Here is a 72,089-nt window from a genome sequence, read left to right on the forward strand (position 1 = left end):
CCAACTTCATGAGCATCCCTTTTTGTTTGTTCATCTTCAGGGAATGTATAACCTCCTGAGATACCACTATCCCATCCAGGATCTGCTGACCCTCCACAAACCCCGTCTGTTCAGGCGCAATTAAGTTAGGTAAAAGAGGTTTTAGTCTTTTCACTATCAAGGTGGAAATTATCTTATAAATAACGTTACACAGGGCTATGGGTCTAAAACCCTGTGGTTCCTCCGAATTATTACTTTTTGGAATTAAGGTCAGAAAAGTCGAATTTATTCCAGGCCATATTCGCTGTCTCATTCGGGATTCTTCTACAGCCTCTAGTATATCTTTTCCCATAAAATTCCAACTAGCCTGGAAGAATTCCACCGTATACCCGTCGGGACCAGGAGCCTTATTCTTGCTCATACTCATAACAACTTCTCCTAATTCTTCCATTGTCACAGCCCTCATTAATGCCATATTTTGCTCCACAGTTACTAACCTCGGTATCTCTCTGCAAATAGTATTGATAGCTTCTCCTCTATCCCGTTGAGTTTCTGTCAAAATTCCTTTAAAGTAGTCAATTAGAGTTTTTTCGATCTCTTTCTGTTCAATTACTCTGTTTCCTTCAGCATTTTTAATTGAATAGATTCTATTCCTCTGTCTATGTTGAATCATGGCTTGATGAAAAAATTTGGTGTTACTCTCTCCTTCCCTTAGCCATTTGATCCTTGATTTTTGTCGCCACAAGATCTCCTCTTGCTTCCTTCGCTCTTCCAACTGACTTATTATTCTGCCTTCCTCCCTACTTGAGACATCATCCCTTCCTTCCAGAATAATCTTTTGTTGGATATCCTCCATTTCTCTTTCTAACTTCTGCTTTGCTTCGATAATATTCCCAAATTCTTTCCTGTTCCAGTCTTTTATTCGCCTTTTAATTTCTTTTAGTTTCAGTTGTAGAGTATGCATTTTTCCGGTCCCATTAATAGTGCTCTGACTCCACCACTCCTCCACTTTCTTAATGAATTGTGGATCTCTAAGCCAAAACGATTCAAATCGGAAAGGCTTTTTCCCCTTAACCTTCTTGATATCAATATCTAATCGTATGGGCCAATGATCTGAACCCAGACTAGGAAGAATATTCGCTTCAATAAACACATCTCTATTCAAAATTTCCTCAGACAGCAAAAATCTATCCAGTCTAGAAGCGATTTGGTTCTGTCCTCCTCTGCGATTGTTCCAGGTATGAACGCCATTATTTGTAGGAATATCAACTAGCCGCAAGTCCCTAATCATGTCATTGAACGCCTCCATATTCTGGTCCTCTCTCCTTATACCCCCTCTCTTCTCTCGCAGATCTCTAATCATATTGTAGTCCCCTCCTATTATCCATGGGACATTGGGAATTAAGCTTCTCAAATTATAGATATTCTTTAAGAAATCAAGCCTTTCCCTATGATTATGAGGTCCATATACGCCTGTGATAAGCACTCTGTCCCCCATTCCCACTAGTCTAAACAGTCCTGAAAGGATTCTAGGTAAACTATACCAGTGTTCAAAAATTACCTCTTCCGGGTTCCACAAAATAGCCAGGCCTCCTGCTGTTGCAATCGCATCCAAAGCCATAACCTCATATCCAATTTTTAATTGTTGAATAATACCTGCCAACTGTTGGCTTTCCATTTTTGTTTCCTGAATGATCATTATACTTGGTCTATCTTTCTTCACTCTATCTTGCAAATATCTCTGTTTTCCTTTACTATTTAAACCCCTAATGTTCCAACTTGTAATAATCATTAAAACTTTTTAGGAGTTTGTTGAAATACCTCTGATAGAGGTATCACCCTTCCTGAATTTACTAAAGTCTCACCCACTGCTTGGATTGATTCATTTAAAGTCCTTCTCCCTTTTTTCCTCCCTCCTTTTCCTTGACCATCCCCTTCTAAAGATTGGGTCACCTGGTTTCCCACTTGATCACTACTGTTTTCTATCAATGCTTCTTTCTTCTCCTTATATCGTTGAAAGGTTTCTTTATACAATTGTTTCTCTTTCTCCGGGATAAATCTTTCATCTAATTTTTTCCATTCATTAAGTAATTTTTTCATTATCTTTTCTTCATCTGCGCCCACTTCCTTGACATTCTCCGTAATTATCATTGATTGTTCTTCTGTAATCTCCTTTCTCTCACTCATTTCTCCCTCCGTTTCTCTGCTTGGACTCCTGCTTTTCCGTTTTCCATCCTTAATGATTTCCATTGGAGTAATTTCAGTAACCATCTTTTCCTGTTTTTCCCCCTCCAGCTCTTCTCCTGTCTCTTGAAGGGTATTAAACTTATTTCGATTCTCATTTGATGAAGTGGTCGCCTTAAATTGGGGTTTTGAGGTTCCCGGAACTTGCTTCCTTTTCCTCTGTACCTCTGTAAATTCATGTTCCGCACCTTCCACTCCCTCTGCTTGCCTTGTTTCCTCCCTACTGGCCTGCTCTGCCACCACTGATCGATTTTGTGGGCATTCTTTGGCAAGGTGTCCATATACATGACATCTCCTACATCTGAACGGTATATGTTCGTAATCTAGGGGTTGCTGCCACAGTTCATCTTGATATTCTAGCTCGATTGATTCCGGCAAAGGGTCTGCTATATTCATGTACACACAGATTCGAGCATATGAATTATATTTACCTCTTTTCGTCGATTCTGCCACCTTGACAAAAGTACCAATAGAATTTCCTATTCCTTCCAATATTTCAGGATCCCAAAATTCATCCGGCAACCCAAATAATCTAACCCATATCGGTGCTGCCATAATCTTCTCCTCATCCGGGTTGTATCTGTCTTCCCAGTATCTTGTGAATAAACCCGCATTGTTCATGAAGTACGGTCCCTCCTCAAAAACCCTGTCCTTGTCTGCAAGGTTGGCGAAGATGACTGTAAAGAAACCCTTAGCCCCCAATTTGAGGTCTATATGCCCTTTTGGACGCCAACGCTGCTGAATCCATCTCGTAAGGTCTCTTTCAGATGGCCAGTATCCTATAAATTTGCAAATTAAGGCGTGATCTCTCATATAACAACGGTAATTCTCCAATTTGTTATTAGGAATCACATACCTGGGTTTTTTCTGTGCCCTAGGAAGGCATCTGTTAACCATTCTTGCTTGCCATTTACCATTCTTTTATTACTTCAGCTACACTTGAAAAAATATATGACCACTATAGTTGGATAAGTATTTTTACTCTGGGTTGAAGTACGCTATGGAGTATCATTGACTTATATGTTGTAGCTTGTGAATATAGTGGTCCCACAATTTTTTTTGAGGCATAGGGTGAATTGGTAATTGTTAGACTTAATCTAAAGAAGACTCTGATCAATTTTCGTAGTTGTCATTATAACACCAAGAGTACATCCAACAACTTACAAACAAATATATTAATTTTTTATGATTTTGGCAAGAGCACTCACGGATTAAAAGAATCTACTCCTTAAACCTCACACCATCACAGGTTAATATACTCAATATGATTTAACACAACCTTTATCCTTTTTCACGAATGCCGTCCATCAAATGGTAAAAGCCATCCAAAAACCAATAGCGTGGTCCATGACCCGTCCTTTGGGTCGGCAAAAAATCAGTACCATGTCAACACATCTAGTTGTGAGATGCCAGTCACTTGCAGTTCAAAAGACGTCGATTTATGCACATTTTTCGTGACTTATCAATCGATTCTTCGTCCCATCGTTATACCTCAACCATGATTTCGATTTGCCTACGATTGCGATGCTCCTCTTTCGTTGTTGCATGGATTTTTTCTGTCACGTCCGTCTTGATGAAAGTCTGACTGTCACAGCGATGGAAGAGTAAGCGTTTGGTAAATATCAATAATTTTATGGAAAGACAATAAGAAACCTTGTGATAACAAAACATAATTCATGTGGAATTGTTTTGTAGAGGAAGAACAGCTCTGGTGCGAAACCGAAGACGCCACCCATATCTCCTTACGGTGCTTGAAAAATTGCTTGAAGGAAAATTTCAGAAGAATGCGTACGCTCCTCATATTTCCCAGTGGACGATCCCCATAAGTGTCTGTTGAGACCCAGTGTTTTGAAAAGGCCATGTCATCCATTTACTAGGGGTTTCTTTGATTGCGAGAGGTATAACAGCAGTACCAGCAATATTTGAAATTACAGCAGAATGGTTCATTTTCTCAAGTATACCAGCAGCATTAGTAATAGTTGAAGCACAACTTATTGGGGTTAAACATTCATACGGTTTTTCATCAACACACTTATTATTATTAATCTACGCAGAAGTGAGTCAGTTTGGAGATGGGCATTGTCACATTCTATATCAACCACTTAGGCATTACTCCATAACTCCATTGCAAAAATCCGGTTAGAAGCTAAGCTTCATGGATAAATTACGGAGTCTCAGCGACTCCATTTAGAATCCCTGCCCATTTTATTCTGATGCGTTTTTAATTCTGATGCGTTTTGCCGCGCGGAACTTTAAAGAAAAACATGACACAAACCAAATATAAAAGAAAATTTATGGTTTCTTTACAACAACATTAAGTAGAGATTTAAGTGAGTGAGTGCAATTATATAATAAGTTTAATGGATATGAAGAAGGACAGTGTGGCATCACTATTGGTAAATATTTTATAATCATACATTTTTATTCAAATTTTCATTTCATGGTAACAAAACGATATTGAAAAATATCATTTTTTATTATATCTTAAAATACATATACGATTTGTAATAAAATATCTCTAAAATCTAGAATATGCTTTTCAATATATAAACAATTATTTATATAACTATTATGAAGGAGAGAATAAGGGTAGAGGAAATATTGACAATAATAACTTAAATAATTTACATGTTATTTCCACTAGCTCTCACTCAAGTTTCATATAATATTACCAATATTTCACCTTAATCTTAGGTTTGTCGTTATAGTAATAATGATTTACTCTTTCATGGGGATTGTTTTATTTTTATTTATTTAATTATTTTTTATAATTTAGGGACTTTGGTAAATGATTATTACATAGATTCTAATTTTTTTTCTACTGGTCTGTCAAAGAGAAACCACACAAGTAGTATAAATTTAGGGTTTTGATTCTTCTAGGATCCTCATTAGAGTCACTGGGAAGTAGTGAAGATATATTAAGGGGTCTTGATTTTTTTCATTATTGGCTCCCTTGAGCTTGTGGGTTTCACATATTCTGATTGGGATGGATTAGTTGATAATGTAAAGCACATCCCTGGTTTTGTTTTCTATCTTGGTTTTGCTCCTATTGCTTGGCCGTGCAACAAACAGAGTCACTGGGAAGCAGTGGAATCACTAGGAAGTAGTGGAGATAAGCAGTTGAGTCACTAGGAAGTAGTGGAGATAAGCAATGGAGTCACTAGGAAATAGTGGAGATATATTCAGGGGATTTTGATTTTTGGCATTATTGGCTCCCCTGAGCTTGTGGGATTCACATATTCTAACTGAGATGGTTTAGTTGATGATCAAAAGTACACCCCTGGTTTTGTTTTCTATCTTGGTTTTTCTCGTATTGATTGGTCATGCAAGGAAAAGTGAGTGACAACATTATCTATGACAGAATTAGGTATCTAGTTGCAGTTTTTGGTCATCCAAGGAAAAATGAGTGAAAACATTATCTATGGCAGAGTTACCCATCTAGTTGTAGTTTTAGTTAAGAAGTACTTTGGATGTGATAGTTATTGATTGAGGTTGGCATTTAGCAGGATTACCCTACTATTTTATGGTGTGATAATCAAAGTGCAATATGTATCTCTAAAAATCCTATGGAGCATCAAAGGACAAAACATATTGAGATCCATATTCAACATTCACCACTTCTGAAATATGGCATTTTGTATTTAGAAGATGTGCCCACTGAAGATCATTTGATATTTTCACAATATCCTTGGCATCACCAAGGTTTCTTTAGTTACAAATGATGCTTAGTATGAAATTGTCCTTGGGGTCATCTTGAATCCTCCTTCCTTTTTTTTCATGTACTTTCTTCTTGGAGGAAGTGTTTTTTTAGGCTTTTCTAGTTTTCCCTCTTTATGAGAGGTTATACATGGGTACTTCTGGACTCACTCACTCTCTGTTTTCTTTTTATTTCCTACTTAAGTATCACTTATAAGATGTTAGAGTCACAATAAAAAAAAGTTTGGAACAAATAGACTTATGTAACATTTTTATATTATGAATTATAATACTTATTTTCTAATTATCTCAGAGAAATTTCATTATATTTATAAATTAAATTATAAATTAAATTGTTAGAGTAAACCTTACTAAAAAATACAATAACTTCTTCCTATTTTCCAATCCTTCCTTCTTTTAAGAAAAAGTCTTTTAGATTTTTCCACGTTGAAACTTGTAAATTTACAAACTTAACACCTTTTTCTTTTTTCGTTGACCTAAATTGAGCGTACGTCAAACTAACACTTATTTCCAAATAAAAATATTGAAACTTATAAATTTACATAAAACCAACCCTTATTTTTTTAAAAAATGGTTTTTTTTTTTTTTTTAACTTATAAATTTACAATTAAACTTACAATCATAATAGAATATTAAAGAGTGAAAAAAAACGAATCACCATCCAATTTTCACTGGACAGTTGAAAAAGACCAATCAAATTCCAAACGTGATTCAAATGACAGAAAAATATGGCGAATGCTATTTCCAACCCTATAGCATTATAAATGCGGTTGACAAGCGAGGGAAACAGCGCTCGCCCTCTCTCTCCACAGCGTGGAGAGAGAGAGCGAGCACTATTTCCCTCGCTTGTCAACACGCATTTATAATGCTATAGGGTTGAAAATAAGAATCGCCAAAAAATATGGCAACGACCTGTTCGTACGAAACGTCCAAACTTATTTGTCAGTCATAAATGCCCAATTGTTTGGGCTGCCTACTTGGAAGATTCGATCGAAAATCTCTATGTCATAAGTGCCCCAAAATTTAAACGGACAGGTCGGAAAAGTTCCAACGAAAAAATGGCGTGCATACATTTACATTCGGAGGAATTCTTCACTTATAGAAAGGTGAAAACCAAATTAAAAATAAGATTTAAACTTCAAATTGACAAATGGATATCATATTGGTTTTTCCGGCGGGTCATATTTCGGTTGATTACCAGGGGTAGTCTGAAAATTGGTCAAATTTCCCGTAATTTATAGAAACTAAGTTACAAGATGATTCAACCGGATTTAAAACAAAAATTAACCTTTGAATGACATATTCCACGCTTTCCAACACGGACTCCACTGTTACATTGTAACACCCCAAAAATTGCATTTAAAATAGTGAGAACTAAAGTAAATTTTTACTGGATGTTTAAATTAAGTTTTAATTCATTATGGTGTTTAACATTAAATGATTGGGGCTAGAAAACCAATAAACATTTATTATGGTTATTTAGTGATTATCTAAATTATAAAAAAAAAAAAAAACTGTTTTGATTTAGTTAAAAGAAATGGTTACCAAGAAACAAGGAACCCTCCATTTAAAAAGGGAAATATAGAGAGGGGAAAGGAAAAGAAAAGAAAATCTCTCCTAGAACTGGGTGAAACAAATCAATGGGAAGATTTTCCAATGCAGCGAATAGAGAGTATTGAGATGGAGGCTGGACAATAGTTCCCAGTGCCATGGAGACAACGATGGAGGCTGGACAATAGTTCTGAATGCCATGGATAGTTGTCCCCAGGCCCATGGCACTAACTATAATTGGATATAATCTAGCGTGAAAGGTAGAAAGTGCTCGGGCGGAGTCTGGACATGATTGCAAGAGTCGAGGAGAGACTTTTTGAAAAGTATTATTTTTGTTATTATTGTTGCTGGATAACAGGTAAGTAATATAAAGAACCTCCAAGATTTAGTACTGGTCCGTATATTTTGCTCTAGACATACAAGATCATAAATGTGTAGTATGGAATGTTGTTAAGAATTGTACTTACTATAATTGGATATAATCCACCGTGAAAGGTAGAAAGTGCTCATGGAGAGTCTGGACGTGATTGCGAGACTCTGGCTCGGAGAAGAAACTTTCTTGAAAAGTATTATTTTTGTCATTATTGTTGCAGGATAACAGGTAAGTAATATAAAGAACCTCCAAGATTTAGTATTGGTCTGTATATTTTTCTCTAGATGTACAAGATCATAAATGTGTAGTATGGAATGTTGTTAAGAATGATAGATTTCAAACATTATAACCAACTCACAGGTTAGATAAATGAATAAAAAAATGGAATGTTATTAAAGATGATAGATTACAGATTTTATAACTAACTTGCAGGGTAGGCAATTAAAGGATTCATCCATCTCTGTGTAAAAATCCTAAATTATATGATGAACATAGTGGAATGAATTGTTTTACGAGTCTAAAATAAGAGATAAGTTCTGGATAGCATTACTAAATATAACCTAAAAAGTAAACAAGAGAAATCCAAATATCTTTCTTACATACTTCGGAACAAGTACATATATTATTGAAACAATAGTTTGAAAGGTTGAATACATGTTAAAGATTTCTCCTACGCTGAGTTAAATAAGAACAAATCAATATACATCATGACTGTAAAAACCCTTGGGATAATCTTTCCCCATAAAACTCTATATAATGGATGAAATGCATGCATACATAGTAAACCTCCAATTAACTTAGTCAGAACCTAGCATCCGAATGAATATAACTAAATACTGTGCATACATGAATAAGGTCGCAGACCTGGAATTCCGTAGTAATAAAACAAAATGCATTTATCACATTAACCATTGCATATAATAGCATTCCGCATAAATTATCAATTCAGAGTAACTTAACAGAGTATTAAAGGCTACCCGAGAGGCACTGTTTACCCTTGTGTGCCATTAAGAAGAAACTCGTCGAGACTTTCCATAGAAAGATGAATTCAAACCTCAGAACCAGGTATAACCTTGATACATTTAAAATTTATAATCAAAATAAGAGTATTTTACAACCGAGCTTGTCAAGGGATTAAATTTAACATCAACATCAACAATTTGGGTGTGCATGACATAACCTAAACCCTCAGAAGAAAACCCTCCATGAAACTCTGCGAAGACAGGTTGAAATAGTCTATCAAGGTCGTGGCACCAACCTGTTAAATGACTAGAAGATTGTAAGCCCTTACGAACTCAAAGGTCGCAGACCCAGCCTTTAGATTTCCCATAAGACAGCTTACCTGCAATAGAAGGCCATGAATTAGTAATGATCAATTCAGATGAAAACCCTTCTAGTATAACAATAAGTAAACCACTAATGCAATAAGGTTTCTTACCTGGTATAGTGGCATCCTCATACTAAAGTTAAAACCTGCAAGAAAGAAGAAGGGTTTAACGACAATCCACAAGCCGAGGTGATAATTTATAACCAACAGTAAGATTACAATAAACAAGAATTGCAACAGGCAATATGGCCATGGCGAACAATCTACCTTTATCCAGTATGTTAGAGAGTTGGTTGCCTTCTGCTATCTCTGCCTCCTCCGAATTCATACCTGTGAGACAGTGTCGAACTTCAGGACAGGTTTATAGTTGAAAACCCCGCAGTAATGTTAAAACCATCAAGGTCGAGCCATTAAATACTCAGAACTTAAGATTACTATCATACATGTTTGGGGAGGCAACACTTTCAACGCCTTTTCAAGCCAGGGCGCACCTTGCGTCAGAATGAGTATAGAAGAGAACCTTAGTGACAATAGAGTAGTGCAAGAAACCCAAACAACAATGATAATGAGCCACCAGAGGTTCGAAGGCACGAAATTGGTTAGAGGACTAGACTCGAGATTTTTCTCACCATCAAATTGATGGTAGAAGATCGACGGTGCCAGATTAAACAACTTGGTGGGATATGACACTGGTACCATGCCTTGGTCATGATGTTCGCTGCGTGTTACCACATGCGATAGCCAACCAAGCGAGCCGGGACATGAATAGATATATGCATTAATGTCAAAGTATCCCCATTCTGATTCATCCACCTAAATATTAAAGACTGAATTGTAGTTATATTACCTTCACAATTGTCACTAAATATATTTTGTATGTGTGCTCAAGGTCTATGGACTGATAGTTATAGTCTTTAGGTTTGTAGGAGTAGTATATTAATTATTTTTTTCCGTATCTATTATTTTAAGTTTATGTGAAATTGTTGTTAGTTGTTACAAATGGTATCAGAGCTCAAGTTCGGACACTGAGACTCTTTGGGGAATAGTCATGTACATGAATAAAAATTTCTTCAGTTTTTTTTTATATAAATAAATAAATTTATGTGTATAACAGTTAATGACTAAAGAATCACACCAACAAAAGAGGTAGGGAAAAATGCAAGGGAGCCCTCGACCAACCGATTCACCTTGTACTACATATGTAAATGCTAATCCTGATATATGGATACAACTGGGTGAAGAATCATGACATGATATTGCAACATTATTAGAAACTATTCAACAGTTGCGTGCTAAAATGATGAATTTAAGATTAAATAATAAAAGACTTTGCAAAGAACAAAAAACGATATTACGAAGTCTGTCCAATAGACAGAATCAATGGCATCTAGATCCCAGTGTTGAGGACCGGGAGAAGACACCAACAGTGCAACATGGAGAGGAAAATACTGAATCTGCTGAGAAACATAGGGAAGATGAGGAAGGGCACTCAAATAATGTATCCGACCAGCGAAGAACCAAAAGACAGAAAACTGAATTGCAAGGTGAATTAAAAAAGATTAAGCCATCACTTTTTGAAGGGGAATCAGAAGAGGCAGCAGAAGCTTGGCTCATTGACATGGGAAAATATTTCCATATTTATGAGTACACAGATAAACTGAAAGCAAGATTAGCAGTTTATCAGTTAAGAGGAAAGGCCACCTTGTGGTGGGAAGAAATCAAAACAGTAAGGAAAATCAATGAAGAGGAAGTTACTTGGCAAGAATTCCAAAATCATTTCAAAGATAAGTATTTAACGGAGCGTTATTACGATGAGAAAGCAAAGGAATTCCATGAGTTAAGGTTGGGAACCTTAACCATGGATGAGTACGTAACACACTTTACCTCTCTATTACATTATGTGCCTTACATGCAAGAAGAGAAGGCCAAAATTCAGTGCTTTATTAGCAGTTTGCCCAATTTTATGAAAGAGAAATTAGAGTTTGATTACCCCAAGACAATGGATGACGTTGTGCAGAAATCCCACATCTGTTATCAACAAATGAAACAAAAGAATGAAGGATCCAAGGGGAATTTAAACGACAAAGGAAAAAGTCTACCTCCAAGTAAGCATTCAATATTTGTAGGTAGCAGAAACGTACAACAAAAACCCCTCAGTAGATTTCCAACTAGGAATTAGCCCAAGATGGCTTATCCAAAAAATAGACATTTAGAAGGAGCTACTAAATTTGTAAATGACCCACAAACCAAACCACCACTACAATGTTGGGGATGCGGAGAAGAACACTGTTACAAAAAATGTCCACATAAAGCAAGAATAGAATAGTTATCAAACCTGAAAGAAGCATCCACAGTGGGAGACATGGCGAGAAGCATGCCAAGAATTAATACTTCCTTGGACGATCATTAGGTAGAATTTCAGCCCACCATGATCGAATGTGAAGGTATGATTGCTAAGCAACCTATCTCTGTTTTATTTGACCCAGGTGCTAGCTTAAGCTACATTAGTCCTAAGGTGGTAGATAAATTTCATTTTCCAAACAGTAAATTTTCAAAACCATGGTCAGTTCAACTAGTCACGGGAACAAAAAGAAGGGTAACCGCAAGGATAGAATGTTGTCCCATAACGATTTTGGGACAACCTATTTACATAGATCTTAATATATTGCCTTTGGGTTCTTATGACATACTAATCGGGATGGACTAGTTAGAAAAGTGTTGGTCCTTGGTGGACTGCAAAAAGAAAACTATCAGTTTTATTGCTGAATCAGGCAAAAAGGAGGAACTCCAAGGCATTAAAACTAATACCAAGTTATGTCCCATTACAGCTAGTCAGTTAGGAAAATGTATTAGAAAAGGTTGCCAAATATATGTTGTTCAAGTGGGATTCACAAACACTAAAAATAAGATGACCTCTCTGGAAAATATTCCTGTTATTCAGGAATTCATTGATGTGTTTCCGGAATCTATTCTGGGTCTACCACCAAAGCGTGACATTGACTTCACCATTGAATTAATTCTAGGTGCAACCCCTATATCCAGAGCCCCTTATCGCATGAGCATACCTGAATTAACAGAACTCAAAATGTAATTGCAAGAGCTTTTAGATAAAAAGTATATCCGGCCCAGTGTGTCCCCTTAAGGAGCCCCTATTTTATTCGTACGAAAAAAGGATGGGACCCTGAGGTTATGCATCGATTATCGATAATTAAACAAGCTTACCATCAAGAATAAGTATCTGTTACCATGTATTGATGATATTTTTGACCAGATACAGGGAGCTACTGTATTTTCGAAAATTGATTTAATATCTGGCTATCATCAAATAAGGATAAAGGAGGAAGATATTTACAAGACAACATTCCGCACTCGCTATGGTCATTACGAGTTTGTGGTATTGCTGTTTGGCCTTACCAATTCCCTAGCCACATTCATGAGTTTAATGCATGGTATTTTCCAGCCCTACCTTGATAAATTTGCGCTGATTTTCATTAATGATATCTTAATATATTCTAAAAATCAGGAGGAGCATAAAGAACATCTGAAAATAGTATTGCAAACATTAAGGGAAAATTAGTTATACACCAAATTCAGCAAATGTGATTTTTCAAAGAACAAATCCAGCACTTGGGTCACATTATATCAGCAGATGGCATTGCAGTGGATCCAGAAAAGATCAGAACAATGGACAACCCCAAAGAATGTTGCTGATATTCGATCATTCTTGGGATTAACTGGGTATTACCGTAGATTCATTGAGGGATTTTAAAAAAAATTCTTTCCAATGACCTCCTTACAGAAAACGGGGCGCACTTTCCACTGGACAACAGAATGTCAACAGAGTTTTGAAAAACTAAAACATTTGCTCACCACTGCACCAGTGTTAAAAGTGGCTGATCTGGAAAAAGCTTTCATGGTTTGCACAAATGCAAGCAAGGAGGGCATTGGTGAGGTGTTGACACAAGAGGGAAAGGTGATTGCTTATGAATCTCTAAAGTTGAAGGAATACAAACAACGATATTCAGTGTATGATCTTGAGTTGATAGCAGTGGTGCATGCACTTAGAATGTGGTGACATTACCTACTCGGGAAGAAATTCTTGCTGCTAACCGATCATAGCAGCCTTACAAATTTTTTTAACTAGTCTAGCTTGAACGCTCAACAGGTCAGATGGACAACCTTCTTAAGTGAATTCAATTTTGAAATGAAAAATTTAAAAGGGAAGGAAAATCGTGTGGTTGACGCACTAAGCAGGAAGTTACATTGTATCTACGAGGTTCAAATGAGCCAAGTAAGTTCAAATATCCCTGAAATCATTAAATAAGCAACTAATAGGGACCCAAAGTATTCCTTCCTTTGGAAACAAACAAAAGAAGCTTTACTGAAAAATGAAAAATCATAATTTGAAATAAATTCTGATAATCTCCTTACCTTTAAGAAAAGAATTTATGTACCTAACCAAAATTTAGTTAAACTTTTTGTGTTGGATGATTTTCACAGGAAACCTTGTGTTGGCCATCCTGGTTATCAAAAATTGCTTTCAACCATCAAGAAAGGGTACATTTGGCATGGATTGAGGAAGGATATTACAAAATATTTGTCTAAATGTTTGGAGTGTCAGCTGGTAAAGGCAGAGCACCAGCATCCTGCCGGGTTGTTGCAACCATTGCCCATTCTGGAATGGAAATGGGAGACTGTATCCTTAAATTTCATAACCGGCTTACCTCGCACAAGAAAGCAACATGATTTAATTATGGTGGTAGTTCACAAATTGAGTAAAATAGCTCACGTCATACTGGTGAATTCCACATACAAAATCGTAGAAATTGCGGACATATTTATGAAGGAAATTTTTCGCTTACATGGGATACCCAAAGTAGTGATTTCGAATAGGGACGTGAAATTCACTTCCACCTTCTGGAAAACTCTCTTTTCATCTTTAGGTACTCAGGTCCAATTTAGTATCACTTACCATCTCCAAATGGATGGACAGACCGAATGGATAAACTAGGTGTCGGAAGACATGCTATGCATGTTTGTGATGTAACAACCACACAACTAGGAGGATTACCTCCATTTAGTAGAGTTTGCATATAATAATGGACCCCACAAGTCACTAGGCATGAGCCCTTCGAGGTGTTGTATGGAAGAAAGTGCAGAGTGCCCATAGACTGGAATAATCCAGTTAATAAGTTCGCACTAGGTCCTGACATGCTAGCAGAAATGGAGGAGACCATGAGGAAGATTCGACAAAATTTAAGGGAAGCCCAAGATAGGCAGAAAATGTATGCAGACAAAAAGAGGACCTACCGGGAATTTCAATTGGGAGATCACGTTTATTTGAGAGTGAAGCCCTGGAAAAGTTCATTACAATGGTGGGGTTGTGCTAAATTAGCACCCCGATACTGTGGCCCCTTTGAAGTTTTGGAACGAGTTGGACCGGTGTCCTATAAGTTTGCGCTACCAAGCCACATTCAGGTCCACAATGTATTTCACGTATCATTACTAAAAAAGTATGTGTATAACCCTCAACACATTATTGTTTGGGAAAACATTCAGGTAAATAGTTAAGTAGATAATACCAGATGTATCGTTTGTTTCGTTTTAGAAAACGAAATATAACTGTTTATTCTGTGGTGTAGGTCGAACCGGAAGGCGAGTTCCTGGTAGAACCTCTCGGTATTCTCGATTAGAGAGAAAATAACTTGCATAAGCGAGCCATTACCTAGGTTAAAGTGCAATGGAAGCACTTTGGCCCAGAAGAGGCCACCTTGGAAGAGGAGGAATTTATGCAAAAAACTTATCTAGCATTGTTTTCTAAAGGAAGAGAGAACACCAGGGAGGGTGTTCCTCATATGGGGGGGGGGGGGGGGGATGTAACTTGCATTTAAAATTATTGAGAACTATTAATTAAATCTTTACTGGATGTTTAAATTAAGTTTTAATTCATTCTGATGTTTAACATTATATGATTGAGGCTGGAAAACTAAGAAACATTTATTATGGTTATCTTGTGATTACCTAAATTATTGGTGACATTACTTTAACAGAATAAAATTGTTTTTATTTAGTTAAAAGAAATGGTTACCAAGAAACAGTTAACCCTCTACCTAAAAAGGGAAATATAGAGAGGGGAAAGGAAAAGAAAAAAATCTCTCCTAGAGCTGGGTGAAACAAACCAGTGGGAAGGTTTCCCAATACAGTCAACAGAGAGTATTGAGATGGAGGTTGGACAATAGTCCTGAGGCCCATGGTATTGACTGTAACTGCATATAATCTAGCGTGAAAGGTAGAAAGTGCTCGGGGGGAGTCTGGACGTGATTGCCAGACTCGTGGATGGGAGGAGAGACTTTCTGAAAAGTATTATTTTTGTCATTATTGTTGCAAGATAACAGGTAAGTAATATAAAGAATCTCCAAGATTTAGTATTGGTTTGTATATTTTTCTCTAGACATACAGGATCATAAATGTGTAGTATGGAATGTTGTTAAGAATGATAGATTGCAGACGTTATAACTAACTTACAGGTTAGACAAATGAATCAAAACAATGGAATGTTATTAAAGATGATAGATTACATATTTTATAACTAACTTGCAGGTTAGGCAATTAAATCAGAAACAAAGGATTCACCTCTGTGTAAAAATCCTGAATTATATGATGAACATAGTGGAATTAATTGTTTTACGAGTCTGAAATAGGAGATACGTTCTGGATATCATTACTAAATATAACCTAAAAAGTAAACACGAGAAATGCAAATATCTTTCTTACAGACTCCAGAACAAGTACAGATGTTATTGAAATAGCAGTTTGAAAGGTTGAATACATGTTAAATATTTCTCATACACTGAATTAAATAAGAACAAATCAATATACGTCATGACTGTAAAAACCCTCGGGATAATCTTTCCCCATAAAACTCTATCTAATGGATGAAATGCATGCATACGCAATAAACCTTCAATTAACTTAGTCGGAACCTAGCATCCGAATGAGTATAACTAAATACTATGCATACATGAATAAGGTCGCAAGACCTGGAATTCCATAGTAATAAAACAAAATGCATTTATCACATTAACCATTGCATATAACAGCATTCCACATAAATTATCAGTTCAGAGTAACTTAACAGAGTATTAAAGGCTACCCGAGAGGCACTGTTTACTCTTGTGTGCCATTAAGAAGAAACTCGTCGGGACTTTCCATAGAAAGACGAATTCAAACCTCAGAACCAGTCATAACCTTGATACATTTAAAATTTATAATCAAAATAAGAGTATTCGACAACCGAGCTTGTCAAGGGATTAAATTTAACATCAACATCAACAATTTAGGCGTGCATGACTTAACCTAAAACCCTAAGAAGAAAACCCTCCATGAAACTCTGCAAAGACAGGTCGAAATAGTCTATCAAGGTCGTGGCGCCAACCTGTGAAATGACCAGAAGATTGTAAGCCCTTATGAACTCAAAGGCCGCAGACCCAAACTTTAGATTTCCCATAAGATGGCTTACCTGCAATAAAAGGCCATGAATTAGTAATGATCAATTCAGGCGAAAACCCTTCTGGTATAACAATAAGTAAACTACTAATGCAATAAGGTTTCTTACCTGGTATAGTGGCTTCCTCTTTCATAGGTAATGGGGGTTTTGGATGGAGATTCCTCCTTTTTGGCAGTAGGAGAATCTTCAATGGTGATAGGCTCTTTTGAGGGTGGCTGTGGCTTCCCTATTTTTATTCTGGTGCTTTTTCGAGCCTTGAAATACATGGATGATTGCCTTTTTCTCTTTTGTTTGGGCTTAACTTGGGTGCTGAGTGCAACAAGAATAGTTGTTGCCTCCCTTTCTAGTGTTTCAGGAGACACTTCTGCCTTATTTACTTCCGTTTCTTTTTATTTTGTCTTTTTTGCCTCTGCTAGTTTTGTTTCTTCTATCCCTGTTTTAATTTCCTTTTCATCTTGTTTAGTTTCTGCCCTCTTTGCTTTGGCCTTGTTCTTCTCAGATTTAGTATTTGTCCTTTTTGTTTTAGTCTTTTTCTCTTTTGTTCTAGGTTCCTTCTTCTTCTCTGCTTTGGTCTCTTCCTCCTCTATTTCATGTTTTTCTTTCTCTATTTGGGTTCCTTCTTTCCTTGTTTTAGGTTCCTCTTTCTCTGTTTGTGTTTTCTCTTCCTCTTTTTTGGTTTCCTCCTCATTTTCCCCTTTTTTTTCTTCTCCCTCACTTTCAGATGGACTGAGGTCATATGCGAGGGCTTTTACATTATCTTCCCTTGTCATATTTCTAAAAATCTCCCAGGCTATGGGTATTGTGAAGGTGTGGAGGACCTCTTCGACCAACAGTTTAATTAGCCCATGGTGAGCCAATTGGTCTAGGCCTCCTGCCTTCAATTTAATGCTGGAACCTATTAGGGGCTGGAGGAGGAAATACGGAATACTGAGTTTTTGGGGTACAGGAAGATCCATGCCATATATTAACTCATGCAAAAGTTTGAAATGGTACCCATAAACTATGTTATACCTTCCTTCACAGGAGATGTATTTGATAATCTGATAATTGACCTCATCCCAAGGGTAAGGTATGCTTGTTCTCCTGATGCCATTTTTGTCCTCTACAAGATTCTCATTTGGCTGGAAGAAGGTTTTCTTGGCAACTTGACCCAGTGGTTTTTCCTCCTTGCTCCAGGGTAGTCCAAGTGGGAAACTGGTAACCCTGCTGATGAACTCTAGGGTTATTTCCATGGCGAGACCCCTGAAACTAATAGTGGCATGGGTTTTTGATTGAGGTATCAAGGATAGGGCAAACTCCTGCGTTACTTCTTCATCATACCCACGAAGTTTTTCAAAGAAGGGAATCCAATTGGATGTGGTAAAAAGGGCTACTACCTCGGGGTGTTCATGTAGCCTAGCTGAGTTTAGAGATTCCTTCTGCATAAATCCCCCTTTCATTATGTTTAGGATCTTTGGAATGACTTAGATGGAGAAGGAGACAACAATTTTCAAAAACCAGGAAACAGAGGAAAAAACTGTGTTTTTCTTTAAGAAACAAGCAGACTTTTTAATGCAATTTCTCTTTCTTTTAGGCTTAATTCTTTTTAAAATTGCATCACTCCTCGTATATGTGAGTACCAGGGTGGAGAAGGAGACAATAATTCCTCTGTTTTTTCTTAAGAAGGAAAAACTTTTGAATGCAATTCCTCTTCCTTTTCAAGCTCAATTCTTTCTTAAAATCACATCACCCCTTGTATATATGAAAATGAAAAGTGGGTTTGCACCGAGCCTACCTCTTCGAGCTTGAATTTGAATGAAGATCCCATTTTTTCTTCTGCAAGACTTCTCACTGGCCCTCCTATAGGACCTGTTACCGCTCCTGTAGATCTCGATAATGTTCCTGTAGAACCCGATAAGCAGAGGAGTTCGGAAAATGACAGAGAGGGATGGTTTCGAGGCTCTATAGGTGGTAGGGAGCTCGCTGCACTCAAGGGCACGACGATAAAAATGGAAACAAAGGTGGTGAATAAGCTCCAGAGAGTGTACTTATGCTTACTAGAGAGGTTTTCGACGACGAGGTGAGGTGGCAGAAAGGGTATGTTACCATTATTCGGACCATTGGTCCCCACTGCAATGTCATCATGAGACTTTATGCTTTCTGCCCGCAATCATTTCCCATCATTTTTTTTGGAGTTAAACACCCGCCACTACCTGTATTTTTGGATTTTACGTGAGTTGACTAGACACACGTGCAATGTGATCTCCAGATGAGCGTGATCGAACTGGCCGAGGGTGGCTTGTTCACTGGCCACCTTTCGGGTTTAATCTTCAACCATTCCATTCGTTTATGCAGTTTCAAATTATACAGATGCAATAGGGGAATAGGTTTGGACACTTACCTGCAAGTCGAAATGTTCATGCTATAGTGTTGCTAAGCTTTGTTGCTGCCGCATGCTCAGACTCTAGTGCTGCATACCTGTATTCCTGTTTCCATATGCTTGTGGCTTCTTGATATGTGGCTCAATCGCTTTGTACATGTGTTCTCTAGCTAGACCTTGCTTCGAACATCTTCTGCATACCTGTGGCTGCACCTATTCTGCTGCTGGAGCTTGATTTTTAAGGGGATCAATTGCTACAGGAGTCCTACAGGAGCTCTTGTAGCTACTTGTCCCTCTAAAATTTTTAGCTAAGGCTTATGCAGGGGGCTGTGAGGAGGCTACTTGAAGAATCTGATGGCAATGGCGAAGTATTTGGTAGGCTGTAGGTGAGTTCTAGAGGTGTTGTTTTTTATTTCCTCTATTGTTTGAAAAACATGTTTTTGTGTTTTATTTGTAGGAAGGAAAGAAATAATTGGAAATGAGGTGGTGCAGGTGTGGGATGGAGGGTTAGGATGGTGGATGGTTGTAGTATGGTCTACAGGCTCTCTGTGAAAATTTTCAGCTCTTCAATCATTTTCTTAGCTTCATTTTGAGCTCTCTGTGATTTCTATAGGAGCCTCCTGTAGAACACACAGGGCTTCCTGTAGGATGCACAGTCTTCAGAAAAAACATCGGGAGATGGAAAAAAAGAATCAGAGATGGAGAAGAGTCTAGAGGATATGTAATAGGCTTGGTGGCATGTCCCCTTGCTTCCTGGGGTCCATCTGTGACCTGCAATGCACTCAAAAAGTCAATTTTCTCCTTTTCTATTTTTCTATCTTTCTTTGTTTTTGAAAAGACAACTAGGGCGTCTCGAGGAGGTTTCACCCTACCTGCCTACCCTGGGCGCCTCCAAGGGAGGTTTTCACCTAGGGATCTTTATTCTCTTCATTTTTTTGTTTTTGTCATCACTGGGCCGCCTCAAAAGAGGTTTTCAGCCTAATGATGGGACTCAAGCGCCTCATAGAGGTTTTCACTGGAGTCCTTATTATTTTTTTTTATTGAGTGGGTGGAGTGGAGGCAGAGACTTGCTCCACTACCAACACTGTTTTACTCAGATCTTCAATAAATTCTTGCTTGGAGAGGGGCTTCTTGTATATTTTCAACCTATGCCCATTGACAAGCATGGGGATGGCTTCCTCATCAATGGTCCTGATCAGAACTGAACCATTGTCATTGCACTTTTCTACCGTGTAGGGTCCCAGCCATCTTGTCCTCAGCTTGCCCTTGAAATCTTTATACCTTGAGTCATACAGCAGCACCCAATCTCCTTCTTGGAATTGCTTCTCCTTGATGTTTTTGTCATGCCATATCTTCCTCTGAAGCTGGATTACTTCTGTGTGGAGAAGGGCCTGCAATCTCTGTTCATCCAATCCATTAAGCTGGAGTAGCCTTTCCCTTTATGCATGGCTGAGATCTAGGTCCAACTATGCTGCCATCCTTAGTGTATTGTATTTAAACTCTATTGACAACAAAGCCTTCTTCCCATAGACTAGTTCATAGGGTGTGAATCTAGTGGTGGTCTTCCATGTGGTGTTGTAGGCCCAAGTGGCCTCAATGAATCGATCTACCCAATCTTTCCTGCTGCTGCTCACTACCTTAGTCAAAATTCCCTCTAGAGCTCTATTAGTGACTTCCACCTGTCTATTGGCTTGTGGATGGTAAGGGGTGGAAGTCTTGTGCTTGATTTTATGATGTGTGAGCAAGTCTTCAACCAAATTGAAGGTGAACTAACTGCCTTGATCTATAACCAGTTCTCTTGGATACTCGAACTTATAGAATATGTTATCTCTTAAAAACTCAGCTAATTTTTATTTATTTATTTTGTTGCTGCCTTGATTGCCTTTGTCTCTACCCATTTGTCAGATAATCGATGCACATAATGATGTATTGTTTCTGGGTTGAAGGAGGGTTGATAAGATCCATAAAGTCCATGCCCTGCTTCTCAAATGGCTCAAAAGTCATTTGAGGTTGCAGGGGCATCTCATATTTTGGAGTAGGTTTTCCCATCCTTTGGCACCGATCACAATGGCTGATATATCTCCTCACATCTTAATGAAGAGTGGGCTAATAGTATCCTGCTTGCAGAATTTTGAAGGCAGTCCTCTTTGCTGCAAAATGGCCTCCACAAGGCCCATCATGACAGGTCAGGAGAATGTCAAAAAATTCATCATCCCTGACACATCGTCTCAAAATCTGATCTAGGCCAAGTTTGAAGAGATTGCCCCCAACCTAAGTGAAAGGGGTACTTTTCCTCATGGTCTTGCTCTTCTCTTTTGAGGACAGGTGTGGTGGGATTGTGTTGAAACCAAGTAATTTTCTATATTAGGAAACCATGGAGAGAGTACTGAGATAGCAAATAGGTGTTCATCTGGCATTTGATCATCCACCATTCCTTCCTCACCTGTAGACAGATTTACTCTAGACAAAAAGTCAGCAACAACATTTTCCTTACCAGGCTTATCAACATTGGTTAAATCAAATTGCTGCAATAAAAGCAACCACCTAATGATGCGAACATTTACATCTGGCTTGTTCATTAAATACCTAATTTCAACATGGTCAGTGTGTACAAAGGTCTGATAGCCTGTGATGTAATGTCTGAATTTATTTAAAAAATGGACTACAGCTAGGAGTTCCTTCTCGGTTACCATATAGTTTAACTCTGCCTTTGAGAAATTTTTGATTATAAAGTATATGGCATAAGGTAACATTTCATCAACTTGGCCTAAGGCTGCCCCTATTGCTTTGTTCGAGGTATCTATGTGAATGTGGAACGTTAGGGCCCAGTCTGGACCTCTCAAAATTGGGGCAGTCACAAGTTTACTTTTCAAGGTATCTAGGGCTTCTTGACAGTTGTCAGTCCATATGAACTCGACATCTTTTCCCAAAAGACCAAACAATGGAGATACTAGCTTGATGAAATATTTAATGAATCTTCTGTAATATCCTGCTAAACCTAAGAAGATTTAGACATCTCTCACCTTTTGAGGTAGTGGGACCCTCCGGATGATGGTTATTTTGTTTGGGTCCACCTGCAATCCTTGTTGAGATATTGCATGACCTAGCACGGTCCCTTCAGTCATCAAGAATTCACATTTTTCCGGACTGAGGGATAGGTTAATTTCAATATACTTGTTCAAAACTTTTCCCAAGTTAGATAAAGCTTCCTGAAAGTTAGAACCATAAGGGGTAAAATCATCCATATATATTTCCACGGCACCATGGACGGTCAGTTCAGAAAATATACTCAGTACTGCTCTGTGGAAAGTGGCGAGAGCATTGTGCAAACCAAAAGGAAGGACCCGATATGCAAAGGTACCCCAAATACAAGTGAAAGTGGTCTTATCTTGGTCTTCCGAGCTGATTTGGATCTGATTGTACCTGTTGAACCCATCTAGGAAGGAGAAAAACGTTTTCCCCGCCAGACCATCTAACACTTGATCTATGAAGGGCAAAGGAAAATGGTCCTTTTTGGTGGCCTTGTTCAATTCCCGATAATCAACACAGATTCTCCACTTACCATTTTTCTTTGGCACCAACACCAAAGGAGAGACCCATTCACTATCGGAGATGGGGTAGATGAATCCTGCATCCAGTAACTTTTGCAATTCTTCCTTGAAAATGTCTTTAAGGGCTGGATTCATCCTCCTTTGAGACTACCTGACTAGTTTGCAATCTTCCTTAATGTAAATGTGATGAGTACAAACTGAAGGGTGCACCCCTTAAATCTCCTTATAGCTCCAGGCAAAGGCATCTAAATGTTTTCTCAATAAGCTACACAGTTCCTTCTCCTGGGAGGTGGATAAGGATGAGTTGATTTTCAAGCCTTTTTTAGGGCTAAACTCTATATCCTTTATACGGAGAGAGGTCGGGTCGGCCATACAGAGATCAGCTAAAGGATTGTCTGAGGTTTCTTTCACTAGCTCTTCCAATGGCAAACTACTGGGGGGTGGATTCTGAATTAAGTTTTCAATGATATCATCCTTGGTTTGCGGTCCCCTCATGGCAGTTTCTACTGCACACAGTGGTGTAGAATAGACTTCACCCTCATCTTCCACCTCTAACCAGAGAGGTAGATCATGTTCTAGTAAAGTTTTGGTAGGAGGGTATAGGACTAGCTGCTTGGACATATTCTCGTTCTTGATTGTCATGTTCCCAGCTCGGCAGCTGATGTAGGCATCTGCAGTAGCCAACCAGGGTCTTCCCAGGATGAGAGGATACCCAGTGAGCTTTTACTTCAGCTGGAGAACTAAGAAATCAGTAGGGTACTCCCAAGAATCAATGAAGACCATTACATCTTCCACAATCCCTTCAGGGGTCACAGTGGAGTGGTCTGCTAACTGCAATACTGTTGTGGTCTTTCTCAGGGAGCCCTGGAGGTTGAGCTTAAGCATAGTGTCCTTTGTCATCACATTAATGGCATCCCCTATATCAATCAAGGTATGGGGGATCATGGTGCCATTGATGTGGACATAAACTACTGGGCTTCCAAGGTCTAGATACTTCGGACAAATTACTTGCCCCAACATTAGGTCGGACAGTTGTCCTATGACATTGATGGTTGGGGCATCTCTCTTGCGCTGGCTTGGATGCCTGAAGCACTTCTCTTTGATCATCTTGTTGTATATAGGCACATCCTTTATGGCTTGGAGAAGTGGTATCTTTACACATAATTTTTTCAATTCTCCCAGAAGTTCAGTTTCTTCTGGGGTAGGCTAGGTTGTGCCGGATAATCTCTCAGGAAAGGGTGGAATTGCTTTTAGTTCACTTTCCTCTTTATCTTCCTCATCCTCCTTAGGGGGAGGCTGGCTATCTGGGAGAACCTTCCCAGATCATAGGTTAATCTCCTGAATCTCCACAGCATAGGTTGGGCATGACGGTTCCCTACTATATACTTGCTGAGCCTGTCTGTTATTCAGGTTCGGGTTCGGTTGAGTAGGGATTTGGGGTTGCCTTGGTGGAGCAGGAGGCAATGGTTAAGGTGGATCAGGTGGTGGGGGAAAAAGAGCAAGAGGAGAGTTGTATTAGGGCCTCCACCCCTAATGAGGTGCATTCCACTGAGGCTGTGGCTGAGCATAGGAGTGAAATGAATGAGCAGCTAGTTGAGCATGATATTGAGATGGATATGACCAAGGAGAAGGTGTGGACTAGGAAGGATGAGCAGGGGGCCCCAAGAAGGCATGTAAGTGGCTTGATTGGGGTTTTAGTATGCCTGGGATGTCCCTTTTATTCCCTGCTGGTAAGGTCTAGGTCCATGTGGCCTCCTTTGGTTTATGAAATAGAGTGGTTCAGTGGCTCCTTCGGCCCCTTGTTATACAACTTTAAGTCTTGGTAACGAAGGGCACTTATCTGTAGAATGATCTTCTTCACAGACTGAACAAACCTCTATAGAGTTCAAGGGAAATTCGTTCCTACGGTGCCTTCTAGTGCACCTAGGACAAAAAATGGCCAGTGCCCTCTTTGTCTCCTCCTGTTTCCTTTTGATATGCAAGGTATCCATTTGCATGGCAAGAGCTTGCAGCATCTCACTCTTTAAGTCTTCCAACATGTTTCCAAGTTCATCTTTGAGGGACGAACTAGATGGGGGGGTACTAGCTATGGGTTAAGTCCCCCTACCTCTCTTTTTGGCTGCTTTAGAATGGTTCCTAAACACAGTCTTGATGTCTTCATAAGGTAGTTGGTAGACGTCTCCCCCAGCTAGTAAATGGAGGGTGTGTAGAAGGTCTTCTGGAATTCCTCTGAGCAGGACCAACTTCAGAGATTTGGGGTCAAGTGTGCACCTGACCCTTTTATAACTGAGCTATAATCTTTCTTCATAATCCTCCAAGAATTCATCACTTCCCATGGTCATTCGGAAGATTTCTTCCTTGCTATCTTTTGACCTACAGTAGTCCCGATATTTATTATTGAAGGCTTGTTGCATCTGAGCCAAAGTTCTGATGCTGTTTCCAGGTAACCCCATGAACTAGCACAATGCTGCATCCTTGAGGGTAGAAGGAAACAGTTTCAACTTCTACTCATCTTCTGCATAGTCATAGGTTCGACAGATAACAACAAACTCAAACAGAAAGGTGTCAGGATTTTCCGTAGTCAATCCATGGAAGTGAGGTAGGGCTGAAGGGCTTATGTTCTTCATTTTAGTGTCCCCATTGGTCTCTCGGATGGGAAAGGTAACCTCTACTCTTTCTCCATTCCCCTTAGCATTTCTATTTTCAGCAATTGTCTCAAAAGGGATGGTTTCTTCCTCTTCTACTATAGTTTCTTCAAATATCTAAGGTTGTTCTCCGAAAGGATCTTCTGGATCACTACCACTAAAGAAGAGAGAAGAGTGGCTTTGTGATGTGGTGGGGGTGTTGGGTAGGAATTTCCCTAAATTATCTCTGTTCCTACAAGGCATGAAAGGGAATATCTTTTTTTGGGTGATTTTTGTTTTTCTGCTTGTACCTGCAAAATTGAAATTGATTGAACAAACACATTGCAACTAACTGAAATGACTAATCTACTTTTGTTGAAATGGAAATTGCAGAATTGAAATGAAAGCAAGGAAATGACTAATCTACTTTTGCTGAAATCGAAATTGCAGAATTGAAATGAAAGCAAGGAAATGATTGATCTACTTTTTCTGAAATGGAAATTGTAGAATTGAAATGGATGGAAAAAAACAAATATTTTACTTTTGCTTAAACAAACTACTTAGCAAAATATTGCAGTAGAAAATAGAAGAAAAACAGTAATCACAAAATACTCTGACGCTTCCCCGACAACGGTGCCAAAAAGTGGTGAGCACCAGTATTGCAGCAAGAATGCTGCAACTCCTAGGGCTTTCTACTTTACTTTTATCAACCTGGTAGTTCATATCAAACTTGGAAGCGACAGTGTTGTATGCACAAGTACTAACTCTTACTGCAGGCTGTCACTTGGTCAGCTGGGGCAAGATCACTAGGAACTCAAGCCGCCTTCTTTGAGTTTCCAGAAGAAGCTTTTAACTATGATGAAAGAAAGTTAACTGTACAGAGGTTATCCTACTTGTAGAAAGAGGAATAAGATTGGAGTATAAAGCAAATCCTAACAAACCCTAATTTACCCACTAACCCTACTTTTGCAGAAAGAGGGATAAAAACCTATGGAATGAATGACATTATCTACTGAGGAGGTAAACTACATCTATTTAAGCTATTTCCAGAGAGAAATGAGAGAAAAAAACATCTTTTCGGGTTTTCATGTATTTTCGGTGAAATTGTTATGCTTGTAATTTATCTGTTTGTGGTTGTGGCAGAGATTTGGTGGTGATGGAATGCAACCTTGGGGTTTTCAAAGGTGCAAGAAGGTGTGGAGAGGTCCTAAGAAGCTTCTGGTAACCTTCTGGAGACTTTCTCTATAGTCGGACTTCAAAAGGTCACTTTTAGGAAATTCTACAGGAGGCTGCAAAGGATCTACAGGAGGATGCCGAGAGTTGTTTTTAGAGGTTTGAAAGGTGGAAAAATGATGAGAAAGGGTAGCTGCAGATTAGAGGGAGGTTTCAAGGTGTCGAAAGCTCATTAAGGAGGATTAAGAAAGAAAATGATGGTTGGATTCGTTTAAAGGACGAGAAAAAAGCTTATGAGAGAAACGCAGAAATTAGGGCAGATTCATGAAGGGCTGTGAATTATTGGGTGTGGAGCCTGATTATCTTCTGTATTCAAAGGTTTCAGCCAGATGTATACCCCAGGAAGACTGTACACCCATCCACGCGGGGGGGGTGTGGGGGGGATAATGCCCCCCCGGCTGGGGGGTACGGGGGTTAGCAGTCCCTCAGCGGGGGTTTGGGGGCAACGCCCCCGAAACTAAAAATAGATGTAAAATTGCCTTGTAAAAGTCTAGTAATTTGTAGTCAATCTGGGTTGTTCATTAGGCAGATGATCTAACGGTAGAAGTTATGTTTAATTTAGGGTTTTTTTCCCTAGAATGCAACCCCTCACTATATACGAGGGAATTATATTGTGTATACGTATATATGTATTCTAAGTGACGAAGAGAGAGGAGATTGAGAGCGAAGAGGGTGTTACAGCGGATCTGCTGTAGGTTGTATCTCTTCAGTTTACTGGATAATATAAAAGGAAGGACTGGCTGTTTCTTCGTTGATGTAGCCCAAACTGGGTGAACCACGTATATCTGTGTCTCTCTTGTTTTATGTGTTTTTTGTGTTTATATTTCTGCAATATTTTATGTGTTCCATTGCTCCGTAATATATAATTTTCTAACAACTGGTATTAGAGCCGAAGGTCTATTTGGCTAATAAACTCGCAGGAAATAAGGGTTCCTCATTCGACTGGGAGCAATGGCGGAAGATGGTAAGTTTAGGGTTGAGAAATTTAACAACCAAAACTTCTCGTTGTGGAAGATGCAGATGGAAGATTATCTGTATCAGAAAGATTTGTACCTACCATTGGGCGAAAAAACAAAGATGTCGACGGGTATGACAGAGGAAGAATGGAACCTTCTCGATAGAAAGGCACTCGGAATAGTACGGTTGTGCCTTGCAGCGTTGGTCGCCTTCAACATTTCGAAGGAAACAATGACAAATGGTTTGATAAGGCGTTGGCGAAACTATATGAAAGACCCTCGGCTTCAAACAAGGTATTTCTTATGAAACGGTTATTTAATATGAAGATGTCAGAAGGTGGATCTGTTGCAGACCATTTAAATGATTTTAATACTGTTACAAGTCAGTTAATTTCTGGAGGGGTAAACTTTGATGATGAAGTTAGAGCTCTGTTATTCTTGTGCTCATTGCGAGACAGTTGGAATGGCTTAGTATTGGCCATTAGTAACTCTGTTTCTGTATCTAGTACTTTAAAGTTTGATGATGTTGTCGGTGCTATCCTTAGCAATGAAATGCGACGGAAAAGCTCCGTGAGACATCGGGTAATGCTTTAAGTGCAGAGTCTAGGGGAAGAAAAATAGAAAGAGGAAAGAGCTCGGGATATCGCAGTAAATCAAGCAAAGGTAGATCCAAGTCCAGATCGAGGATAGTGTGCTGGAAATGTGGAAAGAAAGGACACCTAAAGAAAGACAATAGATCTTGAAAGGGAAAAGAAGGAGATGCACAGCGAGAAAACAATCATGAAAAAAATGTGACAGGTGAGGTGTTACAATATGCTTTGATTATTTCATTAGAAAATATTATTGATGCCTGGGTGGTAGATTCAGGGGCCTCATTCCATGCCACACCTGATAGGAAATATTTTCATGATTATGTTCAAGGAGATTTTGGACAGGTTCGATTGGGTGATGATAAACCCTGTAAAATCGTTGGAATGGGTACAATTTTCATAAAAGAACAGAATGGAAATGAACGACTATTGAAGGAGGTAAGGCATGTTCCAGATCTGAAGAAAAATCTGATTTCAACAGTGCAATTGGGAGGTGAAGGTTGCGTAACTACTTTCACAGTTAAAACCTGGAAGGTCACTAAAGGATCCCTGGTAATAGCGAAAGGAGAAAAGGTTGGTACATTGTACTTATGCAATGGTATTTCTAATTTTGTGAATGCTTTAACCTCTACAGGAGAAGATACAGCATTGTGGCATCATAGGCTTGGGAACATGAGTGAGAAGGGGATGCATATTCTTCACTCAAAAAATTTGTTACTTGGTTTGAAGCATGTTGATTTAAAATTCTGTGAGAATTGTGTTTATGGAAAACAGAAGAGAGTCAGATTCCTTAGAGTTGGGAAAGAAAAGAAGAGCGAAAAATTAGAGCTTGTGCATACAGATGTATGGGGACCTGCTCAGGTATCATCTTTTGGTGGCTCTCGTTATTATGTTACTTTTATTGATGATGCAACCAGAAAAACCTAGATTTATTGTATTCGAAATAAATCTGATGTATTTGATACTTACAAGAAATGGAAAGATTTGGTTAAAAATGAGATAGGAAAAAGGTTGAAGCATCTCAGATCAGATAATGGAGGTGAATATTGTAGCAAAGAGTTTTATAGGTACTGCTCAGAGAATGGAATTCACAAAGAGAAGACAGTTTCAGGAACAACACAGGAAAATGGTGTGTCAGAAAGGATGAACAGGACAATCATGGAGTGTGCAAGGTGCATGAGATTGCATGCGGGATTTCCTTTACAATTTTGGGCAGATGCTGTAGATACTGTTGTTTATCTAATAAACAGAGAGCCTTTAAGTTCCTTGGATGGTGGTATTCCAAAGGAGGCATGGACAGGTAAAACGGTAAACTACTCATTTTTAAAGACTTTTGGTTGTGAAGCCTTTGTTTACATTAACAAAGAAAATAAAACAAAGCTTGAGGCAAAATCAAAGAAATGTACCTTTATTGGATATGGTGTTAATGATTTTGGTTATCACTTATATGATTACGAAAATCACAAAATCGTTAGGAGCAGAAATGTATTATTCAACGAAAAGGTCTTGTATAAGAATCAATTGTAGGAAAAGAAACAAGAAAAAGAAAATAGAGAATACATATTGCTTGACGATATCACATGAAAAGTGATGGTTCCTGAAAATCATAATGATCAACATCCAGAACAACAACCACAACAGCAACAAGCACTTTAAACACCTGAAAGGGGTGTTAGAAGATCTACCAAGATAAGTAGACCCCCTGAACGATACTCTCCTTCATTATATTATGTATTGTTGACTGATTATGGTGAACCAAAATGTTATGAAGAAGCAATGGAGGTAGAAACCAGGAAGAAGTGGGAGCAAGCCATGAAAGAATAGATGGACTTCTTAGCACATAACCAGACTTGGGACTTAGTCAGGTTGCTTGCAGGTAAAACAGCATTGCAGAATAAATGGGTTTACAGGCTGAAGGAAAAATATGGAGGAAAACAGAGGTACAAAGCTAGACTTGTGGTGAAGGGATTTGCACAGAAGAAAGGTATTGATTTTGATGAAATATTTTCTCATGTTGTTAAAATGACTTCAACCAGAACTATTTTAAGTCTAGTAGCAGCTGAAGATTTTCATCTTGAGCAATTCGATGTAAAGACAACCTTTCTCCATGGGGATTTGGAGGAAGAGATATATATGCAGCAGCCACAAGGATATGAAGTAAAAGGGAAGGAGAAACTAGTGTGCAGGTTGAAGAAGAGCTTGTATGGCTTAAAATAGGCTCCAAGGCAATGGTATCTAAAATTTGACAGGTTTATGTCTGAACAAGGTTATACTAGGTGTCACTCCGATCATTGTGTTTATTTCAGAAGGCAAAATGATGGCAGCTATATTGTATTGTTATTGTATGTAGATGACATGCTTGTTGCAGGTTCTAACATGCATGAGATAAATGTGCTCAAAAGAAAATTGGCAAACTCATTTGCAATGAAGGATTTTGGTGCTGCAAAACAAATCCTTGGTACGAGAATAACTAGAGACAGGAGGAATCGCAAATTAACATTGTCTCAAAGTGAGTACATAGAAAAGGTGTTGAAAAGGTTTAATATGCAGAATGAAAAACCAGTTGGTATACCTTTGGCTAGCCATTTCAAATTAAGTAAGGAGGCGTGTCCCAAGACTCAGGAAGATATGGCTCATATGTATAAAGTTCCATATGCATCAGCAGTTGGAAGCTTAATGTATGCAATGGTCTGCACAAGGCTTGATATTGCACATGCAGTGGGAGTTGTAAGCAGGTACATGAACAATCTAGGAAAAGAACATTAGATGGCAGTGAAGTGGATTCTCAGGTATTTGAGAGGTACAACAAATCAAGCATTATGCTTTGGTGGTTCAAACATTGCTCTACAGGGATATGTTGATGCAGATATGGTAGGTGACAGAGATAACAGGAGGAGCACTACAGGATATGTGTTTACTGTAGGTGGAACAGCTATCAGTTGGGTTTCAAAAATCCAAAGTGTTGTTGCACTTTCAACAACAGAAGCAGAGTATGTTGCTGCTACAGAGGCTAGTAAAGAAATGATTTGGTTACAAAGGTTTATGGATGAATTGGGCAAGAAGCAGGAGTTGGGCAGGTTATACAGTGACATCTACAGTGCCATACATCTTGCAAAGAACTCTTCATTTCATTCCAAGACTAAACATATACAGCTCAAGTACTATTTCATACGGTCAGCATTGGAAGATGGACAGTTAAAGCTGGAAAAGATACACACTAGCCGGAATCCTGCAGATATGTTAACAAAAGTTGTAACTAGGGAGAAACTAAGAATCTACTCAATTTCAATTAGTCTTCAAGTATGATGAAGAAGATGAGAAATAGCCAGGTCCAAAGTGGAGCTATTATCTAACAAATGAAGCAGTGGTGGAGTTGCTATAATCAGTCTCCAAGTGGGAGATTGTTGGGTGTGGAGCCTGATTATCTTCTGTATTCAAAGGTTTCAACCGGATGTATACCCCAGGAAGACTGTACAACCCTCCACGTGGGGGGTGGGGGGTGCGGGGGGAACTTGTCTCCCCCGTGGGGGTCCAGGGGCCAGCGGTCCCCGGGCGGGGGTTCGGGGGCAGCGCCCTTGAAGCTAAAAATAGATGTAAAATTGCCTTATAAAAGTCTAGTAATTTCTATTCAATCTGGGCCGTTCATTATGTGGATGATCTGATGGTAGAAGTTATGTTTAATTTAGGGTTTTTTTCCCTAGAAGGCAACCCCTCACTATATATGAGGGAATTGTATTGTGTCTATGTATATCTGTATTATGAGTGAGGAAGAGAGAGGAGATTGAGAGCGAAGATGGTGTTACAACGGATCTGTTGTAGGTTGTATCTCTTTAGTTTGCTGGATAATATAACAGGAAGGACTAGTTGTTTCTCTGTGGACGTAGCCCAAACTGGGTGAACCACGTATATCTGTGTCTCTCTTGTTTTATGCATTTTCTGTGTTTATATTTCTGCAATATTTTATGTGTTCCATTGCTCTGTAATATATACTTTTCTAATATGAATGAGTTGTGAAACCTGTGAGAAAAGAGATGATGATGGCTGCTTTATTGATGTATTGTGAGTAGAGGTACGTTGTAAGAGAGTTGCACATCTAAATACTGAAACTGAGCAAGAAAATAACTAGTTGTACCAAAATAATATAACTATATCTATCATGTTAACCTAAATTCTGACGTAGAAAAATAAAATGTTGAACAATGCTATATGAACAAGAAAGCATGGAAAGAGATTTATTGTAGAAACAGAAATGAACATGGCAAGATGGATTTGAAGCAGAGCATTAACTTTTAAATCAAACTACAACACTAGAAATTGCATGGAGGAAGCAAAACTGTGTTTTTAGTGGCAACAAGAGTGCCTTGACCTCAGCTCATGGCCCCAAAGGGAGGAGAGGAGGTCAAGGCTCTGTTGATGGCCTTTTGGATCCTTTCCTATCTCTATTTAACCTAGTTCAACAACTGAAATGGAAAGAACTATGTAAACCAACAAAAGCAACCTATTCTAACCAAGGAAAAGTGAATCTATCTAACAGAAATTAATTCATGAACTGAAGCAAAAACATAGGAGTACAAAGCAAGAGGTGCTGGGCAGCTTGGGTTGGGCCCTAACCTAAGAGCTTTAGTCCTCTGAAAGAAATCAATGCTGGCTCAGAAAATATTTCATCTCCATTATCAAAATAAAAGTCACATTACATAAATTGTTTACAAAAGTAAGCTCGAAAATGAGCTGAGCAAGAGTTGCAACAAAAGTGCAAAAATTTGACTAACAACCAACTAAACTAGTGAGCGCCTAAGTCCTCCTATTTATACAATTGGAGCCTTCAACAGCTCTCCTAAAATCAAGGAGGTTTGGTTCCCAAGACTAGAGATAGACAACAATTCTTCTTCACTTGCTCGGCTACCCCTTTGATGCATTAATGTGGCTGCTTGTGCTCCGAGTTTTCTGAAGGAGGATTTGAGGTAGGGAGTCATAAATGAGGGGGACACCCTCCTACAAATACTCTCCCTTGTTTTCCTCGAATATTGGTTGTCAAATGCTCATTAATCCTTTGACTTTGTCCCAAAATTGAGCAAAAATCTACATAAAGCACACATTAGACTTCATGGCATAATGACTAACCCAATTCACTCTATTAAGAGGAAAAATGAGCCCATATGATTACCCATTTATGGGGCTCATCACTAACCACACCTCACAAGAAACCATATCCATTAGGTTGGTTATGTGATAAAGCAAAGCTACAAGTGACTAGACAATGTAAACTTAAGTTTTCTTTTGGGTCGGCATTTGTAGATGAGGTTGAGTTAGATATAGTTCCTTTGGATATATGTGGAATTGTTTTAGGAAGTCCTTACTTGTATAATAGAAAAGCTATTTTCTATAGAGCTGAGAACAAGTATCTACTTGTTAAACGTGGAATCGAATATATTGTAAGAGCGCATAAGCTCAAGAATAATTATACTCTCGTAGACTCGGGGCAGAAGAAACAAATTGTAAATTCATGCAAACAATTTTTACTGATGGTTGTAAAGGAAAAGAAACCTGATAAAACCAATGTGTTTGAGGGCTGTGATGCTAAACAACAAGCTGATTTAGAAAAAGTTGTTTCAGAATATGATATGTTGTTTCAAGAACCTAAAGGTTTACCACCCAAAAAGGAAATAGTGCATGATATTAATTTGCAGAAAGATGCTCCATAACATCGGAATGTATAGGTTGTCTGCTTTAGAGAATGTAGAAATCAAGAAGTAGGTATAGGAGCTGCTCGAGAAGGGGTCATCAGACCTAGCACATCACCATGTGAGTCTCCAATTGTTTTGGTAAAAAACAAAGATGGCTCATGGAGAATGTGCATTGATTACCGAGCACTGAATAAGATAATGATAAAAAATCGTTATCCCCTTCCTCGCATAGATGATCTATTAGATCAGTTGGAAGAAGCTGTTTATTTTTCCAAGTTAGACTTGCACTGTGGCTATCACCAAGTCAGAGTTGTAGAGCAAGACGCATGGAAGACTGCTTTCAAAACAAAGCACGGATTGTATGAGTGGCTGGTTATGCCTTTCGGCTTAACTAATGCTCCTGCTACTTTCATGAGAGTAATGAATGATGTACTCAGACCTTTTCTTGATTATTTTGTTATTGCATATCTGGATGACATTCTTATATTCAGCAGAACGTGGGAAGAACATTTAAAGCATGTTAAGCAGACTCTAGATGTTTTTAAAAGAGAAAATCTTTATGTTAAACTCTCAAAATGTGAATTTGGCAAAACATCTTTGAACTATTTGGGACATATAGTAGGGGGTGGTGAATTGAAGATAGATCCCTATAAGGTTGTAGTCATTGTAAACTGGCTTAAACCCAAATCTGCTACAGAAGTTGGAAGTTTCTTAGGAGCAGCACAATATTGGAGAAAGTTTATTTCTAACTTTTCCTTAATTGCAGCTCCCTTACATGCTTTAACATGATTGAACAAGGTGTTTCAGTGGGGAGGCAAACAACAAAAAGCCTTTGACACCCTGAAAGAAAATATTAGTACAGCATCAGTACTAGCACTGCCCGATCTTCAAAGACCATTTGAGATTGAAACAGATGCCAGTGACTATGCCATGGGAGCAATGTTGATGCAGCACGGTAAACCCATATGTTATCATTCCGAGACATTTAATTCTGCAGTAGTTAACTATCCCACATATGATAAATAATTGTATGCATTAGTAAAGAGTGTGAAAAAGTGGAAACATTACTTAATGGGCAAAGAGATAGTTATACATACTAATCATCAACCACTTCAATATCTACACTCCCAAACTAAGTTGCAACAATCAAGACACTATAGATGGATGGGTTTTCTACAACAATTTCATTTAGTCATCAGATATAAAAAGAGCATACACAACAAAGTTGCAAATATATTTTCTAGACCAATTATAAATGCATCTACTATACTTAAGCATAATTCAGTATTGCATGAGAGCTACATTGAAAAATATGCTCAAGATATAGATTTTAAAGATGTATATGCAACTTTAAGTCAAGGCAAACGAGTAGAAGAATTGGATTATCATGTTAAGGACCAACTCTTGTATCATTTTGGAAAGCTATGCATTCCACAAACTGAAAGAGTAAAGATAATTTGAGAAGCACACACTTCTCTAATATCAGGTCACTTTGGTGTAAGTAAAACAGTTGCACAGCTACAAAGATTTTTTTATTGGCCAAAAATGAATGAGATGGTTTTTAGATATGTAAGAGGGTGTATCATATGTGCTAAAAGCAAGCCTAGCAATAGAAAACTAGGTTTGTACACTCCACTACCAGTTCATTCTCATCCTTGGGAAAGTGTTTCCATGGAATTTGTTGGAGGACTACCTAAATCTAGGAAAGGTCATGACTATTTATATGTTGTTGTGGATAGGTTCAACAAAATGTGTATTTTAATACCTTGTAACAAACAGATTACAGCTGAACAAACTGCAAAGTTGTTCTTTTAGCATGTATGGGTTCATTTTGGATTACCCACTTCCCTAATATCTGATCGAGATATTCAATTTGTTGGGAAATTTTGGTCAAGTTTGTGGGAATTGATGGACACCAGGCTGAAGAAGAGCACAACTTTTCATCCCCAAACAGATGGCCAAACAAAAGTGGTCAACAAGACAGTGATCCAGTTGCTTAGAGGCTATTGTAGCAAGCATCCCCAACTTTGGGATGAACATTTATGTTATGTGCAGCGTGCTTACAACCGAGCTAAACATTCTTCTACACAGAGATCTCCTTTCGAGACCTGTTTTGGTTTCACACCAAGGTCTCCTTTGGATTTTGTCTTTGGTAAAGACATAGCAGTTCATGGACACAGTGATGTGGAAAAGGCAACCAAGTTCATTGAACAAATCCAAGAGATTCACCAGGCAGTACAGGAACAACTAGAAAAGATCCAAGCCAAGTATAAGGCAAGGCATGACAAGCATAAGATGGAGCATAGTTTCCAAGTTGGTGATCAAGTCTGGCTGTATATTAGCAAAAACAGAATGCAAGGTGAAGGTAAGAAGCTGAAGCCAATAAGGTATGGACCTTTCAAGATACTTGAGAAAATTGGTGAGAATGCTTTTCGCCTTGATCTACCAGCTTACATGCATGTCTACTCAGTCATTAATGTAGACAGCATGAGACTATTTGAACTTTCATTAATTGAAGATCTCGAAGAGCAGAGTCAATTTCCTTTTATTGATGATTTTTTGCCTGAATATCTTAATAAATTACAGGAAGATACAGTTCTGGACAGGAAGGTAAGAACTACGTGCAGAGGGGATGTTGAATACCTCAGGATTGGACTGAAAGGTTCAAATCCAAGTAGTGCGAAATGGATAAAAATTGAGCAAGCGAGGAAGCAATACCCTTGATTGATGCTTAAAAGAAAAAACCAACTTTTGGTGGTCCAAAATCTTTTTCAGTGGGAAGGCCGTGATCCAAATTAGATCCTAAAACACTCTCTAAGTTTTCATCACTGTTTCCAATTATGCCAAAAAATTCAAGTCTTAGAAAAATCAAAGCTATCAGAAGGAATCCTCGTAACAGTGGTAGTTGTGGCCAGAGCGGAGCAACGAGGGCCCTCGGTCGAAAGCACAGACCGTTGGCCCATGGTAACGCGCGTTGGTGCAAACTGGCAAAACCGGAGGCTAAATCAAGAAACGGGGGTGGTTTCTGATAGCAAGGCGTCCCCCTCAGTGAAGGAAAGCCCCGAAGCGCTCGGACCCAAAATCCGTATAAAGTTCGGAAAACAAGTAACACATTCGGTTCCATAGCGCAAGATTCCACACATCGACAGGATATCGTAAGGCCTCGAGGCGGTACGTAGTCCTGACTGAGTCCCACCCGATGCCACACATTGAGCAACATGCATCCGGTGGATGAGAGAGAAAAACGCCCGCATCGGATGGGTAAACATCGTGTGACTTGTACGCCCAATATGAAGGACGACTGTAGGATCTGGGGGGCCTAGATCGACGGTGGAGATGCATCCCGATGACTGACCGATTTGACAAGTCAAAAAGCAAGATGACAGGGGATTTGAAGTCTAACGTGGATGATGAGTTGGAAAATGATTCATGTTTCGCGGGCAATCTTGAAGAAAATAGAATTAACGACCATTCAAAAATGATTCAAGGAATCTGACACCTAGTTCGTTGGGAAACGGGTGGCCACCTCCCTGCAAGGCATTACCCAGTAATGATGACGTAGAACAGAGGAATTTGAACGGACAAAGGTAAGGAAACCAGAAAGCTGGGAAGCGGAAATGAATAGTCAAAAAGAACAGACTGGCTTTAAAGCCATGACCTGATAGAAGCAGAAAACAACAACAGAAGAAGGCAGATAACTAAGAGCAGAAAACAGAGAGTAGAAGCTGAGTTGACCTGAAGGCAGCATCGAGCCAGACAGAGCCAGAGAGAGTTAAAGAGTATGTGTACTCCATAGAAGGCTTGATAGGTTCAAACAAACTCCTTGGCATAGGCCTGTCATACTACTGTGACCATCAGAGGTCGAATTTCAGTAAGGAGAGTCTATGCACTCCATTCCTACTAACTTTTATATGTTTAGTGAGACTCGGATTGAGCTCACTATTGTAAAAACCCTACTTAAAAACATAATAGAGAGGCCACCACTGAGAGCTGGACGAGGAGACGTAGCCTAGGAGCATTGGGTGAACTCTTTATTAAACTTGTTGTCTTACATGTTTTCCTGTTATGCTTCTCTTTAACTGCCTGTGTTTGTGTATTTTGCAACCTTATTGATCCATTGCATAAAGTAACATAGGCACATCCATGCACATGAGTCTGTAATACCTTTAATTCTTTGTCCTGGATAAATTCCAGATCAATACTAAATGTGGAATTGTTTTGCAAATGAACAACCTTACTGTCGGGAAGCCAATGACATCGTCGACATTCCCCTGTGCGGCTTGCAAGATCAACAGAAAGAAATGTTTAGAGAGATATTTGCTCGCTCCATATTTTCCGGCAGAAGATCCCGAGAAGTTTCTTTGGATACACAAAGTGTTCGGAAATGGTCATGCTATCAAATTAGTACAGGTATGTTCCATTGCTCGGATGAAACAAAATCGAGGATAGCTAATGTTATGCTCCTATACCAATAGGTTTCATATTTCATGATTGACTTGATGAGCTTTGTAATATGTTCATACCTTTTCTTGTTGTAAAGGTTTTCCATATTGTCAAAAAATCAAAAAATTTAAAAAATGTAAAGAGGGTATACCCTAAAAGAAAAATCAAAGGGTAAAAAGAATAAAATGGTCGAAAAAATGAGAAGAAATGAACCCCAAACAAAATAGACCAGGAAAGTGTGCAAGTCCAAAATGCCACTACTAGTTCATTTTCTGTAATAAACAACTGTGTGCAACTTGTTAATCTTATGCCATAATTGATGAAGAGTCAAACTGTTCAAACTTGGCTCATTCATTTTTCAATTTCATGTTGTAGGAATAGAGAATAAATATCTGACCAAACAGTGTAATCTTGGCAGATAAGTAGATAGGTAGAGTGAATAAAAGGAGCTCAACAGTTTAATCTGAGCCTTTGGATGTAATAAGGTTAGATTTAGATAGACTTCCATATGTAAAAGGAAAAATGTGATAAGAGTTTGCCAGTCTAAGTGCACCCTAATAAAGAAGAAAAAATGTCAGGCTAAAGTAGGTAGGGTAGGTAGATGATGTTGCAAAATGATACTTGTGATGAAAAATGATTCTAAATGTGTTGATATTTACTTTTTTCACCAGTGCAAGGCATACATTATACTTGATGCAGTTCAAACAAAACAAGGTTAAATAACTAATTCTCCTTTACATTTTTCCCTAATCATTCACTAATTTCCCCTAAGTATCAAGGTCTTTGAAGATCAAAGGGGCTCAGAGCATTTCTCTGACTTCTGAAGGGACCGGACCCTCGGCCCAATGATCTAAAGCCTAAGTACTTAAAATCATCCATCCATCATTCATTTCATTTCATAAAGTTTTTCCAAGTAAAAAACCTATTTTACTTAGGAAATGCATATTATCGCTTGAAAGACCCCTTTTCCACTTTAGCCTAAGTTTTAATGTAAATCGTAAATATTTGCTTAGCGCTTATTATCACTTTGTTTCATATTAACGGCTAACACCATTATTATATAAATCCCAAACATTTACCCATTTCCCGTATTATGTAAATATATTAAAAACCCTGACATTTTATATATTCTCGCCCCAATGGTATATAACCATTATATAGTTAAAACATGGATTAACAAACTTATCCAAAGTTTTTTAATAACCTTCCCCAACGCACAATACAGGATTAATTAACCATTTGGGTTAATTAATAACCTACCCATCAACCAATAAAATTGACCCCGATATGCTTAAACCATGTTTTATTATGCTGGGCCCCGTTGCATAACTCCCCGCCATCTCCAAAGCCCGTCAGTCGTCCGATCATCGCATTCCCATCCGACGGTCGACGGCGATATCGCGACCACCCTTCCCACCTCGTTTTAACCCGCGATCGCCCGACGGTTTTCCGCCGTACCCCCGCCACGCGTCGCCCGCTCCATATGCTCGCTCGCCCTCTGTTCAAAACCGCCTAACCCCAAAAGCGGTGCGACGCTTACCGCTTACCACCCTTCCGCATAACGACAAAGCATCACATCACGCTGACGTCATCCGCCCGATAAATGCCAAAAAGTCCCGCCAACCTTATTTTTGCTAAATAAAGTGGAAAAATGTCATTTTCACTGTTATTCACTGTAGACTATGCTCCCATGCAAAACAACGTCCCAATCGACTGTTCGAGCTTGCAGACCACCACCTGGTTGAGAACCTTGCTGCGACGCCGCCCAGAACCTGTCATCCTCCCATCCAGGCATTATTCACCATCTTGAAACAGGTATTTATCCAAGTTGCACTGAAACCCTGTGATTTTGGTTTTTTGCTTAAAATTCTACAAGAAACAACCAAATTCAGGTCTATTCCACGTTTGTATTGGCCATACAAATCTCCCAACCTATTGTCTTGCCTATTGTTCATAGAATTTCCCCTATTTTCATCTTTCAATTCACAAGAACCAAAGATGGAAACCCCAATAGCCTTGAATGTCGCACCCCTTAATGCTCCTCACAAAGACTTAGATTACATGCCTCTTGCAGATAAAGATTTTCAAATAAAAGATTTATTTGGCGACAGAAACCATCTTCAGGCCTTCTGCCAAATTATAGATAGCTATCTAAACAAGTCTGACATTTTTGGACTATGGGAATCTAATCTTCCCATGTATTTCCTCCCCTCAGTCCATGTTTTCCCAGAAATAATTCATTATTTCTATGCTAACTATGACCCTGTCCATAGAGCAGTTATGTCCCCATCCCAAACTGTCCTTTTTCCCATAACTGCTAAGACCATTGATGAAATGGTACAGTTCCACTCCACTGATCCCCTTGCTCCTTTTTCCATGGGGTATCTACTTGAAAAAGAATCTCAATTTCCCACATCAGAGATAAGCCATATTGCTCAGACCTTCATGCTACCAAAGCACCAGCTTAAATGCCCACCTCCTTATCTGCAGACTTTTTTCACTGACACTAGCAGACTCATTGTTGAAATGATATCCCTTATCATGGGATTCAATTCCAGTGACTATGTTGATGACATCACCTTAGTTTTACTATCAATCTTTACTCCAGGACAGCCCCCTGCTGTCAGATATGACTATGCCACTTTCATTGCCAACAAAATCCATGATCAATTCATAAGTTTGGAGAGGGAAGGAGTCTTCAAATATACATATTATATATACAATCTTTTTTTGTATCATTAGCCAGATAGATTTTCTTTCCCCATCAGGAAATTGGACTCAAGAGGAAATCGAAGCTCTGTGATTTTTTGGAGTTCCATCTTTCATAATACCAGTGAGTCCCCTTATACTCATAATGAGTTCGTTGACTGATTTGTACATCCAACAACCACTTTATTGATAGGAGTTTCCCCTCCTAGGATCACTGGTGACATGAAGAAGATTCTGCAGCTCTCTAAACAGTACAGGATAGGTGACTGGTACCTATATCAAAATCACACAGAAATCAGAATGTATGGGTGTGAACTTTGCCCTTTCAAGTTACCTAAATATGTGCCTATGAGATTATTTGCACTAGAATATTTTAGGCAGCTTATAAATGCAGACTTAGTCCATTTTTGTAGCACAAAGAAAAAGTATCAGCTAAGAATCAAGAACCAGTTAGGCACTTTTGTCATCAATTCTAGGGATGCATGGCAAGAAGTTGAAAAGATTTTATAAGACCACTTTAGATTGAAAAAAAGTTTTTGGTGGGTGCCATATGACCCAAATAGTTTCATATGTGACAGAAGGACAAAAAATAGGCTATCAGTTTATATACATTATAGGATCCCATAAATTGAACAGTTTGCAAATCAGGATGAATGGGTAGAAGGGACTCTAATAGAAGAGATTAGTGAACATGAAAAGATGGAAAATGCTATGAGAGATCTTGAGAAGACCCTTGACCTGGATTCTTTTGGGCAGGTATTTTTCAAGCTATCTCAAGGGCCAGAAAGGGGGGCATCCATTACTGGAACTTCTCAATAGCCTCCACCGGAAGTCAACATACCAGCCACAGGCACACCTAAAAGGAAGGAAGTAGAGACCACAGAACAGCCCACAATGACAGATCAACTTGAAAAGTCAAAAGAACAGGGTCAAGTACCAACTCCTCCACCTCAAACTAAAATAGTAGAAACTCCAGTTTGCAAACTCCTCTAAATGATGAAAGAGGCAAAAAGAGGGACAGAGAAACCACTACTCCTGCCAGTGGACCCATGGAATAGCCTGGGACTAAAAGACAAAGTTTGAATCCCCTGTCAGAAGAGGAAATGATGAAAGATACTATAGACAGCCACAGAGAAGAAAGGGAAGTGAGCCAGCAAACTTCTCCATTGGGAGAAACATCTCTTAGCTCACAAGGGCAGGAGCTAGAAAGACAACACAGTGTAGAAGTATCATCCACCAGACCACAAAGAAAACAGGCCTCAGACATTAAGAAGACATTTACAGAGATAAAAGCTAGGAATGATCCAGTAAGACTTCAAATTTATAATCAGTATCTGAAGATGGCCCCCTCAAACCAGTAGAGATTAATGTCGGCTTATGATATTAAAGAAGGCAAAATGTTAATGAGTTATTTTAAGCCAAAGGTGCAACAACCTCAGTCAACAGCAAATTACATTAGAACAAATTTGGAGATCCTAGCCAAAGATATTCATCCTATGGAACAGATTGAACTTCAAAAGCAAACTGGGGAAATGGTCTATTCCACACTGACTGACAAAGCAATGATGGCCCACAAGCTACAAAATTCCTTGGATAATACAGCTACTCAACTTCACTTGGAAAAAGCCTCTTCCCTAGCCAAGGATAACAGAATAAAATCATTAGAAGAGATCATCATTGGATTGGGAAATGATCCCAAAGATGCTAAAGGCATATGCTATTAGACAGCAGAAGTTGTACAACGAAAATCAGAAGAAGATATGATGGACCTGCTCCTGAAACTTAATGAAAGATTGAATGATACAGAGCAGGCATTAGAGAAAGCACTGAAGGAAAAGTAGGGAGAGTCGACCTCCCAGCCTCCTGAAGTAATTCCTACAGGTACATCAACTGTAGTCCCTTCTGCACTTGGAACATAATTGGCTCCAAACATCCCAATAGACACAGTAGAGGTGATTACAGGTACATCAAAGGTAGGAACAACATCAGGTCGCAGTACTAATATGAGCACTGGAGAATTGATAAAGGCCATGGAAGAACTAAAATTACAAGTGACAGAATTAAAACAAGCAAAAGAACAATTGGCTAATATTGAAAAGAAGTATGATGCCTCAAAAATAATTGTTGCAGAAAAAACCAGGGAGATTAAAGCCTTAGAAAGGAAAGTTAAAACATTAGAACAAGAGCTAACTTTTGACAAGCCCCTAGAAGAGATCAAGAAAATCCTTTGGGCCAACATCATTCAATCTATAAATGATGTGTGGGCATCTATCCAAGTGATTTATGAACAGATTGATTTAGTGAAAGCAACACATGGAGAAATTCAACAGACAAGAGCACAGTTAGGACAAATGCCTGAACAATCCAATAGGCTTATAAATTTTTTAAATAACAAAAATAGGGAACAACTGGAAGCACTTGGCATCCCAGACAGGACTGACACTATTTTGGAAATCAAAAGGGTGCTAACTAAAAGAACTTTGATGCATAATCTAGAAATAAGATATCAAGATATGCAAGTGGAAATCAATTCTTTTATGGAGAAGTTCATAGTTTTGCAGAATAAAGGGCTACCAAGTCCTTTGGCCATCAATGACAGGTTAATGAAGCACATTGATTATGTAGATAAATTGAATAAGTATGCTGGAGATCAAGCTAGTTCATCAACAAGTGCATCAGGAACAAAAGCACTTCCTATAGGCCAAGTTCTCTATGACAACTTGGAGAACTTATTCTATATTGAACATGAGGTAAAGCACTTATTTCAACTTCAGCCTAATTTTTTTAGATATACAGAAATTGATGAGACTCTAAGGAAACTTCAGAAACATAGATTGCCAGAGCAAAAATGGTGGGAAAACATATTGAGAATTTTGTAAATTTACTTTTGGTAAAATGTAAATTTTGGGATTTTACCATAGCAAGATGAATAAAGATGAAAAGGGATCAAACAAGTCGAATCGTATCAGAACAGGTGAAAAGAATTGGTCAAAACAAGGCAGCCAGCATAGAGTTACTAAAGAGGACAACAGCAAGCCAAATAAAAGGGCCTGCCTCCAGCACATTCAGTGAGAATAGGAACAGCACATCATCAGTTCACCTTTCTCCTATATTCGAGATTAAGTGTCTCTATTTTTCTGTAAAAATAATTAGTCATCACTAGAATATATCTCACTCTGTTATGAGATATTTTTGTAAAGATTTTTTTCTATAAATACCCCCTCAATTGGAGTATTGAGGGTGGATTCTTAGACATTGTTGTAATATTGACTATTTTGGAATAAAGTGTTGTTTGGACCAACTTTGTGGCTTTCTGGATAAAGAATTGAAGGTAAGGATTTTTCTCAGAATTCTTGAATCAAACATCGGATCAATAAGTCATCTATACCTTGTGTTTTAAAGTTTTCCTTGTTTAAAATATCATCTATGTTTCACATCTGAATGATAAGCGAAAAAAGAATAACTCAGAATATGCTTAATTGCACTCTGTTTTCAATCGTTATTATTCTCTATGTTTTCTTCTGAACTAGTATAAACAGTGAATTCTTGATTGCTCATGTTTCTTAGTTTGTTCATTTTAATCATTTAATAAAGAATTCTTAATTGCTCTTTATTGATGGTTAGTCATGTTCTCCTCTTTTAAAGTATGTTAAAGGATTCTTAGTTGCCCTTTAACCATTTAAGCCCATTCCATCTTCAGTCTCTAATTGTTCCCTGTTTGACTACCTTGCTCTGTTAAACCATCCTTTGTGAAGAAACCAAGTCCAGTTAAGCCATTTTCTTTGACTCCATCAGCCCAATGGACTAAGCTACTCAGTCTTACCCCTTTGCTATTGAATCTCACCACCCAAACTCAAACAAAACCCATAAACTTCACAACTAGCCTAATATCTTTCAAAAACCAACCTAAATCATAAAGAGAGAGCCCTCTCTGAGTACAAATTGGCTAGAATCTAAACTTAAAAGTTGGTTTGTGGTTACCTTAGACCCCTTTCCTCTTCCCAACAACTTCTAGGAAAATCTGAGTGATAACATAGTGGCGACCATACTGGGGATCTGAACATTTTGTTTGTTACTATTGTTTACTTTATAAACTACAGACGGAGCCTGAAGTTAGCCAGGTAGCCTTTGAAATGCTCTTGCTTTGCAATTGCAGAAGTAAATGAATGCTGCTTCAGTCTATCTCCGGTCTAGTTTATGGATTGAACACCTAGTTTCAAATTCTTGATCAGTTCTCGTTATTAAATAAGTCTTTAAGAAAGTCCAAATCCCATATCTAAAGCTTCTTAAAGAAACTGTAAGAAGTTGTTTTGCCCAACCATTTAGAGAAAAAACCCAAAAATACACCTAGAAACCTGGCTTCAGAAAGGACTCGTTACACCAGAGCTAACCCTGATCCAAATCCACCCCCTGTGTTCGAAAACCCTAATCTGATCCCTAGGATTCTAAGGAGACAAGAAAGCCAAGAGAGTTCTGCTAGTTCACGGCCTTTATACAGATCAAGATCCTGTCCAGTGAAGTGGATTTACCTTGAGGAAGAACCTTTTGATGAGTGGTTTGAGACCTCTTTATTTGTAACTTTTTCTGAATCTGGGTTAGCCCACACAGTTCATGATCCTTTATTCATCGAAAATTTACAACTTGAAGTTGTCACTTCACATCTTGACAGACATTTGCAGAATTCCATTCAATCTGAACTTACCTCTGTAGGAACATCAAACCTTTCTGTGATTACTTCAGCCTCTCCAAGTTCATCTCAACCCCAAGCTACCCCTTCCACCCCTCCATCTACAACTCACATTCCCATTGTTATCCTTGCTCAACCATCTGTCACACCTACCCCTCCAGCCATGGCAAACAGATACACTCCTCTGCATTTACCTGCCAACCCAGGGGCTATGCCCCAAGACTATCAAAGCAAAATCACTCCTTTTGATGGCTCTGGTACTTACATTGCACAACAACATACTAAAAAGATGACAAACTACATTGAGATATATGAAGTTGATGGTGATGATGTTAGAATGAGGATATTTGTTCAAAGTTTAACTGGAGATGTTAGGACATGGTTTAGAGTCCTCCCTACAAACAATGTCAATGACCTACAAGCTCTTTATCAGACATTCTTGAACAGATGGGAAAAGAAGAAAGATCCTCTCCATATTTTGTCAGAGTATGAAAACTTGAAGAGGGGAACACAAGAAACTGTACAAGATTACTGTACTAGGTTCAATAATGTTTACAATGCTATCCCCCAAAACCTTAGACCTCCTCCAGATTTGGCATTAATCAAATTCCCTGATGGATTTGATTCAGATATGGCATATCAACTTAGGGAAAGAGCTCCTCAAACCTTAGAAGAAATGCAAAGTATAGCTGTTAGCGTTGAAGCTAACCTAATATCCAAACGAGCTAGAGCCAGAGCTGAAAGGAGGATACCTTTGAAAGAAGAACCCTCAGCCTTTGAACAAAAACTTGATGCTATTATCAAAGGTATGGAGAGATTAGGAGATAAAGTAGAAACCATCGAAAGGAAATCCCCTTGGGATCGATAACCTAGCAACACTCGGAGAAATCCAAATTTCAGGAAGAACCAAAATCAGAATACTGGGAAGACTGGCCCTGATCAAAACCTTAGGCCCCATTTCCAGGAAAATTATGCTGAAGCCTCCACTTCTGATGAACCAACAGAAGAAACCCAAATCAATTTGATGGGACTCAACAATGGAGAACAGGTTTTCTTGACCCAAGACGATTAAGAAGCCTATGTTCTGAAAGAATTCCAAACTCAGTCAGGTGAATCATTTGACTTTAGGGAGGGATATGATACAGTCATTTATGAAGTCCATAAACAATACAATCTGAGGAGTAGAAGAATAGATGTCCCTGAAACTAATAAACAGAAATCCACCAAGCAGTGTAACAAAGGTAAGACTAATAATATCCCTGTACACATTCTTTCCAGAACAGACCCTAACCCATCTAACCCAATTATTGAAGATGTGTCCGATAATCAACCCAATAATAAACAACTTTCCACTTCAATTCCCTCTAAAGGAAATGTGGAAGAACCTCCAAAAGGTGATGTGGAAACAACTTCAGCCCATAACCCCACTCCTGAAAAGGAGAGAAACACAGAGAGCCTAGATGAAAAATAGAATCCAGCTGTCCGGAATGCAAGAACTCAGTTCGAAAAGCCTTTTAATCTGGAAGCTGAAGTAGGAAAATTAAAAATAGTTGTTCCACTATCTGAACTAGCTAAACATGATGTATACAGAAGCCAAATTAACAAGTCACTCAAAATCTCGCTTAATGAAGATTCAGTAAATGTTTTTGATGATCAGCCCAAATTGATTTTTGGCCCTAAAGTGAATGGGAAATCAGTAGATGGAGGAATCACTCCTTTCTATGTAAGCCTGAATATACATGATAAAATACTTCATAATGCCATGTTCGATTCTGGTGCCTCTCATAACTTAATGCCTAAATCTGTGATGGAGAAATTCGACCTAGACATCACCAGACCGTATAAAGACCTCTTCTCTTTTGATTCAAGTCAGGTCAGATGTTTAGGATTAATCAAAGACTTATGTGTATCATTAGTTCAATATCCTTCCAAAACAATTCTAATGGACATAGTAGTAGCTGACATTCCACCGAAATATGGCATGTTATTGTTTAGCTCTTGGGGTGCAAAACTTCAAGGATCTCTACAACTAGACATGTCTTATGCTACTATTTCAGTATTTGGTCAACCCAAGAAACTATACAGAGAAACCTTAATGAAATACATTGTAAGTAGTCAGGAGAAACCCCAAAATTTCCCTATCTACTCAGTTCACTCTGATATGGACTCTTTTATTCTCTACAATGCTGAAATTGATCCTTTAACTGAATCAGAAGTTTTAGCAGAACCAAAAGAAATTGCAAATGATAAATCTAGTGTTCAAATACATGAAATTTCTGAAAACAATGAGACATCAGACACCAAAGAGAAAACAGAAGAAAGAAAAGAACCAAATCTCCCTATTAAACAGATTCCTGAGACTCCTGACACCAATTATGAACATGAGATTCTCTGGCACTTAGAATTTGATGGTTCAGTTAACAAATTAGGAGCAGGAGCAGGAGTCTGGGTGCATAATCTTGAAAATGACCATGTTGAAGGCCATGCCTACAGATTAAACTTTAGATGCACCAACAATATGGCAGAATATGAAGCCCTGTTGCTAGGTCTTAAATTGGTTAAGAAATTAGGAGCAATTAGGGTGTCTGTCTTAGGAGATTCTGAGTTAATAGTTCAACAGATTAAAGGACAGTATTCAACAAATGATCCCAGACTGAAGTATTACAGAGATACAGTGATAGAGATTCTCAACACATTTTTGGAAACTAACCTTTCCAAAATCCCAAGGAAACATAATTTTCAAGCTCACAGTCTGGCAATGTTTGCCAGCACTTGCAAGTTACCATTTGAACCTAATCATCAGTTCACAGCTGAGATTAGAAATAGACCAGTTGTTGGCATTATGATGCATGTGTTGCACTTGATGGCAACCCACTCATAGAAGAACATCTCACTCTTATACAATCAGATGAATCTACAGAAGAGATATCTGATGTGACATAATACATGGGATGCAGGACAGCTCAAAGGAATCAAATGACAAGCCCTTAGTATGACAAGTTAGCTTTGCCATCAAGTCCAAAGGGGGAGATTGTTGGCATTATGGCTCAAGTGTTGTCCTTGATGGCAACTCATACAGATGACAGATCATAGTGCAACAAGTCAGTAGCAAAGATTGATGATCAGCTTATAAAGAATGAAGAAAATAAGAGGTTCGCAGGTGCGCCGATCAAAAGGTGCGGTCATCGACAGGTTCCGCAGGCGCATCGTCTAGAAGGTGCAGACATGTTCGCAGGTTCACAGTTCAAAAGGTGCGGACCCCAATTCACACACTTTCATGCAGAGAAAATCGCGCGCACGTGGGAAATCTTACGAGCAGTCCATGGTATTTAGTCCAATGCTTTTGAACCTATGGTTTGGTCCGTGGTTTTGCATCTAAAGCTTTGAACCCCGGTTTTGGATCCCTAGTATTGGATCTCTATGGTTTTGGTCCATGGTTTGAGAAAGGCCTAGACTATAAAAAGGGGAGGAAATCATTTGGATGGAGCACTCAAGTGTTGAATATCTTAAGGATAGAAAGATCTGAAATTCTGGTGATCGGTTGGTGAGTGATAGCTGGATCTGAATCAAAGAGAAACGTGAGCTTTATAAGGCGGATCTATTGATGGTTCGAGATCTCCTTGGTGCATGATCAGATCTATAGATCTGATAGTCTGGGGTATGAGTGAAGTCTGAAAAATTGATCTATACCTGCAGGGCCGCAGGTGCGACACGGCTGTAGGTGCGGAGGACCGCAGTCCAGACATAGCTCAGGTGCAAAGGTCCGCAGGCAATTCTCAGCAGCAGGTGTGCAGGAGAGACACAGGCGCAGGTGCGGAGGTGTGCAGGCAAGCCGGAGATGCAGGTGCGGTGATCCGCAGGTCAGACACGGAGAAAGTGCGGATACCCACAGGCTTCCTATTGGTCAAGTTGCGGACTTCTCAGAAAATATGTTTTAGCTGATTTTACTACTGTGTTCAGGGTTCTGAATTAATGTCTGGTTACTGTTACTATTTTCTGGTTATAACATTCTGAGAAGAGTTTGTTTGATTCTATATATTGGGGTTTCATTGATTCAGTTTTAAGTGATATAAAGATTGATGTTGGTTGATTATGTGCTTCAATGATATTGATGGGTCCAGTATGAAAATTGGATGAAACGTGGCCTTCAAATTATGTGTTGTGCTTCAGGAGTATCCAGTATGAAAATGTATGAAACGTGGTCCTCGAAGAAAAGAAGTAGGTCAGCACCTACGTACTAGTAGCTCAGCTAGTACAAGAGCTAAGGGTGTTGTAGATCCCTTCCAGGAGAGTCTGGAAAACGAGAGAGAGGGTTGTAGCCTTCTACAGGTAGAAGCCTGTGTACTAGTATAAGTCTGCACCAGTACAAAATATTGTAAAAGGAAGTTTCTTATTAAAAGAAGATAGAGACGACTTGCAGTAGGTGGTTTTCACCCACATTGGGTTTCCATCTTATATCTTGGTGTTCATGTGTGCTTCTTGTGTGTGATGAACTGTTCTGTTTTACTGCTTCGGTTTACTATTCATATGGTTAATAATGTTCCAATGCACTCTTTAAGGATCAACTAACTAAATCATAAGTACTCTGGATATACACTGGTTGCATTAATCATTATTGTGGAAGTAGCGTATATGAATCTGAATATGGAAATGAAAAAGTTTTCTTGATTTGATAATACTAATTCACCCCCCCACCCTCTCAGTATTATTCCCAACAATTGGTATCAGAGCAGGTCCTTTGGTAGAAGCTTGATCACTTGAAGGAGATCCGTAGAACAATGGGAAAGAAGCTTAAGAAGAAAGCACCTAAGAAGAAGAAGACATCTCAGAAGAACTATATCAGTGGGAGTATCGATTAGGGAATATGTGGAAGAAGCACTTTAGATTCAGAATCACTTCATGATGAAGATGAACAAGCAAATGATCTATCAGGTATGAATTTGTTATCCTCTGGTGATATAGGTATCTATCCATTTGGAAAAGATGAAAGTGATAGCGAAACAACTGAATTTGCTCTTATGGGTGAGAAAGAAAGATATCAAATAGAGGCAGAATTTAAAAGGCTTACAGACAAAATTAGAGATCAACAAGATCTATTGAACAAAAGGGAATGTGCCTTCAAAGAAGAAGCTACCAAACTAAAAGCTCAACTAGAGGAAGGAAACAAGGTAAGGAAGTTATTCAAGGACAAATATCAAAATTTGCAGGATGAAGTAACATCACTAAGAGATGAAGTCAATGAGAAGAGCACAACAATCAAGAAACTCAGAGATAGATCCAGTTACTATGAAAGTCTTGAAGCTACGATCCTCTCGCTAAAGGAAGATCTTGAAGAATCAAAGAAGCAGAATAACGAACTTCTCCAAGCTCATGAAAAACAAGAAAATGAAGTTCTCAATCTAAGACATCAGTTGGAAGAAGGAAGAAAAGCTGAAGAAAACATGAAGAAGTGGTATCTTGAAAAGGAAGAGCAACATCAGGTTGAGGTAAATATGCTAAAAGATAAGCTAGAAGAAAAAGATAAGCTCTTACGATTTCAAGATAGTACTAAGATTTTGGATGATATTCTTAGTAGTCAAAGGTCTCCTGCTATCAAAGCTGGTCTTGGTTTTCATGAATCTGTTAAAGGTGAATCTAGTAAGACAAGGGACTCTAATGCAAAATTTGAAATTCTCAAGAAGGAGATGAATGGTCAATCTCATCATCAACCAAGGAAAGAAATTCTTCAAAGAAAATCTTTTACTCCTCCTATGAATAAGGTTGAATGCTATGTATGTCATAATCTTGGACATGTTGCATCCAGATGCAGAATGGGTCAAGGTCATCATGCAGAAAGATCATCACATTCCAGGTACTTTAATGGATATTGCTTTGCTTGCAATATGTTTGGTCACAGAGCTGTTGATTGCTATAGAAGGAATATGAGACATGTAAGATGTTATGCATGTAACAAGCTTGGACATATAGCAAAGGAATGCAGGAGCAAAGTACGGGCATCACACCAAAAGGAGAAAACATCACCACACTTGAAGATATGGAAGAAGAAGGAAGTACAGTCAGAGAGATGTGGCACAGCACAACATACAGACATAACAGACTCAGGGGGAGCTGAAAGTGTAAAACTTCAGTGTCCTAAATCTCATATGCAAGTTTGATAAAGGGAAGTCGCATATATACGCGAGTTGGTTACTGCTCAGTCGCGTATATGTTAGTTTGAGGAAAAGCAGTGGGATAGACTCTGATATGATTCAATCCATTATTTTCTTTGTTTGATGTGTTGAAATGTCTTAATTCTCATAAGAAGTTTAGAAGTATTTTTGATCCCAACTTGATGATGATGAAGTCTTGATACTTCTTGCTGACACATGCATGATCATATCTGATGGTAATCAGATGACCCAGGCTCAGGGGGAGTTTATGTTTTGAATAAAGTATTGTTGGCATTATGGTTAGTAGTCCTTGGTGATGATGATATTTCTTGCTATGATATGGTTATGGTTTGTCCATCTCACATGATTCTTGGGGTTACATAGTTGATTTTCAGATCAGATTTGTGGTTGATTCTCTGATGGTGCATATATGGTGCGTACATTGTGATCTGCATAAGGATAAGGAGCAGTACGAAGCTTGAACACACACCTTCATTACTTGATGATGAGTCACTCACATGCTGCTATCGTCATATGCATAAAGATCATATAATACAGTTATGATGTAGGATTCTAGTTCTTGGCACTCATGTGGATCAGGATTGTTGATGTTGATGATATAAAGAAGTCTTGACAAATGATATTGAGCTCAAGATACATAGTGCTAGATACATGAATGATTACTCAAAGTTTCATTGTTGGAGACATGATGCAGATGTTCCAAAGTGATGATACTTAGATCATGCAGATCTTGATGAGATGGCTGTGGTATTGCTCACATATGATATAATGTGAATAATTCTGGATGAAGTTGATGCTGACATATCTTGTCTCTGGTTGATGCTATCTACACTAATGAGGTTGCTGGTCTGGATGCTGCTAGAGAAAATCATACATTATGTATGATAGTTGCTGATGATCTTGTTTAGATGTTTGATCTCTATGTCATGTATATCATTCAATGTAAAGGTCATATCAAGACTCATGATGTAATAGTGTGTCTCTATCTATTGTAGTCATTTGATGAGATCTCTTCTGGTCTTTTGTACCTCCTCTATGCATAGGAAGGATGATGAAATATTTCAGTCATGTATTTCTTGTATTATCAAGGTCATGTAACGGCCTATGTTGGTTTCCCCACTATGCCTGGGATGAATGATGTTATACTCTTGTGTTATCATGTATCCCCACTTGGTTAGGTGGATGAGTCAAGTTTGGTATATCCCCATTTTGATGGGAGATGGATGTATGAGTCTTTGGTGATAGGAAGGTCACTTATGATGTATGGAGTCATGTTCTTTCTTATAGAACATCTTTTTGTAGACTTTTCTTACAGTCAGGGGGAGCATGAACAACACTCTTCAGCAGAACAAGAGATTTCAGCATGTACTCAGAAGGAGCATGGACAGATTGGTACACCTTGGCATATACAAAGGGGGAGCTCATTCAGAGATTTCAGCAGATACTCAGGGGGAGTATGGACAGCAGATTGTTTATCAAGGAAAGAGAATATCTTGGTCCGCCCTTTGCCCTTGATGTCAAAGGGGGAGAGTGAGTTGGTGTTGTTGCCATCAAGTCCAAAGGGGGAGATTGTTGGCATTATGATCCATGTGTTGTACTTGATGGCAACCCACTCATAGAAGAACATCTCACTTATATACAATCAGATGAATCTACAGAAGAGAAATCTGATGTGACATAATACATGGGATGCAGGACAGCTCAAAGGAATCAAATGACAAGTTCTTAGTATGACAAGTTAGCTTTGCCATCAAGTCCAAAGGGGGAGATTGTTGGCATTATCGCTCATGTGTTGTCCTTGATGGCAACTCATACAGATGACAGATCATAGTGCAACAAGTCAGTAGCAAATATTGATGATCATCCTATAAAGAATGAAGAAAATAAGAGGTTTGCAGGTGCGCCGATCAAAAGGTGCGGTCATCGGCAGGTTCCGCAGGCGCATCGTTTAGAAGGTGTGGACATGTTCGCAGGTTCACGGTTCAAAAGGTGCGGACCCCAATTCACACACTTTCATGCAGAGAAAATCACGCGCACATGGTAAATCTTACAGGCGGTCCATGGTATTTAGTCCGACGCTCTTGAACCTATGGTTTGGTCCGTGGTTTTGCATCTAAAGGTTTGAACCCCGGTTTTGGATCTCTATGGTTTTGGTCCATGGTTTGAGAAAGGCCTAGACTATAAAAAGGGGAGGAGATCATTTGGATGGAGCACTCATGTGTTGAATATCTTAAGGAGAGCAAGATCTGAAATTCTGGTGATCGGTTGGTGAGTGATAGCTGGATCTGAATCAAGGAGAAACCTGAGCTTTATAAGGCGGATCTACTGATGGGTTGAGATCTCCTTGGCGCATGATCAGATCTGTAGATCTGATAGTCTGGGGTATGAGTAAAGTCTGAAAAATTGATCTATACCTGCAGGACCGCAGGTGCGACACAACTGCAGGTGCAGAGGACTGCAGTCCAAACATAGCTCAGGTGCGGAGGTCCGTAGGCGATTCTCAGCAGCAGGTGCAGAGGTGCGCAGGAGAGACACAGGCGCAGGTGCGGAGGTGTGCAGGAAAGCCGGAGACGCAGGTGCGGTGATCCATAGGTCAGACACGGAGAAAGTGCGGATACCTGTAGGCTTCCTATTGGTCAAGTTGCGGACTTCTCAGAAAATATGTTTTAGCTGATTTTACTACTGTGTTCAGGGTTCTGAATTAATGTCTGGTTACTGTTACTTTTTTCTGGTTATAACATTCTGAGAAGAGTTTGATTGATTCTATATATTGGGGTTTCATTGATTCAGTTTTAAGTGATGTAAAGATTGATGTTGGTTGATTATGTGCTTCAATGATATTGATGGGTCCAGTATGAAAATTGGATGAAACGTGGCTTTCAGATTATGTGTTGTGCTTCAGGAGTATCCAGTATGAAAATGTATGAAATGTGGTCCCTGGAAGAAAAGAAGTAGGTCAGCACCTACGTACTAGTAGCTCAGCTAGTACAAGAGATAAGGGGGTTGTAGCTCCCTTCCAAGAGAGTCTGGAAAACGAGAGAGAGGGTTGTAGCCTTCTGCAGGTAGAAGCCTGTGTACTGGTATAAGTCTGCACCAGTACAAAATATTGTAAAAGAAAGTTTCTTATTAAAAGAAGATAGAGACGACTTGCAGCAGGTGGTTTTCACCCACATTAGGTTTCCACCTTATATCTTGGTGTTCATGTGTGCTTCTTGTGTGTGATGATCTGTTTCAATTTACTGCTTCGGTTTACTATTCATATGGTGAATAATGTTCCAATGCACTCATTAAGGATCAATTAACTGAATCATAAGTACTCTGGATATACAATGGTTGCATTAATCATTATTGTGGAAGTAGCGTATATGAATCTGAATATGGAAATGAAAAAGTTTTATTGATTTGATAATACTGATTCACCCCCCCCTCTCAGTATTATTCCCAACACAAGTTATACCAGACAAATTTAAAGAACTGGCAAGTGTTTGATGGCGATAAATAGATTAACAGCTTTTTGACTTTAGATGAGGAATTTTGTAACATAAACATAGATGTAGATACAGTAAATGAATTTGATCAAACAAACAAGATAGAAACAAACATTTTAGTAAAAAGTGCAACTCAAATGTTTCACCCAACCAAATTCACCAAAAAAGAAATGCAGGAACTTCAAGAGATAGATATTGATGAAATTGTTGAAGGAGAATCTGAATTAATCAATTTAAAAGACAATCATTTGCCTCAGGAATTGAAACTTGGTGTCTGCGCCGAACCCGAGGCAATAAAGAAATCAATTGTTCTTCCCTTCTCTTCAGCCTAACTGAAAGATGTAGATTTCTCAATTTGTCTTTCCCGAAGACGACCTCCCGCATTCATCTGGCCGCTCAGTACCGTCCCCATTCAGCTAAATGGTGGAACGATGGGTTCTTCGCTATTGAGAGTCACTGTGGTGGGTTTAATGGGTGCTTGAGATGAAAGGTGAACTTCTTTTTCAATACGACTTGGTCGTCTTTCCAGACTAACTATGCGATGTTGGCCACAGCGGGTATGACATTAACACCTTTGGAAGATCTTTTTGATTTCAATGATATCCCTAAGAAACCTAAGATGGAACCCTTAAGAGCAGATATTGAGGACTATAATTTGGGAACTGAAGATGATCCTAAAATAGTGAAGTTATCTAAATCTTTGCCCCCTGATAAAAAACTCAAATATGTTGAGGTAATGAGGGAGTTCCAGGATGTTTTTGCTTGGAGTTATGAAGACCTGAAATCTTATGACACCTCCATAATTCATCATACAATAACTTTGAAGGAAAACCAGAAACCATTCAAGCAAAAGCTTAGAAGAATTAATCTTGTACTTATGCCCTCAATTGAAAAGGAAATCAAACGAATGTATGAAGCAAGAATAATTGCTCCTATCAGGTTTTCAGAGTGGGTGTCTAATTTAGTACCCACTATGAAGAAAACTGGAGAAATTAGATTATGTGTCGATTTAAGGAATGTTAATAAAATTTCTCTGAAGGACAATTACCCTTTGCCCAAGATGGATCACATTTTACAGAGGGTGGTAGGTGCTTCTAGGATTTCTCTCTTGGATGGGTTCTCAGGCTATAACCAGATTCTGGTTCATCTTGATGACCAGGAAAAGACTGCATTTACAACACCATGGGGTACATTCAAATATGTTAAAATGCCATTCGGACTTAAAAATGTAGGGGCGACCTTTCAGAGGGCAATGGACATAGCATTTGCAAAGGAAATTCATGATTTTCTGGTTATATATCTAGATGACCTGACTGCTTTTTCTAAATCAGATCAGCAACACTTGGATCATCTGAGACAAGTATTCTTGAAATGTAGAAAATATGGTATTTCCTTAAATCCTAAGAATTCATTGTTTGGTCTAGAGGAAGGAAAACTTTTAGGCCATATCATCTCCAAAGAAGGCATCAGAATTGATCCTACTAGAATAGAAGCTATTCTGCAAATTCCCCATCCTAGAAATGTCAAAGAAATTCAAGCTTTCCTAGGAAAGATCAATTTTTTGAGAAGATTCATATCCAATTTAGTTGAATTAATTAGATTGCTTAATAATATATTGAAAAAGGATTCTAGTATTAGTTGGACAGTTGAAGCCAAGAAAGCTTTTGAGGAAATTAAAATGGCTTTGACTAGAACACCGGTCCTCACAAGTCCAAAGTTTGATAGAGATTTCATAATATTTTCCTTTTGCATCAGAACACACCATAGCTGCTATTTTACTACAAAAGGATGATCAAAGATATGAAAAACCAATAGCCTTTTTTAGTAAAACACTTAGGGATGCACCACTGAAATACAAAATCATGGAAAAACAAGCTTTTCACTGGTGAAAGCTATTAAAGACTTTAGAGTCTACATATTGTATTCCCATGTAATAGCCTATGTGCCAAATGTTGTTTTCAAAGACATCTTAACTCAAGATGGAATTGAAAGCAAACGAGGTAAATGGATTGCTACTATATTGGAATATGATATTGAAATAAGACCTACAAAGCTTATAAAAGGACAGGGATTGGGTAAACTCATGACTGAAACAAATTGTCAAGCCCTAGATATTAATGAACTGGATAATGAACATGAGATGGCAACTCCACAAATCAGCTAGGCCTTCTTAGATTCACCATGGTATGCTGATATAAATTATGTATTATTAAACCTGCAGGCTCCTCTAAGGTTATCCAAGACAAAGAAAAGGTTTTTAAAGCTGAAAGCTTCAAAATTTTGTATTTTAGATAATGCTTTATTTTGGAAAAATCATGAAGGTATTCTATTGAATTGTTTAGTAAAAGAAGAAGCTGACAAGGTTCTCCAAGAATTTCATGCAGGAGACTATGGTGGACACCTTTACTGGAAGGAAACTGCAGACAAGATCCTGAGGGCTAGATTTTATTGGCCAACCTTGTTCACTGATGTAAAGAAATTTGTCACTGCTTGCCATAAATGCCAAATTTTTTAGGGAAAGAGAAAACTACTACCTTTACCCTTGAGACCAATCTCCACCAAAAAACACTTTCAACAATGGGGCTTAGACTTCATTGGAGAAATCCATCCTCCATCTTTTGGCCAACATAAATGGATTCTCACTGCCACAAATTATTTCACCAAATGGATAGAAGCCATTCCCTCTAGACAAGCCAATGATACTATGATTATAGTATTCTTAGAAACCAACATATTGTCTAGATTTGGCTGTCCTGAGAAGATCATAACAGATAATTCTGTTGCCTTTAAATCCAAGAAAATGATAAGTTTATGTAATAAATACCATATCATGCTAGGCCATTCCATAGCTTATTACCCTCAAGTTAATGGTCTAGCTGAGTCTTCCAATAAAAGCCTAATTAATATTATTAAGAAATTATTGGAAGAGAACAAGAAAAACTGGCACAAGAAACTTACCAATGCACTCTGAGCAGACAAACTTACTACAAAAAAATCCATTGGGACTAGTCCCTATGAATTACTCTATGGTATGGAGGATGTATTTCCTTCATCCTTAGGAGTTACAGTAATGAAACTGCTTCAGGGAGGTCAAGTGGAACCCAATGACATTCAAAGGAGAATAAATCAGACCATCCATTTGCAGCAGAATAGAGAGGAAGTATATCAAAGATCTCAAGTGGTACAAGAGAAACTTAAGAAAATATTTGATAAAAGAACCAAGGCAGAGGACTTCTACATTGGAGACAAAGTTTTGAGATGGGATTCCAAGAGAGAGGACAAGGGAAGACATGGGAAGTTTGAATTCCTATGGAAAGGACCTTTTGTTATCCATGCTTTACAAGGGAACAATACCTAATATCTAAAAAACTTGGATGACACAGAAACAGAAGAAGAACCAGTTAATGGTCGGATGCTAAAGCATTACTATGATCCCACTTTTCAATGTATTCTGATTTTAACATGTAAAGACTATATCTTTGGTAATGTCACAGTTTGGTTGGATAGTAACTTGCTGGAGTTGAAACCCGGAGAGAAGGCCCTAAGCTTCAGAAGGACTACTGTCATACATACAATAAAGCAACTAGCAGAATGAGATTTCAGAGCACAATCAAAGTTATTCAGAAGGGCATCTAACCTACTGTTCTTGACTTTCCACCAGGAAAAGCCATCCCCAAGTGGAGCAAGTGTTATGCTCCTATACCAATAGGTGTCATATTTCATGATTGACTTGATGAGGTCTGTAATATGTTCATACCTTTTCTTGTTGTAAAGGTTTTCCATATTGTCAAAAAATCAAAAATTTTAAAAAATGTAAAGAGGGTATACCCTAAAAGAAAAATCAAAGGGTAAAAGGAATAAAATGGTCGAAAAAATGAGAAGAAATTAACCCCAAACAAAAATAGACCAGGAAAGTGTGCAAGTCCAAAATGCCACTACTAGTTCATTTTCTATAATAAACAATTGTGTGCAACTTGTTAATCTTATACCACAATTGATGAAGAGTCAAACTGTTCAAACTTGCTCATTCATTTTTCAATTTCATGCTGTAGGAATAGAGAATAAATATCTGACCAAACAGTCTAATCTTGGTAGATAAGTAGATAGGTAGAGTGAATAAAAGGAGTTCAACAGTTTAATCTGAGCCCTTGGATGTAGTAAGGTTAGATTTAGATAGACTTCCATATGTAAAAGAAAAAGTGTGATAAGAGTTTACCAGTCTAAGTGCACCCTAATAAAGAAGGAAAAATGTCAGGCTAAAGTAGGTAGGGTAGGTAGATGATGTTGCAGAATGATACTTGTGATGAAAAATGCTTCTAAATGTGTTGATCTTTACTTTTCTCACCAGTGCAAGGCATACATTATACTTGATGCAGTTCAAGCAAAACAAGGTTAAATAACTAATTCCCCTTTACATTTTTCCCTAATCATTCACTAATTTCCCCTAAGTATCAAGGTCTTTGAAAATCAAAGGGTCTCAGAGAATTTCTCTGACTTCTGGAGGGATCGGACCCTCAGCCCAATGATCTAAAAGCCTAAGTACTCAAAATCATCCATCCATCATTCATTTCATTTCATAAAGTTTTTCCAAGTAAAAAACCTATTTTACTTAGGAAACACATAATATCACTTGAAATACCCCTTTTCCACTTTAGCCTAAGTTTTAATGTAAATCGTAAACATTTGCTTAGCGCTTATTATCACTTTGTTTCATATTAACGGCTAACACCATTATTATATAAATCCCGAACATTTAACCATTTCCCGTATTATGTAAATATATTAAAAACCCCAAAATTTTATATATTCTCGCCCCGATGGTATATAACCATTATATGGTTAAAACATGGATTAACAAACTTATCCGAAGTTTGTTAATAACCTTCCCCGCCGCGCAATATGGGATTAATGAAACATTTGGGTTAGTTAATAACCTACCCATCAACCAATAAAATTTGCCCCAATACGATTAAACCATGTTTTATTGTGCCGGGTCCTGCTGCATAACTCCCCGCCATCTCCAAAGCCCGTCAGCCATTCGATCATCGCATTCCCATCCGATGGTTGACAGCGATATCTCGACCACCCTTCCCACCACGCTTTAACCCGCGATCGCTCGGTGGTTTTTCGTCGTACCCCCGCCACGCGTCGCCCACTCCATATGCTCGCTCGCCCTCCATTCAAAACCGCCTAACCCCAAAAGCAGTGCGACGCTTACCGCTTACCACCCTTCTGCATAACGACAAAGCGTCACATCATGCTGACGTCATCCGCCCGATAAATGCCAAAAAGTCCCGCCAACCTTATTTTTGCTAAATAAAGCGGAAAATTATCATTTTCACTCTTATTCACTGCAGACTATGCTCCCATGCAAAACAACATCCCAATCGACTGTTCGAGCTTGCTCACCACCACCTGGTTGAGAACTTTGCTGCGATGCCGCCCAAAACCTGCCATCCTCCCATCTAGGCATTATTCACCATCTTGAAATAGGTATTTATCCAAGTTGCGCCGAAACCCCGTGATTTCGGTTTTTTGCTTAAAATTCTACAAGAAACAGCCAAATTCAGGTCTCTTCCACGTTTGTATTGGCCATAAAAATCTCCCAACCTATTGTCTTGCCTATTGTTCACAGAATTTCCCCTATTTTCATCTTTGAATCCATAAGAACCAAAGATGGAAACCCTTGTAGCCCTGAATGTCACACCCGTTAATGCTCCTCACAAAGACTTAGATTATCTGCCTCTTGCAGATAAATATTTTTAAATAAAACATTTATCTGTTGACAAGAACCATCTTCAGGCCTTTTACCAAGTCAGTGATAGCTAGATAAACGAGTTTGACATTTTTGGACTGTGGGAATCTAATCTTCCTATGTATTTCCTCCCCTCAGTCCATGTTTTTCCAAAAATAATTCATCATTTCTGTGCTAACTATGACCCTTTCCATAGAGCAGTTATGTCCCCATCCCAAACTGTCCATTTTTCCATAACTTCTAAGTCCATTAATGAAATGATACAGTTCCACTCCATTGAGTCTCTTGCTCCTCTTTCCATGGGGTATCTACTTGAAAAAACATCTCAATTGCCCACATAAGAGATAAGCTGTATTGCTCAGACCTTCATGCTACCAAAGCACCAGCCTAAATTTCCACCTCCTTATCTGCAGACTTTTTTCACTGACACTGGCAGACTCATTGTTGAAATGATATCCTTGATCATGGGATTCAATTCCAGTGAATATGTTGATGACATCACCTTAGTTTTACTATCAATTTTTACTCCAGGACGGCCCCCTGCTGTCAGATATGACTATGCCACTTTCATTGCCAACAAAATCCATGATCAATTCATAAGTTTGGAGAGGAAAGGAGTCTTCAAATATACATCTTTTACATACCATATTTTGTTGTATCATCAGCCAGATAGCTTTTCTTTCCCCATCAGGAAATTGGACTCAAAAGGAAATCAAAGGTTTGTGATTTTTTAGAGTTCCATCTTTCATAATACCAGTGAGTCCCCTTATACTTATAATGAGTTCATTGACTGGTTTGTACATCCAGCAACCACTTTATTGATAGTAGTTTCCCCTCCTAGGATCACTGGTGACATGAAGAAAATTCTGCAGCTCTCTAAATAGTACAGGATAGGTGACTGGTACCTGTATCAAAATCACACAGAAATCAGAATGTATGGGTGTGAACTTTTCCCTTTCAAGTTACCTAAATATGTGCCTATGAGATTATTTGCACTAGAATATTTTAGGCAGCTTATAAATGCAGACTTAGTCCATTTTTGTAGAACAAAGAAAAAGGCTCAGGTAAGAATCAAGAACCAGTTAGGCCCTTTTGTCATCAATTCTAGGGATGCATCGCAAGAAGCTGAAAAGATTTTAGAAGACCACCTTAGATTGAAGAAAAATTTTTGGTGGGTGCCATATGACCCAAATAGTTTCATATGTGACAGAAGGACAAAAAATAGGCTATCAGTTTATATACATCATAGGATCCCAAAAATTGAACAGTTTGCAAATCAGGATGAATCGGTAGAAGGGACCCTAATAGAAGAGATTAGTGAACAAGAAAATATGAAAAATTCTATAAGAGATCTTGAGAAGACCCTTGACCTGGATTATTTTGGGCATGTATTTTTCAAGTTATCTCAAGGGCCAGAAAGGGGGGCATCCATTGCTGGAACTTCTCAACAGCCTCCACCGGAAGTCAACATACCAGCCACACACACACCTAAAGGGAAGGAAGTAGAGACCACAGAACAGTCCACAATGACAGATCAACCTGAAAATTCCAAAGAACAGGGTCAAGTACCAACTCCTCCACCTCAAACTAAAACAGTAGAAACTCCAGTTTTGTAAACTCCTCTAAATGATGAAAGAGGCAAAAAGAGGGACAGGGAAACCACTACTCCTGCCAGTGGACCCATGGAACAGCCTAGGATTAAATGACAAAGATTGAATCCCCTGTCAGAAGAGGAAATGATGAAAGAGACTATAGACAGCCACAGAGAAGAAAGGGAAGTGAGCCAGCAAACTTCTCCATTGGGAGAAACATCTCTTATCTCACAAGGGCAGGAGCTAGAAAGACAACACAGTGTAGAAGTATCATCCACCAGACCACAAAGCAAACAGGCCTCAGACATTAAGAAGACATTTACAGAGATAAAAGACAGGAATGATCTAGTAAGACTTCAAATTTATAATCAGTATCTGAAGATGGCCCCCTCAAACCAATAGAGATTAATGTCGGCTTATGATATTAAAGAAGGCAAAATGTTAATGAGTTATTTTAAGCCAAAGGTGCAACAACCTCAGTCAACAGCAGATTACATCAGAACAAATTTGGAGATCCTAGCCAAAGATATTCATCCTATGGACTAGATTTAACTTCACAAGTAAACTGGGGAAATGGTCTATTCCACACTGACTAACAAAGCAATGCTGGCCCACAAGCTACAAAATTCCTTGGATAATACAGCTGCTCAAATTCACTTGGAAAAGCCTTTTCCCTAGCCAAGGATAATAGAATAAAATCATTAGAAGAGATCATCATTGAATTGGGACATGATCCCAAAGATGTTAAAGGCATACAGGCTCTGATCAAGAAGAAAGAAGAAGACATTGCTGCCTTGAGGAAACAACTGAAACTACCTCCTTCAAGGCATCCTCAGACAGCAGAAGTTGTACAACAGAAATCAGAAAAAGATATGATGGACCTGCTCCTGAAACTTAATGGAAGATTGAATGATATAGAGCAGGCATTAGAGAAAGCATTGAAGGAAAAGCAGGGAGAGTCGACCTCCCAGCCTCTTGAAGTAATTCCTACAAGTACATCAATAGCAGTCCCTTCTGCACTTGGAACAACATTGGCTCCAAACATCCCAACAGGCACAACAGAGGTGATTACAGGTACATCAACAGAAGGAACAACATCAGGTAGTAGTACTAATATGAGCACTGAAGAATTGATAAAGGCCATGGAAGAACTGAAATTACAAGTCACGGAATTAAAACAAGCAAAAGAACAATTGGCTAATATTGAAAAGAAGTATGATGACTCAAAAATAAGTGTTGCAGAAAAAACCAGGGAGATTAAAGCCTTAGAAAGGAAAGTTAAAAAATTAGAACAAGAGCTCACTTTTGACAAGCCCCTGGCAGAGATCAAGAAAATCCTTTGGGCCAACATCATTCAATCTATAAATGATGTGTGGGCATCTATCCAAGTGATTTATGAACAGATTGATTTAGTGAAAGCAGCACATGGAGAAATTCAACAGACAAGAGCACAGTTAGGACAAATGCCTGAACAAGCCAATAGGCTTATACATTTTTTAAATAACAGAAATAGGGAACAACTAGAAGCACTTGGCATCCCAGACAAGACTAACACTATTTTGGAAATCAAAAGGGTGCTAACTAAAATAACTTTGATGCAGAATCTAGAAAGAAGATGTCAAGATATGCAGGTGGAAATCAATTCTTTTATGGAGAAGTTCACAGTTTTGCAGAATAAAGGGCTACCAAGTCCTTTGGCCATCAATGATAGGTTAATGAAGCACATTGATTATGTAGATAAATTGAATAAGTATGCTGGAGATCAAGCTAGTTCATCAACAACTGCATCAAGAACAAAAGCACTTCCCACAGGCTGAGTTCTCTATGACAACTTGGAGAACTTATTTTATATTGAACATGAAGTAAAGCACTTATTTCAACTCCAGCCTAATTTTTTTAGATATACAGTAACTGATGAGACTTCGAGAAAACTTCAGAAACACAGATTGCTAGAGCAAAAATGGTGGGAAGACATATTGAGAATTTTGTAAATTTACTTTTGGAAAAATGTAAATTTTGGGCTTTTACCATAGCAAGATGAATAAAGATGAAAAGGGGTCAAACAAGTCGAAGTGTATCAGAACAGGTGAAAAGCATTGGTCAAAACAAGACAACCAACATAGAGTTACTAAAGAGGACAACAACAAGCCAAATAAAAGGGCCTGCCTCCAGCACATTCAACGAGAATAGGAATAGCACATCATCAGTTCACCTTTCTCCTATATTCGAGACTAAGTGTCTCTATTTTTCTGTAAAAATAATTAGTCATCAGTAGAATATATCTCACTCTGTTATGAGATATTTTTGTAAAGATTTTTTTGTATAAATACCCCCTCAATTGGAGTATTGAGGGTGGATTCTTAGACATTGCTGTAACATTGACTATTTTGGAATAAAGTGCTATTTGGACCAACTTTGTGGCTTTCTGGATAAAGAATTGAAGCTAAGGACTTTTCTCAGAATTCTTGAACCAAACATCGGATCAATAAGTCATCTATACCTTGTGTTTTAAAGTTTTCCTTGTTTAAAATATCATCTATGTTTCACATCTGAATGATAAGCGAAAAAGAATAACACAGAATATGCTTAATTGCACTCTATTTTCAATCGTTATTATTCTCTATGTTTTCTTCTGAACTAGTATAAACAGTGAATTCTTGATTGCTCGTGTTTCCTAGTTTGTTCATTTTAATCATTTAATAAAGAATTCTTAATTGCTCTTTATTGATGGTTAGTCATGCTCTGCTCTTTTAAAGTATGTTAAAGGATTCTTAGTTGCCCTTTAACCCTTTAAGCCCATTCCATCTTCAGTCTCTAATTGTTCCCTGTTTGACTACCTTGCTCTATTAAACCATCCTTTGTGAAGAAACCAAGTCCAATTGAGCCATTTTCTTTGACTCCATTAGCCCAATGGACTAAGCTACTCAGTCTTACCCCTTTGATATCGAATCTCACCACCCAAACTCAAACAAAACCCATAAACTTCACAACTAGCCTAATATCTTTCAAAAACCAAGCTAAATCATAAAGAGAGAGCCCTCTCTGAGTACAGATTGGCTAGAATCTGTACTTAAAAGTTGGTTTATGGTTACCTCGGGCCCCTTTCCTCTTCCCAACAACTTCTAGGAAATCTGAGTGATAAGAGCTAAAATGAAAAATTAGTTAGGGATAGTTGAAATACAAAATTTTGATTTGTGTTTTTAAAATCAAATTTTGTGTAAAAAATGCTAAATGCTTGCAACTCTCCACCAATTTTGCTATTGAACTGATAATCTATTATGATGTTACAGGATCTTCCCACAGAGCAGCGAGGTGAGGCAGTAAGTAGTATGGTGTACGAAGCAAGAGAGAGAGATTAGGAGATCTTGTACATGGGTGTGTGGGTGTAATCAATGATCTCAAAAGACAAATAACAGAGCTACAATCGCAGTTAGATTCCACAAAGGCAGAGCTACAATCCCAAATGGCTTCCACAAGAGAAGAGCTCGCTGACATGAGTGAAAAACATGCTAATCTCTTAACGCTCATTAAGAGAAATCATGAAGGTTCTGGTTGTTAGTCTTGCAAATATGTAAAATTACATGTCTTCTTTTGAATGCAAAAATATGACTAGTGTTTGAGGAGTAGTCTTTTCATAATAATTTAATAAGTTGGGATGGAGCTTATCCTTTTACTCAAATTTTATAATAGATAATTGAAATAAATTTTACTCAAATTGAAAATAAAATATTTGGAAAATAGATGGTTTATAAAAAGACGTTTGCAAGGTAATTGTTTTTCTAAATTCAATTGGAATTATCTTATGATAAATGGTAGATAAAAATCCACCACCATTGTATGCTTCAAGTAATCATTTAAAAGTATTAGTAGTTGGTGAAGAACAAATCATTGATTAAGAAAAACTTGTTGGATGAGTTTAATGGGAAGAAATTAGTTCCTCTTTTAATTGAGGATAAATATAATTTAGTTGATTAAGTTTTATGGACATAAATAAATTGCTCTTTTAATTAAGGGTGAAGATTCAATTTGGTTGGGTGAGTTTGCCGAATAGAAATAAATTGCTATTTTAATTGAGGGTGAAGATTCAAATTGGTTGAATGAGTTTGTTGGGCATAAATAAATTGCTTTATTAATTGAGGATGAAGATTCAATTATCAAATTGATGAAGATTCAATCTGGTTGCAAGAGTTAGCTCGATAGAAATAGATTGCTCAATTAATTGAGTATAAAGATTCAATTATCAAAATTTAAATGGTATATGAGAAAGATGAAAATCAAAACACATTCTCAACTTGATTTTCTTAAATATTATTAAATTCGAGGGTTTTTTCTAAGTGTACACCACCTTAATCAACTTAGATACATTTTATTTGTCTATTAAAAATATATTCTAAAACGCTTAAACTTTTTTAAAATTTTTACACATTTTTAAAATATATTTTAAGAAATTTAGTCTTGGGGCATCTTAATTGGTGATTGAATTAATGTGAAACATGAGACATCTAGTAAAAATTTTCTTAAGAAATCTAATGTGTCTAAAGTAGATAATTTTTTTATAACAACCATTTAAAAAAAATGAATAATATCTAATAACCAATTATTGACAACTCATTATAACTCGTAATTCATTGTGTCCTATTTATTATTATAGCTAAGTAACGAAAATGCTTTAGGTCACATATGCAAATGAAGAAATAATTGTTTTCTTGATTAAAGTGAAATGTTTAAACTTTAACATAAACATAAATATCTAAACAACATAGATCATTATTAAAATTGTGATTTATTAAATATAAACAAGTTTCATAATTTCAAAACTCATTGGAATTGGGCTATAAAATTAATTTAAACAATATGAATTTATATTATCAATCATTCAAACATACAAATCCTTTTCATAATACATAATATACATAACAAATATTACACAAATATTTTTTCTCTTCTTGAGAGTGATCCATCTAGCTCCTCTCATGTCCTCTAATAATTTTTTCTCTTCCTAAGAGTAATCCACCTAACTTGTCTCATATCCTCTTCTCCTCACTCCATGCTTTCTCATTCACATTTTTTTGTTTGTTTTAAATGTGAGTAATCCACCTAACTCCTCTCATGTCTTCTAATAATTTCTTCTTTTTCCTGAGAATAATTCACCTAACTCCTCTCATGTCCTCTTCTCCTCACTCCTGCTTTCTCATTCACATATTTTTTGTTTTAAACTTTATTTTAGTTTACTAAATTATAAATAAATTTATTTTAATTTTAAATAAAAATTAATTTAATTAAAAAAATATTATAATTTTTTTCTGTTAAATATATAATAATTTTGAAATAAATATATCTATATTAATATTAATATAATAATAATTAAATATTACATTCATTTAAAATATAAATCCTCACAATCCTCAAATATATATATTTTCTCATGCTATAAATAAATATTTTTATGGAAAAGAATTTTAAAATACGAAAACATCTCTAATTAAAAAAATATTTATATTTTCTCATGCTATAGGATTAAATATTTTTATGGAAAAAAATTTTAAAATGGAAAAGCATCTCTCACTAACAAAAGGAGACGAGGAATTATAACTTAAAAACCACGTATATTTAATTTTGAGAAAGCAAGGTCATTCGAACGTCTGATATTATTTTCTTAAATATGTCCATTTTTTTCTGATATTAGTCAAATGCGGTCTGATATCATGTTCTAAAATATTTCAAATTTTTATTATATTAATTGTGATATATGTGCATGTCCATGTCAAATTCCTCTTCCTCTTCCTCTTTTATTCCTTTTTGCTTTGGCGCACGGGACCCACGCAGCCTCCACCTTCAATGAACAATGGAGTGTACTCTATTATTGAGTACACTCTATACCAATTTCTTAGGCATTTTTCCATAGTTCCGTTGCAAAACTCTTTTTAGAAACTAAGCTTCATGGTTACATTAAAAAATTGAGGTGACTTTACGACGTTTTAGCTTTTCTTTGGTGGACTTATATGAGTTAAGTTTAGTTGTTGACGAAGAAGAACAATGTGGCATCTGGGTTAACCAAAGTTCAAATTTTAGATTTGGAAGTCCACAGCGCAGAATTTTTTTTAAATAATCACAATCGAAGCCTCAGTAATGAAGGCTTAAGCCTTGTTAGTACCTGGTTCATGGAGCTGTATTTGCAGAACAGCCTTCCACTCTATATATAGAGCAATCTTATTAACCAACGCAGCATCATGCAAAGCTGTAAGCTGATCATCAGCAACTTGACATTTGAACTTAGCCATCCAATCTATTTAAACTAGTTTTTTGATTGTATATATGGATTCAGTACCCTTAAAAACCTGTAGGGTACTTCTATTGTGCAGGGACTACCTATCAAACTTGTAATTTCAATGAATTTTGCCAGATTTTAGAGAAATTAAACCGGAAAAATCCACCAAAAAAATTTTGCAAAAAATCACACTAAAAACAAAATTAACAAAAACTTTAAAATCTAATATTTTCTATTCAATATAAACATAAATATTATTCTAATTATTATGAGAATAAAAATAAAAATAAAGTGAAATATTAAATAAATTATAATAATTTACCAAAAATTTTACTCCACTTCCTCCTTACTCAAAATTTTATAAAAAATAGACTAAACACTAACCCTCACCTACCCTCATATAATTTGGCCCATGTTTCATTCCCTCTCACCCTTATTTTTGCTAAATATTACGAAAATCAAATAAAAAAATAACAAATATAATTTCCCCAAAATTCTTTAAAAAATAAAAATTCATAAACTATCAATAAAACACTACAAAGTGACCTAAGAAACCCCCGATACAACACGAGGAGCATTTTGAATCTCATTTTAGAGGATTCTTCCAAATCAGCGGACACTTCAAAGTTTATTCAACCATCTTTTACTAATCATGGCATACTTTAAATTTTATTCAGCAATCTTTGACTTAAAATGGTATAGGTTAAAAAGGTTCACATTAGATTTAAAATTTTTAAAAATAGTTGTTGATATTGGGAAAGATTATTATTTTTAATATTTGAAATTAAAAAAGTTTTTTAAATTTTTTAATTTTAAATAAAAAATTAAATTAAATATTAAATTTTAAAAAACAACAATTTTTTTTTCTAATTTTAAATTTATAAATAGCATTATTTTTAATATTTTTACTATAATAAAATTTTATTAAAAATTTAATGAATATATTAATATATTTTTTTTAAGTTATAATTTAAATTTTGTAAAAATCAAATATTATCATTTTAATTTAAAATAAATATTAATTGGTGATTAACACTGATTTTTTAAAAGGTCATTAAATGATGATGATGGTGGTGGTGGTGGTGGTTAACGTCCACTAAGACCAAACTTTGGTCTATCGGACCTAAAGAAAGGAATTATTTAGTTTGATTTAAGATTTTATTCCTATGGTCAAAAAGCTTGGAGAGAAGCCTCCCTAACTCACTATAATTTTGACATGCTAAAATGCTAGGAATTTCAGTATTGCAACAAAAATTATGAAACTAAGATCTAATGTGGTTGTACGTGGGGCACTATAAGAGGAAGTCAGAGGTAGTCATTTTCATCATCGATGTTCATATTCTCATAGAGATGGCAAATCCTTTCCATCCATGTTGTTTTAGGAACTGCCCAACGACCTGTTTCACTATGGAGCTCATAAGAGTTCTTCTAATCTTGGCTAATTTTCTTCTTTGACCTAGTTAAAACAGAGACATACTTTTGATCTTCTAGGGTGGGGTTGATGACCTCGTTATAGTATCTTAATTTTCTTTTAACTGTTAAATCTTTTTCACACCACAATTTGTCTTTGAACTTAGAAATAACAATATTTTTAATGTTATTAATGTTTTCAAGTGCAACATTCTCGTCTTTATCACACCACAATTTTTCTTTGAACTTAGAAATAACAATATTTTTAATATTATTAATGTTTTCAAGTGCAACATTCTTGTCGATCTCCCAATGGTTTAATGAGGCCCTGGTGCCTTTATACCAACCTTGTTTGAGCCTTAGGTGGTTTTGGCTGGAATTTAAAGCTAACTTAGGAAGTCTATGGTCTCATATGTTATTGAGTTTGTGCTTGTACAACACAAGACTAGTCATAACTAATATCTCGATAGGAGAAAGACCCACTTCTATAAAAAAACAAAATTATTAAAGAAATTAACATTCTCTTTCAATTTTAATATTTTTAATTAAATATTATAATTTTGATTTTAAATTTTAATATTTTTTTAATGAAATATTATATTTTTTATTTAAAAAAACAATATTATTTCTTATAATAATAAAATAATGGATAAGATAATATCATATTAAAATGCTTTACAATGAAAATATTATATCAACTATTTTTTCGGAAGAAGTCACATTGAAGATTTTGGTCGACCCGTTTCGAGCCAACAAGTGTGGTTCATCTTTAGGACACCAACAAGTGTGGTTCATCTTCAGGACACGATGAAGAAAGAAATCCGGGAAAAACGTTAAATAGGGAGACTGGTCAACCTAACAGCTAGAAGAAAATGACTATATTTGATCAGGGGAAGAAAAAGAAATGTTTAATATTATTTAATTAATTTATTAATTGTTAATTTAATCAATATATAAATATATATATTTTATTTATTAACTCAATGGTTATATTTGACCAAGGTTTTAATAATATTTAATAATTTATAAAAAGGTTATACTTGAAACTATGTATTTATTATTAATATATTATCTTATTATCGCAACAGCTATAATGTTTAATTAATTTATAAAACACTCGTTATTATTATTTTTTATTTATTGCTTATATATATAACTAAATGATATTATTATTCATATTGATATAAATTTTAATAACAGTAAATACTCATATTAATATTAATAAAGCTAATGATACTAATATTCATTTCACTAATGGTAATATTAATAAGTATTATTATTAGTATTATGTGTTACTAACATTAATATTAATATTTAGTATTAATAGTAATATTGATATGACTAAATCCTCGGCTTATGATTATTAAATTAATGTTTAATATTAAAAATAATAGTATTATTAATGTTAATGCTATTAATAATAATACCTAATAATAATCTTAATTATTTATATTAATATTAGTCATATTAATAATCTTAATATTAATATTAAAAAAGAAAAGAAAAGAAAAAGGGGGACAAAGGGTCAAGACACAAATGGAGGAAAAATAAGAAGAGAGGGCGGGAATCTAGCAGCTACTAATTTTCCCGCTGCCATCCCTATTAATATTACTGGAAGACCTCTCAATTTCAATGGCTTCCCTAAACTTGCAATGATGAAAATGAGGAATCTTATTGATAACCCTAGCCTCCTCAATGCATATATGATGTTTGGTATTCTCTGCATGTTTGGCCAAAGCTAAAGATTTGGTCCTCCCATGCTTGATATTAGCCGCGTGTTCCTTAATCCTCTGGTTAATAGAACGCCCAGTTTCACCGATGTATGAGGTTCCACAGGAACAAGGGATGATATAAACACCTTTCATATCCATT

Source organism: Pinus tabuliformis, chromosome 9 (genome assembly GCF_031772625.1).
Source record: "Pinus tabuliformis cultivar Carrire ecotype Pingquan chromosome 9, CPIR1, whole genome shotgun sequence".
NCBI lineage: Eukaryota > Viridiplantae > Streptophyta > Pinopsida > Pinales > Pinaceae > Pinus > Pinus tabuliformis.